At 32.7% G+C, this 71,579-nt stretch overlaps 5 protein-coding genes, 3 long non-coding RNA genes, 1 other non-coding gene and 1 pseudogene across 12 annotated transcripts; 6 read left to right on the top strand and 4 right to left on the bottom strand.

The window, feature by feature from the left end:
* Positions 1–3,720: 3,720 nt before the first annotated feature.
* On the top strand, positions 3,721–9,473 carry LOC112795940 (uncharacterized). Of its 2 annotated transcripts, XM_025838159.3 has the most exons (9): positions 3,721–4,070; positions 4,160–4,399; positions 4,505–5,676; positions 7,398–7,464; positions 7,646–7,692; positions 8,250–8,337; positions 8,723–8,853; positions 8,953–9,051; positions 9,151–9,473. In XM_025838159.3, the coding sequence occupies exons 3-9, from the start codon at positions 5,449–5,451 to the stop codon at positions 9,226–9,228; spliced, it is 738 nt and encodes a 245-aa protein (XP_025693944.1). In that variant the 5' UTR covers positions 3,721–4,070; positions 4,160–4,399; positions 4,505–5,448; the 3' UTR covers positions 9,229–9,473. The 2 variants fall into 2 exon arrangements, with proteins under 2 accessions (XP_025693944.1, XP_072089987.1); XM_072233886.1 differs by lacking the exons at positions 7,398–7,464; positions 7,646–7,692; positions 8,250–8,337; ... (1 more) ...; positions 8,953–9,051; positions 9,151–9,473 and having other exon boundaries at positions 3,733–4,070; positions 4,505–4,973.
* A 765-nt stretch (positions 9,474–10,238) lies between these two features.
* Positions 10,239–12,617, top strand: LOC112795939 (pentatricopeptide repeat-containing protein At4g04370-like). Its single transcript, XM_025838158.2, has one exon. The coding sequence runs from the start codon at positions 10,239–10,241 to the stop codon at positions 12,615–12,617; it is 2,379 nt and encodes a 792-aa protein (XP_025693943.1).
* Positions 12,618–13,439: 822 nt separating this feature from the next.
* Positions 13,440–14,903, top strand: LOC112795942 (uncharacterized). The gene is made up of 3 exons (XM_025838164.3): positions 13,440–13,789; positions 13,869–13,889; positions 14,407–14,903. The coding sequence occupies exons 1-3, from the start codon at positions 13,609–13,611 to the stop codon at positions 14,733–14,735; spliced, it is 531 nt and encodes a 176-aa protein (XP_025693949.1). The 5' UTR covers positions 13,440–13,608; the 3' UTR covers positions 14,736–14,903.
* Positions 14,904–15,014: 111 nt separating this feature from the next.
* LOC112795941 (glycosyltransferase BC10) lies at positions 15,015–20,028 on the bottom strand. 3 transcript variants are annotated; one of them, XM_025838161.3, is made up of 11 exons: positions 19,887–20,028; positions 19,465–19,805; positions 19,231–19,347; positions 18,162–18,262; positions 17,910–17,981; positions 17,704–17,785; positions 17,005–17,085; positions 16,744–16,809; positions 16,018–16,077; positions 15,722–15,868; positions 15,015–15,494 (listed from the first exon to the last, which is right to left on the bottom strand). In XM_025838161.3, the coding sequence occupies exons 2-11, from the start codon at positions 19,777–19,779 to the stop codon at positions 15,315–15,317; spliced, it is 1,221 nt and encodes a 406-aa protein (XP_025693946.1). In that variant the 5' UTR covers positions 19,780–19,805; positions 19,887–20,028; the 3' UTR covers positions 15,015–15,314. The 3 variants fall into 3 exon arrangements, with proteins under 3 accessions (XP_025693946.1, XP_025693948.1, XP_025693945.1); XM_025838163.3 differs by having other exon boundaries at positions 16,744–16,785; positions 19,465–20,024; XM_025838160.3 differs by having other exon boundaries at positions 19,465–20,024.
* A 2,227-nt stretch (positions 20,029–22,255) lies between these two features.
* Positions 22,256–22,796, top strand: LOC112794533 (uncharacterized; annotated as a pseudogene).
* Positions 22,797–31,852: 9,056 nt separating this feature from the next.
* On the top strand, positions 31,853–31,972 carry LOC112798343 (5S ribosomal RNA). Its single transcript, XR_003199959.1, has one exon. It is a non-coding gene; the product is annotated as a 5S ribosomal RNA (ribosomal RNA).
* A 1,454-nt stretch (positions 31,973–33,426) lies between these two features.
* LOC112795943 (chitin elicitor receptor kinase 1) lies at positions 33,427–40,193 on the bottom strand. The gene is made up of 12 exons (XM_025838165.3): positions 39,481–40,193; positions 36,884–36,917; positions 36,753–36,757; positions 36,496–36,651; positions 36,029–36,222; positions 35,861–35,950; positions 35,688–35,781; positions 35,447–35,598; positions 35,236–35,327; positions 34,658–34,796; positions 34,450–34,548; positions 33,427–33,783 (listed from the first exon to the last, which is right to left on the bottom strand). The coding sequence occupies exons 1-12, from the start codon at positions 40,133–40,135 to the stop codon at positions 33,619–33,621; spliced, it is 1,875 nt and encodes a 624-aa protein (XP_025693950.1). The 5' UTR covers positions 40,136–40,193; the 3' UTR covers positions 33,427–33,618.
* Positions 40,194–40,549: 356 nt separating this feature from the next.
* Positions 40,550–41,227, top strand: LOC112795945 (uncharacterized). The gene is made up of 3 exons (XR_003198996.2): positions 40,550–40,623; positions 40,705–40,865; positions 40,978–41,227. It is a non-coding gene; the product is annotated as an uncharacterized lncRNA (long non-coding RNA).
* Positions 41,228–43,471: 2,244 nt separating this feature from the next.
* Positions 43,472–44,190, bottom strand: LOC112794169 (uncharacterized). Its single transcript, XR_003198744.3, has 2 exons — positions 44,058–44,190; positions 43,472–43,961 (listed from the first exon to the last, which is right to left on the bottom strand). It is a non-coding gene; the product is annotated as an uncharacterized lncRNA (long non-coding RNA).
* Positions 44,191–68,696: 24,506 nt separating this feature from the next.
* On the bottom strand, positions 68,697–69,507 carry LOC140184278 (uncharacterized). Its single transcript, XR_011880702.1, has 2 exons — positions 69,384–69,507; positions 68,697–69,290 (listed from the first exon to the last, which is right to left on the bottom strand). It is a non-coding gene; the product is annotated as an uncharacterized lncRNA (long non-coding RNA).
* Positions 69,508–71,579: the final 2,072 nt, after the last annotated feature.

Raw genomic sequence — 71,579 nt, forward strand, 5'->3', positions numbered from 1 at the left:
GCGGGACACGTGGCATCACGTGGGGCGTCATGGGGACGTGGCCAAGTTTGATTGGTACACGAGGGCATCAAGTAGGGGCGTGCTAAGTCAGCATGCAGGGGCGTCCTGACATGTGGCAGTACGTGATTGGAGTTCGCGGTGAATGCTACTCTATATATAAGGCTGTGGTTGGGTTCATTTTCATGTTGAGGAAGTGTGTGAGTGTTTTTTGAGTGTGTTTCTGGTATAATGGAGGATACCGCAAAGTTAGTAGTGTATCGCGACGATGAGATAATACGTAATATTCATGAGGGAGTGAGGTTTGTGTGTCAGAATCCGTTTTCGTTTGTGGTTCCATGGACCATTACGTTTATGGAACTTCAGAACGGTCTATGTCAAAGCATGAAGAACGGTACATTAATGAGAGTGAGCAGAATTCTGTACCGGAATCCGATTATAGTTTTTGGTGGTCTAATACAGTTTGATACCATGTCAATCACTGACGAAATGACTATGCATAATATGTTTCAAATTCACCGGCAGACTCAGATACGACAGCCACAGATTGAGCTGTATGTTGAGTTTGAAACCGTAGAGGCAAAAGGGATTCAAAATGACTTAGAGGTGGAGGATGATAGAGCTGCAGTGTACGAGGGAATGAGTAGTGACAGCGAAGAGGATTTCGAAGCCACTTATGAAGCCGGCGACGAAGAGCAGGATGGTGATGCGGGAGTTGAGGCAGCAGCTGATGTAGTGGTTCACTCATTGATTAGTCAACCGATGAACGTGCCACATTTTATGCGTGAGTTGGATCTCGACGCCATGCATGCACCGGAGTTTCCGGAATATTCAAACATAGGTACGTGATGACCGAATAATATATTTTCTTTAATATATACTTTGGATTGATTAGTAGACGATGATGGGCACTTTCTGTAGGCGTTGCTGATTCCGAGGACGGAAAGTTCCGGATTGGAATGGAATACAGTTCTAGAAAGTCGGTCGTGGCAGCAATTAGAAGTTACACTATCGCTAGAGGAGTTGACTACGACGTGTATGAGTTTGAGGCACAGACGTTCTATGCAAAATGCAAGATGTATGGGCGCGGGTGCGACTGGCTTATCTGAGCCAGCTTGATACGGAAAAAAGGTTGTTGGGAGATACGCAGATACAACGGTAGATACTTCGCATGGGCGTATGCGGTCGACTTATCTGTGAATAGGGTCGACCCTAACAGACAGAAAATCTGACATCTCACGTATCTCCTTATGGACTCTTCAGTATCCAACGGCTCCTCATCTCTGATACTTCGAACCCAACCAAGCTTTATATAAGATTTCGAATTACGACTGAGCACCGGTTGACGTCCCAATATTGCCATGCTCTGACTCTGAACGAAATCACTACTACTATCAGTCCATCCACTCACAGACTCTCCATCAATTGGTAAGCCAAATATATGTGCGACATCTTCCAATGTCATTGTAACCTCACCCACCGGCAACACAAAAGTGTGAGTCTCCGGCCTCCACCTTTCAACCAGAACAGCTAACGACGGGTGAAATCCTCTTATCATCCCAATCCTAAATACGTGGTAGAATCCCGTGGCGCGTAAGTAGTTTTCGACCCTCGGATTCCAACTCTGTGGCGGATCCAATTTACGCACCAACAAATTTCTATTAGGCTACATCAACAAAAATATATTTGTTATATTAGTTATAAATATTCATTTATTAATAAACAAATATTGCCATATCTATTTCTAAAATGTATGTGATCACTTCAATTAATAATATTATTTACATATTTATTTATTTTAATATTTTATTTGTTAAAATCATTAACATGCAGTGCGTTATCATAGTTAAAATATTTTTTCTAATATTTTAATATTATTAATAACAAAGTATATATATTTTTTAATATTTATTTATTATTTTAACATTTATATATTAAACTTTTGAATATGTTAAACATACATATTTATTTACAGTATATATATTTTTTATTTTATTAGAGTATTATTTTTATATTTTTATCATAGAGAAATATATTTTTTAAAAAAATTTTAGTATATCGTATAGTATAGTATAATATATATTTTATTTTAGTATTTTTATATTAGAAAATTAATTTAAAATTAATAAAAATTATTTTTTAACATATTAAATAACAAAAAATAACAGATAAAATACACAATAAAAATATAATTTACCAACTTACATATATAGGATGATCCAAATAATTTATAATATGTTCCTTCAAAGCATTATAATTACGAACCATTCTTTAAAATAAATATAAAATAATATTTTTCTTTTTTTACTGCCTATTATTTTTTCACCCTTTCCACTAGCAGCAACACCCTTCTTCTTTGATGAGTTCGCAACCCCCTTCTTCCCTCTCACTAACACCCTTTCTTAAAAATGTTACCCTCAAACCTTCTCACTGACTCTTTCTGTGTTGCAGTTGGAGGAGAAGACTCCTTATATAGAGCATGAAGAGGCCACGTTTGCTGTTTATCGGGGACCTGTCCCCTGCATGGTAGCAGCTGTAGCACGCCCCCGAGGTACAGGAACATTGGAACTCCGCTCCGACATCCATAGCATGAGTAGTTAAAGCAAGTGAATGATTTGAAATTCGAGTTATTTCACGGAATAACACTCGTATATATTGAGCTCGTAATGGTACCTCGCAATTCAAAAGTCTCTCTACGGCTGAAGAATGAGCGTGTTCTTGGGCCATCGTAGAAACATAGATAGGGTCGACGACGGAACGAAGAACTCACCCTAGATACAGCTTTTTCGTACACGTTCACTTGCATCACATACACAAGTGCTCTCTGAACCGTGCAATAAGGTCACCCATAACACGGCTCTCCCACTTGAGTTACCTTAGCCCCAGGCAGGCCATGCTATTCAATGATATTGGAAAAACGCCAGCTCCACCTCGCCCCTGCGTGGTGTCAGAAGCGTGCATGCTCGCCGCGTCACTTCGCCAGTGTGTGGTGCGGACACGTTGCTCCGTAACAGGGTTACCACGCCCCTGCGTGTTGACTGAGTTCTCCACTGCCTGATAAATCACCTCACCTTCTAATATTCTCCCAAAACACCAATGGTTTTTCCATAATAAAAATAATTTCCCGTGGTTGTTATACGTTCTAAATAAATGACATATATGCTTATATATCAACAAATAAACTTCCAATTACATACTTACACTTCGTGTATCCTACAATAGAACCACTTATATCATTCCAGTAGTTATTAACTGATGCTGCGTGTGTTTGTATTATCTTAAAAAACAATGAATATTAGTTTTGCGATGATTTAATTTATGCAGTTCATATGTAGAATGCTGTAACTTACTTTGACAAGGAAAGCACAAATTCTAAATGAATAAATTAATAAAGCCAAATACTATTTTAGTATTTTACAGCGAATTTGTAGGCCAGGCCAGGGCCTCTTTTTGGCAGGAACATTTATATTTGTAATAAATTCAGAATGAAAAAGTTTTGGGATCAATAATTTTTTAAAAAGTTGGCTAACATTTAATTATTAAAAGAAAATTGAATGATTTTACACTATTAGATTTAATTTTACACTATTAAAAATACTATTAATAGCCAATTGATGATTACAGAACACAAAAATTACTGACCTGTCTGACGCTCTTCGTTAAGAATTTAATATTCCTTTTCTCTTTAAAGTAAAGAAGCAAAGAACTTAGAACTATACTGTCCTAGCGAAATTTGACCCATGAAGGCAATCATGAACAGTACGAAGAATAATGAGTCTGGTTCATGTTTATGAGAGTAGCATAGAGCGACACAGTACACAGACACCATCATGATATCCTATTTCCTAATTCTGCTTCTCATGTTATGTGCTCATGACTTTCTTCCTCCTACCCGTGCCCAATTAGTTCCCACAATTGAGAAATTAGCACTAGCTCAAAATGGAAGAACAATTCTCTATGAATTGGAATCCAAAATCAGTCACATGACACCAGGAAATAATGGTAAAAGAACTACTGTAGTATCGTATAGAGATCAGACTCTCTCCCGCCATACTCAGCTTCATCTACAAAAGGCAAGGCTCATTACTAATTCTTTAATTTATGGTGTATTAGTTATCATTAATGTATATATATCTAGATGATTGGTTTGAGGCTATGGCAGGTGCATGGGATTCTAATCGTTGTAGGATGGGGAACTTTGCTTCCAATAGGAGCAATCATTGCAAGGTTTTTCAAGTGGAAACAATGGTTCTGGTGTCACGTACTGTGCCAAACACTAGGATACATTGTGGGCACAATCGGCTGGTGCATTGGGATATGGCTTAGAACCCTTTCAAAACATTATTTGTCTAAACTCCAACTTGCACTTACCATCATTACCTTCACAATCATAAACTTACAAGTCAGTAGTCCTACTTACCTCTCAATTATGAGACAATTTGATACATATGTTTTACACGTTTCATTTAATAGTAAAATTCACTCTAATTGGTCAACTGTTACACAGATACTTTCCGTGTTGACGATGAGGTCAAATAAAGAAGGTGGTTATCGCAAGTGGTGGAACATATGGCACCATGCTACAGGGTATGCTGCAATTGGAATGGTTGTAGTTAGCATATTTGCTGGGATAAGCACTGAAAAAGAAGCTGAAATTTTGATAAAGGCTTATACGGTGATAATTGGAGTACTGATTGTTGTAGCCGTACCATTACAAATGTTCAGATTCAAGTCTACCATAAAGAAACAGTTTATGCGAATGACTACCAGCTTAAGACGATCACAGAGCATTTAGCTTAATTAAGTAATTAACTTTACGACCATTTGTACAAAGATTAATAACCATTAGTCGCAAGAAATTGCTAGTGCAGCAAAGTTATAATCTTATTATGTACAAGTAACTGCCACATCATTTTGGCAGCATAATTATGGTAAAGGTTCTTAAATATTTTTTCAAACACAAAAAATTTTGGAAATGGATCTTCTCAATTGTTAAAAAAAATTGAGAGTGTAAAGTGTGATTGAACTCTTGACTTTTCGAATCTAGCGTTCTAATACCATGTACTCATCCCAAAAGTTGAAAAAGATAACACTAATGATTATATCTCTAGTACTTCATAAACCTCCAGTGTACACATTGTACAAATATTCTATTGACTCCTCATACTTTTTTTTTTTTACAAAATTAATGGTGAAAGATCATAATTTACTCCTTCAATTGTTAAAAAATATTGAGAGGATCCATTTTCGAAAAGTTTAGATTTATTTTCTTTTTTTTTTTGGTCAAGTTCTCTATTTGTTTTAGCTGCCCAAAACTGTAAATCCTATTTAGCAGCCCAAAAGTATATCGGGTTATAACATTTTTGTCCAAAAAGAAAAGAGTTGGTAGGTATTTCGCGGTCCTCGGTCTCGAAGATTGGTGTAACCGTGTAGGTATATCTCTGTGATTGAATGGCCACGTCAGCAGCTGCAATGGACGGAGCCGCTGCGGCATCCTTGAGGTCGGTGGTGCAGCGCGTCCACCAGGCCGCCGAGCGATCAGCCCGGACGCCACAACAGGTTCGTGTAGTTGCCGTCAGCAAGACCAAGCCCGTCTCCGTCATCCGCGAGGTCTACGATTCCGGCCACCGCTGCTTCGGCGAGAACTACGTTCAAGAACTCGTCGAGAAAGCTCCTCAGGTCTGTTTATTTCTTCGGTTCGATTCTTCACTGTTAGGATTTGGTTGAATTAGTCCCACATTGCTTAGGATAGCAAATGGAGTGGGTGGCCTAGGCTATAAATATGAGGCTAAGTTCTCCATTTGTTTTTGCACCAGTCAGAAACACTTTAAGCTTGTATCTGATTTTTCTTTTCCTCTGTACTCTTTGATTAGAGAGTGTTGTGAGGTGTAGTTAGATATTTGCTTTGAAAGAGTGTGGGTGTACTGGGGTGCCGGTGAGAGAAAGAAGTCTATGTGTTGTAACAATTTTCACATAGTGATATTCTCTGGTTGTCATTTGACAACGGCCGTGGTTTTTTCTCCGGTAATTGGAGTTTCCACGTTAAATTCTTGTGTTGTGATTGTGTCTATTTTATTTCTCTGTCAAAGGTGTTTTCTCAAGGGGGAATTGTGTCTTATTCCCAACAAGTGGTATCAGAGCTTCGGTTCGGTGGGATTTATTCTTAGTATGCTCTGTGGTTGCAGCCTAGTCTAATCTCTTTGGTTGCTGTTGTTGTTGCTGGAAGGCAGTGTGACTCTGTGAGAGTGCAGTTTGGAAAAGGTTCTGGCTAAGGAAAGACTTGGTATTTAAGTGTGTCCATTGTGACCCACCTCTCTTTCCTGGGGACCCTTCCTAGTGCACGGTCTACAGTTGAGTTATAATATTCCAGTATACGGTTGCAACAATGTCAGGATATTCAAGTGCTGTGAAGCTTGAAATAGAGAAATTTGATGGAAGAATCAATTTTGGCTTGTGGCAAGTACAAGTCAAGGATGTGTTGATACAATCAGGTTTGCACAAGGCGTTGAAGGAGAAGATCTCTGGTTGCTCTCTCTATGAGAGAAGATGATGTTCTCTAGAAGACAAGAAGTATCCTCATGGTATTACCGCACTGCCATGGATAAGGATAAGTTGTGGCAATCGGGTCCACAATTGCACACGGGCATTGGTTGGCGTTGAGATGCAAGGTGTGTGGCGGAGTTAGGTCGATGGCTGAAGAACTTCCAGGAAAAGCCAATTTGGAAGTTGCACCATGAATTTTCAGCAAGGTTTCGATCTGTACCAAGGCGAAATTCTTGGAGTGGTCTAATTCCAAGTGAGTATACTTTCATGGTGGAGTATGATAGTTCTCTGAACTATGATTGTCGGTATAGACAATGGCAGCAAAGAATTGTCGGTGTTGACAATGGAAGCTGAAGATGTGTGACTATTTCAATCAAGGTGGAGATTGTTAGGATTTGGTTGAATTAGTCCCACATTGCTTAGGATAGCAAATGGAGTGGGTGGCCTAGGCTATAAATATGAGGCTAAGTTCTCCATTTGTTTTTGCACCAGTCAGAAACACTTTAAGCTTGTATCTGATTTTTCTTTTCCTCTGTACTCTTTGATTAGAGAGTGTTGTGAGGTGTAGTTAGATATTTGCTTTGAAAGAGTGTGGGTGTACTGGGGTGCCGGTGAGAGAAAGAAGTCTATGTGTTGTAACAATTTTCACATAGTGATATTCTCTGGTTGTCATTTGACAACGGCCGTGGTTTTTTCTCCGGTAATTGGAGTTTCCACGTTAAATTCTTGTGTTGTGATTGTGTCTATTTTATTTCTCTGTCAAAGGTGTTTTCTCAAGGGGGAATTGTGTCTTATTCCCAACATTCACTATATACATTTGGAATCGTGGATGCTTAGGTTTCGTGAAATTGGTGCAGCTTCCAGAAGATATTGAGTGGCATTTCATCGGAAATTTGCAGAGCAATAAGGCGAAGCTTCTTGTCAGTATGTTATGCATCCTAATCCTTCACTTCGATTTCGATATTCATTATCTATAAAATATCATTTTCGAGCTTTATTCAGTTACAATTTCTCTTTCATTTAAGTTTACTGTAGCTCATGCTGGCATACTTCAATCGTGATAGATTTCCATGATTTGATTGTTCCTCATTTGATTCTTTTGCAGATTCTGTTCCCAACCTTGAATATGTAGAAACTGTAGATGATGAGAAGGTAATTTGTTTTTCTACCTCTCCTTGATAGTTTGTTTGGTGGTAGACCAAGGTATAATATATGCATATGAGTGCATACAAGAAAGTAACTGATTGTATATTGTTCGTTTGAATTTGGTGGTCGCAAAATACTAAGCCTTGGAAGTAATTGTAATATGTCGTTGAAAGTTCTCTATGAATAGGAATATAGGATGCAAGTTAATTTTTGAGTTTGCAAGCTGTCCTTAAATCAGTTACTAGCCTTTGCTAACCAGAGTAGTTATTATAGCCATTTGTTCAATTGAGTTTAGGGATTGATTTTGCGCATGTAGAATTATCTTACATTAATTTTAAGTTCATTTCTGTCCCGCTGATCATTAGTGTTTTATGTCACTTGTTTAAGAATTTTGTTCTGTATACAAGAAAGCGTCATAGAGAATAGTTCTATCAAACAAAATATTTGATATATTGAATGCATAATATTGGTGTCTTTTTATATTCCATTGCAGATGATTAACTCATCAATTGGTTCTTCTTCTTTTTAATTCTCCCTGTCCTCCCTCTTTTTGCTGCTGGCAGATAGCAAATTGTCTTGATAATGCTGTAGCAAACTTGGGCAGGAAACCATTGAAGGTTTTCGTCCAAGTGAATACAAGCGGAGAAACATGTAAGTCACTTGATAGATTTGGTCCTTTCAGTATCCACAGTTTGTTTATGAAATTCACTTGCTAGTGTTGCATGTTCCCTAACCCAAATCGTTTTACATGTCCTATAAATATGAAAATATCATCAAATTCACATGAGAACAAAGTTTCCAATTCTTTTATTGGAATTATGGTTAGCCAATAACTGATTCTAACATCACAGATGTATATGTGACTGTGTAACCATTACATTTATCAGAATGAAATGCGTTACAGCATAACTGCTTGGTTAGAGCATGCTGACATAAAATCTGCACCCTATATCTTTTTCTTTTCTGTCCCATGATAAAATGCTGTTGTTGACGCGGTTTTGTCCAAGAATCACATTCAACTGTTCTTTATTTGCAGCTAAATTTGGTGTTAACCCTTCTGAGTGTGTGGACCTTGTGAAATATGTTAAGGACCGCCAATGCCTCGAGTTTTGTGGCCTAATGACAATTGGTATGCCGGATTATACTTCTACCCCGGAAAATTTTAAGGTGGTGACTGCAATTTTAGGCATGGTTATTTGTTTTGGAGATTCCTTGCTAGTCTTCCTATTTAATCCTTGAGATTAAATTTTCTTTTGTACTATGCAGACGTTATGGAATTGTAGAAGTGAAGTTTGCAAAGCAATTGGAATACCAGAAGATCAATGTGAACTATCAATGGGCATGTCTGCAGACTTTGAGCAAGCTGTAAGGAAGTTTTGAAAATACAAGAATTTCATTGAATTGAACAAGTTTTGTGAAATTCTTCATAAGATCTCTTAGCCCACTAACTTCAAAATTGTGCAGATTGAGATGGGAAGTACAAATGTGAGGATTGGATCTACTATATTTGGCGCCAGAGAGTACCCAAAGAAACAAAAGTAGTAGTAGCTCTCATTGTTCGGAGAAATTTTGGGGATCTCGCAGTTTTACTGTTAGTTAAGATGCCTCAGAGCAGCATGGACAAATAATTTAAACTGAAAATAGATATATTGATGACCATGATCTTAGTAGTGAAGAGTCGAAGACGATCGGTAAAAACTGTATTCGGAGTAATCTTCAAGATTTGCGATACATACACTCTGGCTTTATAGTCAAATAACAAATGCAAAACCACCTATTCAACTGAAGCTGAATATCCTGGACATTTTTACCTTATATTAACATCATCACCACCTGATTTATTATATAACTGTGTCATGCATGCAGGATAGTGCGCGTTAGCATGCGTAGTCCCAGCTCTCAAAGAAATAAATAATTTTCAATGAATCCTTATATATAAGAGAGTATCTTGGTTTGAATGATGCTTGGAGCATCACTAGTATTTCTGCACATTCCCTCAAACCCGAGTTGGGTGACTGAACTAGCTTATATGTGTCGAACTAATTTCATTTATAAAGTTTTTGCTTACTGAGGTTATTAAAAAGTTATTTTGCTAAAAAGAATGTTATAAAGCTGAGTAAATAAATAAAATACACATAAAAAGAATTTTAAATGGATAAAAAAACACACCAAAGTTTGTAAATATTAAAATACATGGGGAAGATTTTTCGATGGACAAAAATATACTTCAAGTCTAACAAATTCATTTCCAACATGATTCTTTTGTCTATCAAAATAATTTTTCGTGTGCATTTTAATATTTACAATTGTATTTTTGTTTACTCCAAATTTTTTTATGTGTAATATCTATTTATTTTTGAAAAGTAGCATTTTTTTTAAAAAAAACAAATGTGATCGTCGATTTGGATGTGGACATTACAAGAAGCTTCATGTAATTTTTTATTTTTCAAATATCTTTTCTGAAACTCATTTTGCCTTCTTCAAGTAAGTCTTTGCGAGACAATTTATACGGTGAGGGCACAGCAAGCAATGATCAGTAATGGGTTATACTGATGCACGCATTCAAACCAAAGGCTCCCTACTTGTTGCTGCTGAAGTTCCCTACCTACAAAACAGTCAAAACCCGGTGGCTGGTACTGTTACCACCACCACCTTCTTCAGCCACCGCCACTCACTCATTCAATGGCCACATCAACTACCTTTCCTCCCAAGGTTCCCACCGCCAAGTCCTCCTCACCTATGCCTCCATGCTCCATTCCCAAATCCCTTCTGATCCCTTCACCTTCCCCACCCTCCTCAAAGCATGTTCCTCCCTCAACCTCTTCCCCCTTGGCCTCCTCCTCCACCAACGCATCGTTCTTCTTGGCTTCTCCCTTGATCCTTACATAGCTTCTTCTTTGATCACTTTCTATGTCAAATTCGGGTTCCCTGATGTTGCTCGCAAAGTGTTCGATTTTATGCCTCATAGAAACGTTATTCCTTGGACTACCATTATTGGCTGCTATTCCCACGGTGGTCGTGTTCTTGAGGCTTTTTCCTTGTTTGGTGAGATGTGTTGGCAGGAAATTCAGCCCACTAGTGTTACATTGCTAAGCTTGCTCTCTGGAGTTTCAGAGATTGCTCAAGTGCGGTGTTTGCATGGCTGTGCGGTTTTGCATGGGTTTATGTTTGATATAAGCTTGTCAAATTCTCTATTGAATGTGTATGGGAAATGTGGGAGCATTGATGATTCCAGGAAGTTGTTTGATTACATGGAGCGAAGAGATTTAGTTTCTTGGAATTCGCTGATATCGACCTATGCCCAGATTGGGGATCTGATTGAGGTTCTGCAGCTTTTTAAGACAATGAGGGTGGAAGGGTTAGAGCCCGATCGGCAGACTTTTGGGTCAGTGCTATCTGTGGTCGCATCAAGGGGGGAGTTGAAATTAGGAATGCTAGTTCATGGCCAGATTTTGAGAGGTGGTTTTCACTTGGATGCACATATTGAAACATCACTGATTGTAGCTTACTTGAAAGGTGGGAACGTGGACACTGCTTTCAAAATATTTGAGAGGAGTTTGGATAGGGATGTAGTTTTGTGGACCGCGATGATATCAGGCCTTGTAAAGAATGATTCTGCTGATAAGGCACTGTGTGTGTTCCGCCAAATGTTGAATCTCGGAGTGAAGGTATCTAGTGCTACTATGGCCAGTGTAATTACAGCATGTAGTCAACTTGGGTCTATTCATTTGGGGGCATCCATTCATGGTTACATAATGAGGCAAGAATTGTCATTGGATGGTGCCGCTCAAAACTCTCTTGTTTCCATGTATGCAAAGTGTGGTCACTTGGACCAGAGTTCCATTGTATTTGATAGGATGAGCAAAAGGGATTTGGTTTCTTGGAACACAATAATCAGTGGGTATGCCCAAAATGGCTATGTATGCAAGGCATTGTTGCTTTTCAATGAAATGAGGAGTGATCATCAAAACGCTGATTCAATAACCATTGTCTCCCTCCTCCAAGGCTGCGCGTCAACCGGACAACTTCACTTGGGAAGATGGATACACAGCTATGTTGTAAGAAACGTCCTTCAGCCGTGCATCTTAGTGGACACTTCTTTGGTAGACATGTACTGCAAATGTGGCGATTTGGATGCCGCTCAACGGTGTTTCAACCAGATGCCATATCATGACTTGGTGTCATGGAGTGCGATAATTGCAGGGTACGGCTATCATGGCAAAGGAGAAAGTGCATTTAGGTTATACTCAGAGTTCCTGAAATCTGGAATTAAACCAAACCATGTGATTTTCTTGTCGGTTCTATCTTCTTGTAGTCATAATGGACTTGTAGACCAAGGATTGACCATATACAAATCAATGACTAGAGATTTTGGAATTGCACCAAATCTTGAGCACCATGCTTGTGTGGTTGATCTCCTCAGTCGAGCAGGGAGGGTCGAGGAGGGGTATAACCTATACCGAAAAGTATTCTTAAGGCCTCATCTAGATGTTTTAGGCATAATCCTTGATGCATGTCGAGCACATGGTAATAAGGAACTTGGTGATGCAATTGCCAATGACATTCTCATGCTGAGGCCTATGAGTGCAGGGCATTATGTACAACTTGCACATTGCTATGCTTCAATAAACAAGTGGGAAGAAGTGGGTGAGGCATGGAATCATATGAGATCTCTTGGACTGAGAAAAATTCCTGGCTGGAGTTTCATTGACATACATGGGACCATAACTACATTTTTCACAGATCACAATTCACACCCCCTGTTTCAAGAAATAGTGTTTGCACTAAAAGTTTTGAGAAAGCAAATGATCAAAATGGAGGAAGTTAGCATTAACCTTGAAAGCAATCACATATATAACAATTGTGTATGTCTGAAAAGTGAAAACAGCGGCATTTCCATGAACGGCTGTGATGTTTTGGATTTCCAATGAAGACTTTAATCCATGGCACCCCTTTTTTTGTTCTTTACCTTTTTCTCTCTTATTATTATTTCCAATGAAGGTGATTCGTTATTTACATCCCTCTGCTTCTTGCCATGAAGAGCTGCAGGCATTCAGCAATCTTCTTCTATACATAAAACGAAAGGAACATGTTGTATTCTCTTTTCTAGTATGATGTTACTAGTATTGTTCATAACTTCATATTCACTAATTTTATTCATTTTATTAAATAGGAGTATAATTAAATAACTTGATGTAAAATATAAAAATGACAATAGTTATTTGAGAATAAGAGAATAAACATCGAGTGTTGACAAAAACCTTCTAGTAATCTTTCTAATTCAAAATTACATTATCATTCACTATGACATTGACATGGAATGTAATTTTAAACAATACTAAAAAATTTCATATTACGTATACACAATTTTAAAATTATTTATATTTTATTATTTATTTTGTAGTCTATGTAAACGAATACATAATAAAATATAAAAATATAAATAATTTATTAAAGGTGAAAATTCAGGTGAAGTCGACTTTCAGGTGAAGTTGATATCTGAGAACCATCAGATAAAAATTTAATCAAGTGAACTGCACCTGAGTTTCCACCTTTATTAAATAAAAGTGTAAGTATGAAAATTATTTTATTTTATATTTAAAGAAAATCCTGAAGAACTAGTATTAGTAAATTTAATTGAGATTATAACTCAGAAGCATAGGAATTAAAAAATGTGTATCATTTGAGAAACATTAATAATGGAGAAAAGTATAAATAGAATGTGAGTTGAGAGACGCGTGGGGGTAGTAGCTGAGAGTGAGGCAGATACATACGCGAATCTTGAAACCAAATAAAAGCAAAGCACCTGAGAGCTCAGTCAAGCGAAGATCCTGTTCCCCAGTCAGTCAGTTAGTTAGTTAGTTAGGTGTGAAAATCTACTCAGAAGGAAAGAAAGAAAGAAAGAAAGAGAATAAAGAAAGGATGAACAGGAGGCAGCGGAGAGCGTTCATGGTGTTGATGTGGACAGTTGGATTCTGTCTCATCGGTTACATCGGCGGCAGACCTCTCTATTGGCATCTCAACGAGTCCCTCTCCACCGTCTCTTCTTGCGCTCCTTGCCACTGCGATTGCTCTCTTGAACCTCTTCTTTCTCTCCCTGACGGTACCTACCTCTTCTTTTCATGCCTTTCAAATGTTTCTTATGCTCACATATTCATCAAAGTGTTTGTTTTCTTATGCAGGATTGAATAACTCCATTTTAGGTCAGTTTTTCTCTCTCTATTACTACTACTCAGAGTTAAACACACATGCAAATACATAGCTGTTATTAACTGCACTAGTTTATATTTTTTGGAGATGTTTATCCTTAATCTTTGCAGCACATACACATAACACATTCAAGTCAGTATAAGTGAATTATATGTTGTGCTTTATATAATAAAAGCATACCTTTTTTTTTTTTTCAAATTTCAATCTAATTTATAAGTGTTCTGAAAAGGTGAGTTACTGTTCATTATAAATGGTCGGTTACTAAAGTAAAGATAAATGACCATAACGAAGATGATGATTCTGTTGATAATCGAGTTATTATAACATTGAAAATGCGTTTATGTCTGAGATATTTGTCGGTTACAACTGATTTATAACGGTCAGATTATAAGTTTTAATTTAATTTAGTTCAAGTGAACTTTCACATTAATTTTAGAGGAAGGGCTTTGCCACAATTGTAAGGTTATTGTCAAAACAGCCTCATTTCACAGTTCATGTGTTAATGTGTAGATTGTATGAAGCAAGACCCAGAGGAGGGTGAAGGGTCTGAGAGGAGATTCACTGAGCTTTTGTCACAGGAAGTAAGGCAGAAGGAAGCCATAGCTGAGGAGAAACAAAGGATAGCCGACACGACACTCTTGGAGGCAAAGAAACTAGCATCACAGTATCAGAAGGAGGCTGATAAGTGCAACTCAGGGATGGAGACATGTGAGGAGGCTAGGGAGAGAGCTGAGGCAGCTCTTGTGAATCAGATGAAGGAGACTGCATTGTGGGAACTGAGGGCTCGGCAAAGAGGATGGAAAGAGAGCGCTTTTAAGATATCAAGGGCTCACTTTTGAATACAGATATCATCTTCTGCCCTGTGTTTTTTCAGTAGATTGTTCATTCTTCTTCTATTCATCGACTTATTTTTGTGGTTACTTGATATATTGTTTAATGAACAAATTAGATAAGTAATTATTGTTCACCTATTCAACTTTCTCTTGAATCAATGACTTTTTCTTCAATTGATTTCTTTGAAGCTAGATTTATGAACTACTAATACACTATCATCCCCATCACTCACTGTGGAAGTGGCGTGAGCTTTTTGGAATAACGCTTCTCCAATACCGAAAATATAAAAAGGAAAATGCTGCTCTTTATACTGTAATTATCACTTTATGCAACTGATAACTGTACTACACGTGATAGATACGTAAAACATATTAGCTAAACCCAGATAAAATATGGTCCTATTATAGATCGTTACATCCAAATTAACTGATTCAGCCACAGCTACCTAGGAATATGTTGTTACTAGGGTCTTCAAAATCTGTGTGGACTGTGGTGTATGCTATTTTGTGTATACTGTATACCAATCCCATTTGAGGTCCCAAGTATATGTGAAAGTAGGTCAGTATGTAATTTGAATGGACATGTCATGGGGGAGTGTCCAACATCGCAGAAACTTGGAAGTGGCCAACAACTTCGTCGCTCAATAAGCGCATGGCAGCTCCCTTAGAGAATTTCCTAGCAAATAAAAAGCACGGAACCGATGTTGAATTCGCACGACACCATTCTGTCCTAAACTCCGTCTCATAATATACATGATTGATACCCTGTTAGAGAGAAGGAAAAAAAAAGAAAGAACAAGACACAAGGTTAAGGAAACGGTAGCCAGAAACAAAAATGCAATCATGGTAATTGAGCATAATTTTGCAGACCTATGATAACTGATAGAACTATTGACAAAAAGGAATAGAAATCTCTGCACAAGTAGTTCTCAATTATCCACCAATTATGCAGCTAAATCTATGCACAGGTATATAAGGTATCAAAAGATAACCTTCATTTCCTTTATCCTTTGAGGGCTAGCATTTGCATAGCTGAAAGTAATAGGATGCCAGCCTTTATTCTCCATCTTTGTTGTAGACTGGTTCCACAGGGTATAGGTCAAAGTTCTACGTTCAAGTTGACCTTCAAGATCATGCATCTACAAAGAAAACAGGGAAGAAGAAAGAATATCATTGCAAATTAATACTTGAAGTGGTATTGCACTTTAATGGGGAAAAAATAGAAAACCTTAACCACAAATAGCAAAGGTAAATACTAAATAGTGATGGAGGAATCTTAGTATCTTACTGCAAGCAATGTCTGAACATAGTGTTCATCTGGAATACAGTTGTGCTGCTTCTGAAGTTTCTGCACTTATGCCAAAACCATAGTTAAAAATCGTTTATATTGATAGGGAAAAGAAAGTGGGAAAAAAAAAGAATAAAAACAAAAACAAAAACAACACCTTATAATATAAGACGAGTACTCAAATCACAACAACGTAATCAGTATGAAAAAAACTAGAATCACAGCATGCTCCATAGTTTGATAAAGTCCACAGAGGTCTCTGATTTTTACAAGGATCTTTTAACACATATGACAAATAAGTGAAAACATAAAATCCCACAAAAAATATCAATCATGTACTAATTCTCACACATGAATCAAATGGTTTGTATATGGGGCTTTTGCAAATATTAGGTTATTTGAGTGTCTGAGAAAAAAGTATACAGGAACCATATCATAGATATTCTACAGCTGTTCCAGGGTTGTGAAAGCAACTCATCTGACTATATTCTGTGATCAAATACCAAATAAAAGGGGGAAAGAGAGACAATAGGATGAAATTAAAATAACAACTTCGGCCTGCAATTATTTGATATAATCAGAATAGAAGTATGCCTTTATAATATAGAGTATTGAACTAAATTTCCAGTTTAAAAGAAGCAAAGGATATTGTGTTTACACATAGCAGTAAGATAACATGATACATTCCAATAATGATACAAAGAAAACTAAAATTAAACCACTTACAAGATTCAGCTTTCCCTTTCTGTTATCAATTGGCGGACGTCTCTGAGATGGGAAGATAATCAGACACTGACAGGTTATTCCTTAGTATTAACACATTAAAGACTTACAGTAATCCCAGTCTTGCAACAGTATTGTGCTGGGTTCTATAAGACAACTTTGAAATAATATCATATCAACTTTAAAGCAAACTTAATAAATCAACACAAAAAAGTTTGACTCAACATAAAATATGGTTGAAAATAGTTGTGATTGATTACCTACCTTACAATGCTTATTGAAGACGGGGAAGATAACATCATCATCAACAATTACTTCTGCATGACTACGTACTACAGTGAACCACTGAAAATTCAAAATGAATTCAACTTTAAACATATTTTAAAGGAATAAACAGTTTATGATGTCACCTACTAATATAATGTGATATTTAGCATTCAATTTGATATCTACCAAAAGCAATCAATGAATCAATAAAGTATGCTTGAATTTCCAAATTAATAACTACACCAATAGCATGGTATGTGTTACCAAAGTCAGCTGATGTAGCAAACAATGATTTATGACAATCAATATTTTCTCCAACTAGCTCTAAAGGAAAGCAAGATTTCCTTGCCTCTTTTTAACCCATTAATCTACAGAATTGATTGAACCAAATATTGTCACATACAGCACAGACAACATAAAAACCACATAAATGAAGAGTAAATTGAAATGGATTAATATATCTCATCAATCCTTCAGCTATCCAGATTGATGCTCCTCCATCACCTACAAGAGATAGCTGATAGCTACACCTAGGTGGTAGGTTCTGACAGATTGCAGAACAAAACATTTTAATAAAAACATTTCAGCAACAAACAAGAAACATAATTACAGATGAAAATACCACCAGATTTGATCCTTCATGACTGAAAAGAACAACATCAAGATTAAACAAAAATCAAAGATTAGAGAAATGACCTGTGACCCTTTACGCCATCTTTCCCTTGGTATTTTAGGTGACATTTTCGGGTTGTAGCGGCCATCCTTCACATCAAGAAAGCTACAATATGAAAAAACTAATTCATTGCACCTTTTGGACATCTTTTCACATTAAATTATTATAATTGAGCAGCCAAAAAAGATATAGTGCTAAGCACCTCAAGAACCAAAGCCTTCTTCTCTACCTGTCCACAAAGCTCCTTTGAGAAACCATGACATAATTGTACACATACGAGAAGTTGTAGAGAGGAACACAGCTGCACGTGGAAAACAGAAACTTAGACTCTTACTATGGCAAGTAAATTACCACGTCCCAACCTGCCTTTTCACTTCAAAAAAGATACAAAGAAAACAGGGCAAACAGGAAAAAGAAGAAACATATAAAGATAAAAGTCCCAATGGAAACTTATGTTATTACAAGACTTGTAAATGCCAACCTATCCGAGAGAAGAACAAATCTTTGATTTGCAGGGTCATCTAGTGCTGCCGCCAGTAACAACCTTTCAGCCTGAATCATACTTGATTCTCCCCATGAAACCTAAAAAAATGAATTAAGCGAACACTTAAAAGATTTGGACTAGACAACACATTGGTATACCGGACAGCAGCTGACAGAATTTATATCTTTATCGGTTTTACAAAGAGCATTTGTGAAGAACACAAAAATGGAAGGACTTTTATAGGAAAGATAAAATCTGAGTTTCCAATGGCATTAAATACATAGATGTTCACTTTCTCTATAAAATCATTTCCCTTTTGTATTAGCAAAACTCTATCTTTATACTAAATCATATCCGCAAAACGCATTAAGATAAAAAGTAAAAACATATATCCAGGCCCCAAAAAAAAAAAAACAAAAGACAAAGAGTATGAATAGAGGATACTCATTTGATTCAGGTCAAATGCTTAGCTTCCTACCACCAGATTATTGCTTAAGCTAGGAAATAATAAAAAATATATATGATTTTTTGACTATATCTTGCGTAATTTGCTTTTGATTAAACCATGCCATGCATTATGTAATATGATTTTTAAAAAAAATAAGAAAATAATGTTATAAGATGTAACTTACCACACATATTGGTTGACGAGTTAAAATAACCCATTTGAAATATTTTCTTAATAGGGGTTGACAAGTTAAAAAAACCGTTGGAAAGAATTTTTCCTTTATCAAGAGTCAATTTGGTGTCCCTTCAATTACGGGGTGACAAATTTAGCAGGTCCACCACCGAGTCTAGCAGAAGGTATATTTTCAAGGGACATGGAGACAAAACTTCACAGGTCGTATAACAAATTCATAACTCAATTTATGAGTAGTCAAACAAAACAGACCTTAGAAGTTCCCCGGGAATTAACACTTTACTTTTTATTTTCTTTCCATTTTGTGCATCATAGGAAAGGGCATCCACATCAAGCATCAACATCCCGAAAAAAAAGCAACTTTTATTTTTGCAAACCTCCAATTGGAAAAGTCAAAAGAGGGAAAAGAGGAGAAAGATGGGTAACCTGAATGGGATTGGAGATTTGTGTACGGTAGAAGAAGCTCGACCTCGTAGTTGACTCGTCCAACACGAACCCTGGCGCCGAATGAACGTAAATCGAGAACTTGGCAGCGTTACCGTTCTGCACCAACCAAATCCATAAAAAAAAGCTGCTCAATCATATTATTCTCATAATTTTCGACAAGGATCAGTTTTAAAAAATATTTACAAAGGAAAGAAAAAGAAGAGGGAAACGAACCTTGAAGAAGACATGCCAGAGGAAATCAAGGGGGATGTTTTGGCGAACGAGGAACAAGAAGGCGATCTTAGGGGGGCCGTGGAAGGTTCTAGAAACCGTTGATCGCGTTACCTTGAAGTGGTTGGAGCTATCAGCGTCGGAGAGGTAAGAGGAGTGAAGAGAAAAGAGAGCGGCCAAAACGAGGACGCAGGAGAGTGAAACGCAGAGCAGGATGAGGAGCTTCCAGCCGAAGAATCTACTGCCGCTGGTGCTGGTGATGACGTGGCGCCTCTTGGGAGGCACGCCTCTCGCACTTGCAGTTGCCACCACCAACATCACCACCTAAAGCTGAGATCATATGACTGAATAACCATGAATTTGTAGGCACATCAATTGCGAGGGAAGTGCCATAACCAAAATAACAGAGCATTTGATTTGATTACCATGAAAATTGGAGAAAGAAAACAAGCATTCACTTTTGGAGTGATGAATGATGATGATACCATATCCCATAGGCCATAGGGGCTGCCGAATAGCGGTAGCTGCATGCTTTGAAACGGCGTCGTAGAAACGTCGTTTTTGTTCTTTACTTCTTTTTTGGCTCCTTTTAGTTTTTAGTTTTCAGTTTTGACTTTTGACTTTTGACCTTAGGAGGTGGATCCCATGGAATAGTGACACGTCGGCAACGTGGCCCGTGAAGCCTTTTAGCTGAGGTGCGGCACCGCCTCGCCAAAATACGCGTGGATCCACATCCTTGGTTCACTTAACCTAACTCCAAATCGAATGTTTTTATTACTTATGATGGATCCATTAATCAAGTTCAAATAAAATTTTTCTGAAAAAAAAAATAGATCTCTAATTTTTTTATTTATAGACTTTTTTGCTTTTTATTATTTAAAAATATTTTTAAGTTTTTCACCTTTTTAAAAGTTGGATGAATTAATTTTTTTATACAAATGCCTCGATCAGACCCAATAAACAAAGTCTAACGGTGCACACGTAACATATAAGTAAAAAATAATTTTAAAAATTAGACAAATAAATTCTTCCCCTCAAAATTAGGTTATTTTGTGTGGTAGCCCTTTAAATACACTTTCATCCTTTCTTACTTACTAGATGATATATAAAACGTTATTGCTCTCTTTCCTTCCCTTTCCGCCAATATCTTCCATCCTTTGCACTGCGTTTGTTTCTGATAACAAGACAAGATAAGACATTAAAAATAAGACATAAAGAACAGAGACATAAAAATCTGTATTCTTATATCCTGTTTGGTGATAAACTATAACAAATTATGAAAATCTAATTTATTCTCATTTTTTTTTCATTCAAAAAATTTGAGATGAAAAATATAATAAAAAATATAATTATAAAAAATTAACAAGAATAATGAAAGAAAAAATGAAAAATAAGTTGTATCTCTTGTTAGTGTCTCCGTGTCCTTCCTGTCAAGATGGACACAAAATACACTAACTCAGTATCCCTAGACACATTGTCTCTATCAATGTCTCTTCTGTCAAACACAATTTTGTATCTCTATGTCTCTGTTTCAGTATCATGTCTCTATAAACAAACATAGCCTTAGTATGAATCACCAGTTAAGTGGTGATTGATTTTTGATACTGCTATGGCTACTAGTTATGTTCGATAGTTAAGTCCATTCAGATGCGAATGCTTGTCAAACATATTTATTCACATTTTTAGTTGTTAATTGGATTGAGCAGTTGAGCTATTTTTAGTTTTCTTCCATCAACTTGATGTTCTTTATTTAAACAAGCTTCATAATCATATTCTAGTTTTGAATAGTTAATAATATGTGCGTAATTAGACATTTTTGCTGTCTGAAATTTTTTTACCTTTTTTGATATTTTTCTGATACAATTTGATTAAATTTCTCTATTCCCTTGGTTGTTATGTATGTAAGATTAAGAAACGATTTTAAGCAGACTTAATTAAATTCTGATTATGCTAAAAGCTCTCATTTAATTATGTGGAGTTATTTAAGCACAGTACTACAAGTATTGAATTTGTAGGCCATCATCTTGTTTGATTGTTATTTTTGTGTTTAAATATAAAAATAATTGAATCATTCTATCTTGTATTTAGGGAAAAATAAATGCGGATTATAGTATTTAGCTTTTTTTTTAATGATGATGTTTAGAGAAGTTACTAATCAAACGAATGAGTGAGCCTATGATGAACTGTATGTTGACCTATCACTTCCAAATGAAAAATTAGGAGAATGTTGGTGTTTTAGCAACTGATAGAGTGACACATATAGATGATACCTATTGTAGTGTACTAAATAAATACATGTACTAAGATATTTTACTATGGAAGAACCTGACCTCTTGCTTGAAAAAATGAATTAGAAAATTTTTTTTTTACTTGTTTATTTTGTTATTTATAGTAAAATCGAAGAGAGGAAGACATGTATTATGAACATCTTTTATAACTAATAGAATGTGTATCAGATGCATGAATTAGATTAATATTATAGGTGTATTGCATATGATCATTGTTTAGCAAGATGCGTATATAATATTTATTTCTAATATATTTCTAATATATGTTTGATTTTTTATTCCTCCAACATGATTTAATTTTAAGGAAAGATGTTATTGTGGTTAATATTTTTTCTTTGTTTTTTTTTTCTTCCTAAAAATAACTTTTCTAAGTTTTACCGACGACACTTATGTGATTCTATCTTATTTGGCTTTTTTTAGATTGGATGCTTAAAGTGACCACTAATGATCCCATTGAAATCTAAATAATTAGTTATGCTTGGTTATTTTATCTATTGTGATTGAGAATGTGAAACTTTGCTTCAAATTATATTGCTGAAGGTGTGCGGCAGAAAAATGATTCCACAAAACTAACTTATTCTGCATCGGAATGTTCTGATGATGAGAATTTGGTTGTTGGGAGAGAAGAAGGGCTAGAATCCCTAATATACTGAGAATCTTTTAACATTGTTGAAAATGTGCTCTATGTATTGTGGTGTGGCCACATCCTTTACAAAAATTGTATCATAGAATTGCAATGGGCCGTTGTGAAGTTCCCAACACTGCCAATTCGACTTTTGCTCTTTATTTCCTGTCCGTGGTGTAACCTTCTATCTTTTCGTCTAGTTTATCAAGAGAATATTAAATTCTCTCATAAGAACTATTTTTTTCTTTTAATGGTTGAGAGCATGAAGTGATAAAGAAAAATCGCACTCACATTGTGGTGGTGATAATCAATAACATTGGCCAATTAAAGACAATTTAACCATGAAAAACTATGTAAGTCATGGAAACGTTCGGAGGAGCCAATGCAAGTTCACCACCCAGGAAATGGATCATCTCCAGTGAAAAAAAATACTTGAGAGAATAAAGTGTGATCTTTTACCTTTAATTCTCTAAGTGGGATCAAAATTAAATAAGAGAGAGAGCAATAAAGGGTTAGATTATACACTGGACAGCATCCAGTTTTTTTCACTGAAGAAAATCCACTCCCCACCGCCCATGTATGTAAAGGGATGCCACACGAAACGACGCAGTTTTGAGGGGATGAACTTATTTATCCAATTTTTAAAACTACCATTCCACTTATATGCCACATGTGCACCCGTAACGCCAGGTTATTAGAAATGAGAGACACATCACACTTTTTTGTTGGGTCTAACAAAGGCATTTGCACGGATGGACGAATCCGTCCAACTTTTAAAGAGGGATTTAAAAGTATTTTCAAATGGTTAAAGATGAAAATATCCACGATACAAAAAATCAAAAATCTATTTGTCCTTTTCTCAATTTCTTATTATAATAAGCAGATGGAAAAATTTTGATGTTATTTTTAAAAAAATATCTATTATTATATATAATTTATAAAATTTATATTTGTAATGTCTAAAATTTTGATGTTATCTATAATATTTACTATTATTAAAAAAGTACATTAATAAACATTTATACACTAATTCATATATATGTGTTTAGAATTTAATCATTATATATTTATATAATATTTAAATATATTCTAGCTGATTTTTAACCTACGGATTATTATGATTGATTTTAATCTTAAAAATATTACTAAAGTTTAGTTTGGTAAAATTGTTCGAAGAAATACTTGTATTTTTTAAAAGTTCAAACTTCTTATTTGTATTTGGTAAATCAAAAAGATCATGTACTTGTGCCGGTAGCTTTTAAACGATCAGGTACTTTTAAAAGCATTTAAGATAAAAAAAAAGTATAGGTGAACAATAAAAATATTAAATAATGTAAACAATAGATATATCGGATGTTCATTTTACTAGTGTACGGATGGTTATTTTAATATTAAAATTTAGAAAGTTAATTTGGAAGTGTAGTGTGTTTTTATTTGATTGGTGGTTGTTCATATTGTTCAATAAAATCAATGTCCCCCTAGCATTCCCTTTTTCAAAATTTAAAAGTCTAATATAACATATGTTAACTGATTTTTAAATTTAATGCTTATATCTATATCTATTACAGTATTTTTTAATTTTAAAAAATATTTTAACAAACGTAATTGTTATTATTTATATTTATTAAAAATTATTTTTAATTTAATTTATCAAATATAAATACTGTAACTTTTAAAAAGTTATCTTTTAAAAATTAATTTTTATAAATTATTTTTAAAAAATAAAAGTTTTATCAAATTAAATTTAAGTCTTTAATTTTTTATCATGATTGTTTGAAAAATAAAAGTTAAGCCGTTTTAAATTATTTTTTTACTCTCATCATATTTTCCTGTTAAATGCTCGTCTGTGAACCCAAAATGATAGATCAACTTGCGGTTTAATAATGTTTTCATTGCGTTAAGAGTACAGAAGTATAAATTGAGCCAGTTAAGAACATGTTATAATATTCCGTGGTCCATACAATGGGTTATTAGTTATTGCCTTCCACTCTTAATCAAACACTACCCTTGGCCACTAAACAATTAAACATCCTCCTCTCTCAAGTATGAATAATTTTTGTTTTGCTGGAAACAAAGGATTAAAATTTAGTATTATGTTTATTAGTTTAAAATTAAAATTAAAATTTTAATTTTAAAATATAAAATTTTAGTTTTTTTAATATTTTTAAAAAGTGAAAATATAAAATATTAAAATTTTTAAAAATAAAAATTTAAATTTAAATAATAATTTATATCTAAAATATTTTCATTCTAATTAATTAATTTTAAATTTATTTTTTGTTTAAATTAAATTTAGTTCAGCTTTTCTCATATAAATATATAATCATTTTTTCTGTCTATTTTCTAATTTTAATTTTTTAGTCTTAATTTTTTTATCAAACGCTACCTAATTAATCAATAAAATAGGTGAATGAACATGGTTTTTTGCTACAGAACTTCAAATCCAGCTAATTAAGGACCTAATTAAGCTAACATCATATAGATCATACCACATGAAAATGTAACGTGAAGGAAACTTTTTTTAATCAAAGAATATTTTAATAAATAATATGTATGAGTACTGAATAGTATCATTTTCCAAACTTGAAAACACCCATAGGGGCTTTAGTATATAGGACTTAGTTCCCAATCAATGACATTCTTTTAATTTACAGACTAAATTAATTTCTAGCCTATATTTTATTGTTCAACACTTCTAGTTACTTGAAGGTAACTTTTTCCTCCTGTTATCGGTAAAGATGATAAAAGATTTAATGGTCCTAAAACGTTTGGACTATTAGATGGTTCTATAATAAAATATATTTTTTAAATTTTTAATAACTATTAAATAATCCGTTTTTAATTTTAATTACAAATTAATCTCATATATTTTATTTAATTATAAAAATTATTTTTTATTTTATAAATTATTATTTTATCATTTATTTATTATGTTTATTAATAATAAAAAATAAAAATAATAACAAATTAGATCTTCCATTGATCGTAATAACTTTTTGACCATCTCAATTGATTAAAATTTTATCTTTGATCCATTACATCCGTCGAAAATTTTAAAATCGTGTTACTTAATAAATCAATCGATTAGATTAATAAAATAATCGATTGAATTTTAAATTTTCATCGTTCAATCGATTGGATTTCAAGCAGGAAGCAAATGTACTATGGCTGAGAAGTCTGTTATCACACTTCAATCCAATTCAGGAACTCTCAATTTCGTGTGATTCCTCTGGTAATGTGCAGAGCAGCCATTTCTCTCACCACGGTAGAGTCTTTTTCTTGAAAGCGAATGGTATAGCTTTTGAATTCCTCAAGTATTGGAAATTGTTCAAGTTTCATGCAATTCATACTTTTAATAAACACTAACACTTGACCTTAATGAAATTAAATTTTTCTCAATAAAAAAGTTCATTTAGACAACCCCCAATTTTATGTATCACAACACATGGTTAAAAATTGCAAGGTAATATGATTTTCGCAAAAATTAATTGATTGGTCATATTACCCAATCGATTGAACTATGACTAGAATGTAGGTATTTTATAATTCATCGATTGTTTATATTATTCAATCGATTGAAGACCGCTATTAAAATAATATATGAAAATTTAATCGATTAGTACAATAATACAATCAATTGAATTTTGTACGTGATTAATGGTATATTTCAATTCAATCGATGGTATGATCATTCAATCGATTGAAATGTGACGTAAATAAATTTTTTTCTGCATTCAATCAATTGGATTGAATTTTGAATCGCACCGTTCTCAATTTTCATATCGTTTTTATAAATTTTGAATTGATTGAGTTATGGGAAACCTGAAATTTAATCAATTAATTTTCTAAGAAACACAATTTCAAAATCCTCGACGGATGTAATGGATCAAAGATAAATTTTTAATCGATTGGAATTGCCAAAAAGTTATTACGATCAATGGAAAATCTAATTCGTTATTGTTTTTGTTTTTTATTATTAATAAACATAATAGATGAATGATAAAATAATAATTTATGAAATAAAAAATAATTTTTATAATTAAATAAAATATATGAGATTAATTTGTAATTAAAATTAGAAACAGACTATTTAGCAGTTATTGAAAAACTTAAAAAACATGTTTTATTATAAGACCATTTAATAATCCAAACGTTTTGGAACATCAAATCCAATGCCGTTAAAGATTAAATACATCAAAACGATTTGTTACTCAATTTACTATTTCTTTATAGTTCAATTTATGATTTGATCTACTTTAACATTAAACCAAACAATCAAACATATATTTTTGAGTAAAATTTCATTCCAATCTCTAATCATTTTGTTAACTTTTATTCCGCCTTTTTACTGACTAGAAAATAACATTGTGCGTGGCCTCTAATGATAACTATGTCCGATCTTTTATCCTTTTCATTAATGTCTCTGTCTATAAAACAAATTTTGTCTATGTATTACGTTACCTGATGACGTGTTAAAGAACCATTTCAAGGGACAAAATATTCTTTGCCGTCTCATTAATACAGTAAGATAGGAAAATTAAACCCTTAAAAAAATTTTAAAAATCATTTAAATTCCTAACTAATTTAAACATAGACACATAAACTCATAATAAACTATGAAGTATCACAATTATCCCTAAATTTTAATAAGTCATTATATTTGCTCTACTGGTTATTAGCCTTGGTTGATGGCAGCATCACATTTTTTGTCCTCCTTCTCTTTCTTTTTCTCTACAAACTACAAAGTCTTGATATAAGCACAGTACAAGTACCAACCCGGTCCTTGTCCATTTCTCCGAATAATAAGGCGACCCTTAACTAAAAACACATTTCATTACGGTATCCTGTATTCCGTCTATCAACCCAATATCTTTCTTTTTAATTCTGAATTTTGGATTTTATATTTTTTTAATAAAATTAAAAATTCTCTTTGCTTTTTTTAAAAAAATCTTTTAGCCAAACTTAAATGGTATAGTTTTTCAACATCCTATTAGATAACTTAAATTTTTAAAATTTGTTTCTTTTACAAATAGTTTAAAATTTAATTTTAAACATAGTTAATCCTTTAAAAATAGTTTAAGCTAAAATTCCTATATAAGTGACTAAATTGTATAAAGAAAATGCTACTTGTATAACAAAATTCAGTCTTTAGTCGGTCTTTAATATTATTTAATTATTTTTTAATTAAAATATATTCCTATTTTATAGGATACACGTTTATAATTAAAATTAATTTAAATTTAAAAAACTAAAAACTTTCTAACTTCCTACCCACTTTATAATTAGTTATTATTTTCTTTTTCTACGTTTCTTCTATCTGTAACTCGGTTTTCTTCTTTCTTCTATTCTGCTACAATATTCCAATTTGTATCTGCAAAAAAAAAAATTCAAAGTCAAAGAATTCAAAGTCAGTGCATTTTTAGAAAAAAATTAATCCCTTACTTATTGTACCTTTGATAAACTGCAGGATCTGTTTTACGACTTTCTAGTCAGTAGTGAAGTTTGAAACAAAATTTTGGAAGGGCCAGATAAAAGATAATTGTTAAGATGCTTTTCATATGAACTCCATTTAAGATAAACTCGTCTAATCTCATCTCTCTGATTTGGATGAAATTCCCAAATTTGAAGTCGTTTTCCAGGACCTCGTTCCAAAGAATTAAGGTCAAACTCATCAGATACAATTATTTGAACTTTTGAATGTTGTATCTCATTTTTTTTTGTGATTCATTAAAGTAGAAGAACTATCTATAGGTGTTGATATTGTAAAAGTTATATGTTCTCCTTCTTGAATATTAGCCTTCCTCTTAAAAAATGCATCAATTCTTTGATTTTTCATTATTATTTTATATAAAAATTTAAATATATATCCTATAAAATATGTAAAAAAGAAGTTAGAAGGACAAATATTAAAATTTATAATATTTATTAAATTTTTTTATCAATTTATACAAATACAATAATATCAATACTTATTGAATATTCTAATATTTTTTATCATATAAAAAATTAAATTAAATAAACAGTAAAATACAAAATAATATTAAATTACATAAATAAAAAATACATAATTTTTTATATTTGAACTCAAAGGTAGAGGGAGTGTTGCTTATTGAATAGAGAGTTACGAAATGCGAATACACTAAATTCAGTCCAAATCCAACATGTTTTGAATGTTTAACTAAGCTCCGCCCCAGTTTCTAGTGATAAATGGTCGAATATAATTATATACACAAATTAAAATATTTTCAATTGTAGTTTTATTTTAATTGTAACACATCTAAAATTTTAAGTTATACAGAAAATATTTTTAGAACACATCCAAAATCATAAATCTAAAATTTAAATTTAAACATTAAAAAATAATTGTAACACATCTAAATTTATGAACAACAACAACAACAACAACAACAACAAAGCCTTATCCCACTAAGTGGGGTCGGCTACATGAATCAAACGACGCCATTGTGCTCTGTCATGTATCATGTCTACAGAGAGACCGTTTACATGTAGATCTCGTTTGACCACCTCATGGATGGTCTTCTTAGGTCTTCCTCTGCCTTTCGCCCTTTGTCCATCTTCCATCTCATCCACCCTCCTGACTGGATGTTCTATCGGTCTTCTTCTCACATGTCCAAACCACCTGAGACGCGATTCAACCATCTTTTCCACAATGGGTGCTACTCCAACTCTCTCCCTTATATCTTCATTCCTTATTTTATCCAATCGCGTGTGACCACTCATCCATCTCAACATCTTCATCTCTGCCACACTCAGCTTATGTTCGTGCTCTCCTTTAGCCGCCCAACACTCCGTACCATACAGCATAGCCGGTCTTATAGCGGTGCGATAGAATTTACCTTTAAGTTTTAAAGGCACTTTTTTGTCGCATATAAAACCAGATGCACTCCGCCATTTTGACCAACCTGCTTGGATCCTATGATTTACATCATGTTCAATCTCTCCATTATCCTGTATGATGCACCCAAGATACTTAAAACTTTTAACTTTTCGTAAGGTGTTCTCTCCAATTTTCACCTCTATATTGGAGTTTTCCCTTCTCAAACTGAACTTACATTCCATATATTCCGTCTTGCTACGGCTTATGCACAGACCATACACTTCTAGAGCTTCTCTCCATAACTCCAACTTCTTATTTAGGTCTTCCCTTGACTCTCCCATAAGGACGATATCATCGGCAAAAAGCATGCACCATGACACAGGCTCTTGGATGTGCTCTGTGAGTACTTCCAAGACTAATGTGAAAAGGTATGGACTTAAGGATGATCCCTGGTGTAATCCTATACCAATAGGGAATTCCTCTGTCACACCACCTTGAGTCTTCACACTAGTTGTGGCCCCATCATACATGTCTTTAATTGCCCGAATATATGCGATCCTTACTCTCCTCTTTTCTAAAACCTTCCATAAGACCTCCCTTGGTACCCTATCATACGCTTTTTCCAAATCAATAAACACCATGTGTAGATCCCTTTTATTACTACGATACCTCTCCATCATCCTTCTTAATAGGTATATCGCTTCAGTGGTAGATCTGCCTGGCATAAATCCAAATTGGTTCTCTGTTACTTGTGTCTCTTTTCTCAACCTCCGTTCTATCACCCTTTCCCATAACTTCATAGTATGACTCATAAGCTTAATCCCTCTATAATTTCCGCAACTTTGTATATCCCCCTTATTCTTGTAGATAGGTACCAAGGTGCTCTTTCTCCACTCATCAGGCATCTTCTTTGACCTTAAAATCTCATTAAAAAGCTTGGTTAACCAGTTGATGCCTTTTCCTCCAAGACCCTTCCAAACCTCAATCGGGATATTATCAGGTCCTACTGCCCTGCCATTTTTCATCTGCTTTAGAGCCTCTTTTACCTCGAAGTCTCGAATCCTTCGATAGTAGTCAAAGTTTTGATCTTCTTCCCTTGTGCATAATCGACCAAGGCTCGGAAGAGTCTTCTGTCCCTCATTAAATAACTCGTAGAAGTAGCTCTTCCACCTTTCATTAATCTTCTCCTCTTGAGCCAACACCTCTCCATCCTTATCCTTTATGCACTTAACCTGATCCAAATCTCTCGTTCTTCTTTCCCGGCTCTTTGCAATTCTATATATACCTTTTTCTCCTTCTTTCGTGTCCAAAGACTGGTAGAGACCCTCATATGCTCTTGTTCTTGCTTCACTTACAGCCACTTTTGTCTCTTTCTTAGCCGCCTTATATTTTTCCCAGTTATCTGCATTGCGGCATAAAGACCACTCTTTAAAGCATTCTTTTTTTATCTTTATCTTTTCTTGTATACTCGCATTCCACCACCAGGACTCCTTGTCTCTTGGTCCTATTCCTTTAGATTCACCAAAACTTTCTTTTGCTGTTCTTCTAATAACTTCTGCCATCTCCCTCCACATCTCTTCCGCGCTTCCATTCCCATCCCACCTTGCCTCTTCTCCTACCCGTCTTAGGAAGCTTCTTTGTTCCTCACCTTTCATCCGCCACCACCTCGTCCTTGGGTTCTTCGTATGATGTCTTTTCCTCAACTTTTGCTCAACGCGAAAATCCATGACGAGCACCCTATGTTGTGTTGTCAAACTCTCTCCCGGGATAATTTTACAGTTAATGCAAAATTTCCGGTCGACTCTCCTCAACAAGAAGAAGTCGATTTGAGAGCTTGTCATGCCACTCTTATAGGTTATAAGATGTTCGTCTCTCTTTTTAAAACATGTATTTGCGATGAGAAGATCAAAAGTTGAGGAAAAGTCCAAAATAGTTTTACCCTCGGCATTGATCACCCCGAAACCATGACCTCCGTGAATACTCCCATATCCAGTCACTTCTCTCCCAACATGGCCATTTAAATCTCCTCCTAAGAAAATCTTATCTCCTAAAGATATGCCTTGAACTAAACTCTCTAGATCCTCCCAAAACCTTATCTTGTGTTGTTCGTCCGAACCCACTTGCGGTGCATAGGCGCTAATCACATGAAAAGCACCTCCCTCCACCACACGTTTGATAGAGATGATCCGATCTCCCACCCTCTTGACATCAACTACGTCCTTCTTCCACTGCTTATCCACAATTATTCCAACTCCATTCCTATTCTTCACCTTTCCTGTATACCAAAGTTTGAAACCAGAAGAATCCAACTCCCTAGCCTTTGCACCAACCCATTTCGTTTCTTGTAGGCACATAATGTTAATCTTCCTCCTTGTCATGGTATCCACCACCTCCATGGACTTTCCTGTTAGAGTGCCTATGTTCCATGTCCCAAATCTCAACCTTTTGTCGCTTCGACCTTTACCTTTTCCTTTGTGAACTAGCTTATTTACCCTCGTCCGTTCACGAAAACGCGAGAACCCTTGCTCATTTAACACTACATCCGGGCACCGATGCAGCGGCTCTTGCTTTGACACCGTACTCGAGCCATACGGCGCGTTACTTCCGGGTAACGACCTAGCTTTAGCGCAATAATGTCTTTGATTCATGTCATACCAGCACTAATGCACCGGATCCCATCAGAACTCCGCAGTTAAGCGTGCTTGGGCGAGAGTAGTACTAGGATGGGTGACCTCTTGGGAAGTCCTCGTGTTGCACCTCTTTAACTCCGCCTATGTTACACTTGCGGTACATAGCCGGTCCCAAGCCCGGATAAAGGAGGAGGGTTGTGTTAGGTCTTCGGCAACCAACGTAAAAATATAGCCGAACCCTCCATGACATCTAAATTTATGAAGTTATACCAAAAATATTTTTGAAACACATCTAAAATCATAAATCTAAAATTTAAATTTAAACATTAAAAAACAATTGTAACACATCTAAAATTATAAAGTTATACAGAAAATATTTTTAAAACACTTCCAAAATACAGAAATTGCACATGAAAAAATAATTTAACATTGCAATATATATGAAAATCTCTTCAGGCCATCTTATTCAATTTTTTATTTCAAAAAAATAAAAAATTTATACAGAATAATACAAAAATAATGGTATCAGAAACCCATCCAAACCTTAGGTAAGTTTTCGGCGTGGCGACGTTGATGCGGATGAACGGCGATGACGAGGAGAAAGGCGGCGACGAAGATGAGTGTTAGCGAAGGGAAATGTGGCGTTGTGAATGAGCACTGAGAAGGAGGAAGGCAGCGTCGAGGATGAGCGTGGAAGAAGAAGGTGGCGCGGATGAACGACGGCGGAGGATGACTTCTCGATGTGCGCCTCTGAGGTTTTCCATGTGCACCGAAGATGACTTCTTTGAGTGTTTTGTACGGGTTTAGTTAATAATTAGATGGTTTAAAATTTATTTTATAATTTTAAATTTAAAATTTAAAATTTTGAATAATTTTAATTTTAGATATATATTTAAATTATAATATATTAATAATTAAATATATTAAATCTGAAACAGAAATTTAAAATTTCAGTTTTATTTAGTTTGTATTTTGAATGTGTATTTAATTTTAAAAGATAATAAATCTATTCATAATTTTTAAATGTGTTTATTTTAATTTTTTGTAAATTATTGTAATAAAATGCTAAATATTATACCATTTTTAAGATACCTAGTTGAATTGATTATATAATGATAGTTGAGATTCAAGACTGTGCATTCCTGAAGTTTTAATTGTACTATTGTTGTTTTTGAGATTAAACTTAGCACAATTAAATATGTGTGCAAACTATGTTACATGTTCATAATTATAAAAAGACGTTGTTTCTACTTTAATTAACACAAAAAAAACAAACATATTTAAAAATTTGTTAAGCTTAATAAATAATCTATTTTAATACTCCTAAGGAGATTATTTTGTATTCAATGACAATTCAAAGGATTTTTTTTAGTACCTGGTAACTTAATTTTCTTTTATGTCTGAGTTCTAATTTTTTTAAAATAATTGTTAAACATAATAGATCTTGTGTCCTAGGCAATCTAAAAGTATAATAAAGTGAATATATACAAGTATACAACACCTAAAACATTAAATATAGAATAATAGGAATTGAACATTATAAGATCCTCATTGCTGGGCATCTTTGAAGACAAATAAAAGATATATAAAATCTAAAGATATATTTATATATATAATCTTGTTTTTATTTACAGATTCAAAGTAGAGATTAGAATCATGTCATGAATAATACTAGATTGTTCGTGTTGAGAAAATTGGGAGTTCTATATTGCTTGAGAGCAAAGAAAAACATGTATATGTAAATATATGACTATGAGTAACTCCACTAAGCTAAGGCTACCTTCCAGCCATTAGATACACCAAAGCTTGGTTTTCATAGAAAGAGCCAACATCCCAATCCTCAGTTGCTGACGAAAGTGTCATTAATGCTACCACAATTGATCTCATGCTTGGCCTTAGTTGAGGATTTTCATGTGTGCATGCTCTAGCAAGTTGACACATCTACAAAAGTCAAAGTCAAAGTCAACAAAAAAAAGCAGAATGAATTTTCAGTTTGTTGTTTGTTCTTATCCTATCTCAACTTACCATTTGATGTCCACTAGTGTTCTAATAAAAATATTTAGTAACAAAAAAATATTAGTTAAAAATGGTCAAAATTTATTATTTTTAATTTTATTTAATGTATCTTATAATAAATAAATATTAAATAAGATAAATTTAGATTATTTAGACTGATTATTTTTTATTTTTTTAATATTATCGATATTTTAATTAAAATTCTGTATTTTATTGCACTGACTTTTATTAAAATTATTTTTTTGGTACGGAATCAATTATATATAATAGAAAGTAACCACTCATACAAAATTACATTAATTAAGTTGTTTTTATGTGAAGATCATAAGTAAAAGTGTAAAACTGTTAAATTATTATATTTGAGTTATCTTCGTATTCGTATAGAGATCATAAGTAAAAATAATTTTACATAAATAGTCACTAGATTAGGATCATGTTTTATAAAAATATAAAAATATTATATGTCAGGTAATCATTTAAACCTCAATAAAAATTAATATGTCTTTAATTTAATATCGAATATAATATCCTCCAATATTAAAACGTTGAGTGTAATTTCTTAACAAGTTCAACTGTTCAAGTAATAATCACCTTAAATACAGAGTCAACAGGGTAGTTGTCACCAAGTCTAGGGTCAACATATTTTGAAAGATCTTCTTTTGGATCTGTTTGACTAAGAACCTCTTCAAACTGCAATTTTTTCCCACAAAGAAAGTGAAAATATATTGATTGGAATGTGTGATGAGTTATAAATAGTGATTAGACCAACAAAAAAAAAAAAGAAAAGGAAAAAACAAACCAAGGCAACTAGCCCTTTTGATTCGGTCACAATCTCATTTGTCTTGATAATAGCTTCCTTTCCGGATATGAGTTCATAGAGAACAACACCAAAAGCATATACATCTATTTTGGGGGAAACTTCACCATACTGTGCATATCTACATAAAAAGTATGCACTTGGTCAATATATATATATATATATAGTTATAAGAAAAGTTTTGTACTATTAACACACATTTTGAAACTCCAAAGAATCAAACACCATAATCAAGCAGCTGCTAATATTATAATGTATAGTATATATTGAGAAATATATGGATAACATCAATAAACTTTTGTCTTAATGGTCTATTTGCTAAGAATTTAATTTTGATGTACTAATAGAGTAAATATTTTTGCTAACTATTTACACAGTTAATATAAAAAATAGTTATTTTTTGCTAAGGTAACCTTATATAATTAAATGCATATGTAAAACTGTGTTATAGTGACAGTATATCAAAATTAAATTTACTTATCAAAAGATAAAAACATATTGAAAGAAACATTGCAGGAACATCTATAGGTAAGGAGTTAAATGGTAAGTAAGAATCATACTCTGGAGGCATATAGCCAAATGTACCAACAAGACGTGTCTGTAATGAAGAGCTACCATATTCAGTCAATCTTGTTAAACCAAAATCTGCAACCTGTGATAAAGGTAGTAAACTCAGCATTCAACTTTCTGGAAATGCATATCCAAATTCAACAGATTCTGGATCAAATCTATTGCAAAATAACAGTGATAAGCGCTCGATGCAACACAAACCTTTCCGCGAAAGTTTTTGTCTATCAAAATGTTTGCTGACTTAATATCTCTATGGATATAGACAGGAACTGTATGCTCATGAATGTATTCCAGTCCTCTTGCTGAATCCAGTGCAATTTGAACTCTAATAGGCCATGATAATGAATCCCTCCCTATATAGCAACTATATTAATTAACAATCTCCAAACTGAAACCAAAACTATGAGATCATGAATGAATTGTTCTTGTTTATTAATTTTACCCGAGCCACGCAAATGTTGACTTAGATTGCCATTCTCAATGTATTCATAAACCAAAAATAAGGAGCCTTCAACACAGTATCCTATTAAACGCACCTGCATAAGTAACATACATTAAAATTATGAATCCTTCACAATGCAATTTGAATAAGATGAAGCAAAAATTCACTCATACCAAGTTCAAGTGATGGACGTGTGTTAGAACCTTGAGTTCAGCAAGGAATTCTTTTGATGCTTGCATATCCATTTTCTTAATTGCAGCTTTCTGCAAAATAGAATTGCATCTCAATCTAGAAAACATTCTTATGATTTAATAGAGATTTTTAAACAGCATGTGACAGACCTCATCCCTAAGCTCTGCATAGTATACAGAACCAAAACCACCTTGACCAATTTTGTTAGCTATGCTAAAGCCATTAGTAGCTTTGGCCAACTGTTCATATGAGAACTCCACTGATTTGTCAACTGTAATACCGGTCAACCTTGGTGAAATCACAGGGGAAGATTCTGATCCCTTACTCAACCTGCTTCCACAACCTAAATAAGATTTATTTTTATATTCACATTTCAATTTCATCTCCAAAAGCAGAAACCTTACATTACATTATTACAAACAAGGGCAAAAAGTTGAGGCTAAAACACACTTATCTGTCATACATTCTGATAAGTATACTATTCAATCATAATGTTACTTGATTAACTAACTCATTAGTCATTAACCATAGTATCATCAGAATCATTAAGTAAAATAAAGCATGAATGCTTGAGAAACATTATAGCATTGAAAGAAAACAAGCTAAGAAAGGGTACCATGTTGGAGTTGAGTGAATTGATCATGAGGGAGAAGGGACACCTCAGCCACCACTTTCTTTCTTCTAAATAGAGCAAAATAGAGAACAAGTGCCAATAGTAATAATCCAGCAACAGCACCTCCAATAATGCTAGCAATGGCTCCACCAGAGATTCCTGTTTAAACAAATTGGTACAACAACAACAATGTTACCACCTCATAGCAAAATCACTCACCATGATTACTTATGACCACACTTAAAGAGTGTTAGCATCACCTGATCTGCAAAAGAGAGAGAGAAAAAAAAGGTATAAATGTTGCAGTTATTAGAAAAACTTAGAACAGAATTGACTCATTGCAAAGAATGGAATAATGTTAAAACCTAAATTGGCCAAACTATAAGCCTACCCCAATGGCAGTGGCGGAAACTTTCCATTTTCATCTGCATTTAAAAGCACAAAAGATCAGCAATTAATGCATACAATTTTTTTCTGTAGAAAATCAATCACAGAATACTTGACAATTCTTTTAAGACAAAGTTGATCTCAATTAAAAGATTTGCATGTCATATCTATATATAAGAAAAAATGAATACACCAAGTATATGCGTTTATTATTTGAATGATTTATAATTTTATTAACATAAACTGAAATTATATAATGATTAAACTACACATGTTTTAATTGATATTAATTCTCACTCATTAGGTGTTCTAAAAGGAAATACTGCCAACTGAAATTATCTTCTAACTTTATTAAACTAAAATATACCTGCTTAGCCGCCTGTCCAGGTAATATTATTGTTAGTGACATCATGTTTCTTCTATACTAAATAAATATGATATTTATTAGACTGGAGTATTGGAATTTAAGATTAATAACAGAATTTATTATTTTTATTAATATTTTTAATTATCAATACAATTTATTTTGTCAAGCAGTTTAATAATATTTTTAACCTATATTTTTAAACATTATTAGTTAACAGCCAAATAAATAACTTTAGCAACAAAGGTGAAAAATTTTGGTTTTCAAGAGAGCTGATAGATTTTTTTTTATTTTGACCAAAAATAATAGAAAGACTCAAATATGCAATTTGTAAATAAGTATGAAGAGATTATACCATTTTGAACTGATGAATATCAACAATAGTATAATAAAATTACATATAATATCAAACAATAAATCTTCTTGACGAAGTGACAAATTTTATTGCAATTCTGATCTATGTCAATTTGTTTTGTTTCATAAGAAATTATCGTCAGGCTAAATAAGAAGCGGACAAATATGAACGAAGCGTGATCTCTATTATTATTATTATTATTATTATTATTATTATTATTATTATTATTATTATTATTATTATTATTATTATTATTATTATTATTTTAACAACTCTCGGTCTCCAAACCTATTATCAGAAGGGATCATAAAAATAATACACCAGCAAGATTTTTTTCATTCCATTATTTCGTTTCATTGCTAGACTAATGATTGCCGTTAATAAAATAAAATTAAAATGTATTTTTTATTTCTGTAAGTTGATAGTTGTGGAGATCATAATTGTCAACAACAAATCCGTAATCGAATCGATTAAACTATTAATTTACTAATTTAATTAGTGAGTCATTAATTGAATTGTTTAATTATAATTAATAAATATAAAATTTAAAAATATAATTTAATTTAAATATGTTATGTACTTAGAAAAAACAAATATAATGAAAACCAATTTGATCCCGTGGCACAAAAAGAATTATGGAGGAGGCTTTTTTGTTAATGTTGACTGATTTTAATCTCTTTTCTTCCTTAAATAGTTAGAATGTTAGACCGGACTAATTTAAAATTGGATTCACCCATTTTCAGTCGAATTTTTTCAGTTGAACTGATCCATCTCGTCCAATTTTAACAATTATGGTCGAAATTATTGTTTTCCAAAACGGCCGAATATACTGAATCAAAAGGAGAATATATGCCTCTTATTCGTTGAAATAATTAAATATACGTTTTTAATTAAAAAAAAAATGCACGTAGACATTCTGTTTGGACCTCACGAAAGAAGAGGAAGTCGTAACCCTCACCAAAGGCGAGAAACCACCGTCTCGGCGAGGAAGTCTCAACCTTCACTAAAGATGTTTGAAACTCATGTACAAACTTAAAACACCATTCAATTTCAAGCAAACGGTTTCTCAAATATATAAACCAAAAAATAATTTCCACACCATACATGATCTGCCTTGAAATTAAAAGAGAATTTTGTGAAGAGGAAGTATGGTATCATGATATATCCAAAAGGTAAGAATTTGATTTTTAGTGTAAAATTAATTTAAATTTTTAGGATAAGTGATTTTATAACATCAAATGTTTATTATCCTAATATTCGAATTATTATTTTAGATAATATAAAATATAGATGATGTTCATCTTTTAATTCAATAGCTCATTATACATATTTTATAAATATTTTATTCGCTCCCAAAACTTTTTTGTGAATCTGGCCAAAGCCAAACTAGAGCTATACCTAATAATAATTAAGCGCACAAAAAATACAACTTCACATACAGTTGAAAGGCCAAAATTGGAACCAATTTTCTATTTATTTATTTATTTATTTATTAAAGTGCAACTATTTGTCTGAAGATATTTTTATATAAAATAATTATTAAAAGCAGTTAAATAATTTAACATATTTAACTATATTAGTTAACATAACATGATAACATGTCTTTTCATCTTAATTTGTTATTTTTATGTGTTATCACTAAAAGTTCAAATGTTTTTAAATTTAAAATTATAAAAGTTAAAAATTTAATTCAATTTTTAAAATTTTTTATATTATTATTTTAAGTGAGTTAATCGATTTTATAAAATGTATATTAGATCTGATGATTTTATTATAATTTAAATATTACTATGATTTTATGTTTTACTACTTAATTTATTTTTCTCTATTTTATATATGACCAGTTGCATAAGAAAAATGCATAAAATACAGTTACACGTACCTTTGGCCGGCACAAAAACAATCCCATTCCCGGCACCAAAATCAGAGCCCTGATTGTACCTCTGCAGCAACTCGGCCGGCACGGCGGATTCGGCCGCCACCGTCTTCAAATCCTGGCCGATCCTAAGGGGATACGTGGCAAACAATCCATAATCTTTAGACACATGTATATCTCCGCAGGAACAATTTACAGTGACATTGATCTGAACACCATCAGGAATGTTTAAAGCTGGATAGCTATTAACCCTACTCAGCCACTCCTCAGTTGTGAGGTTTGAGAAAGCAACATGAGCAATGTTATTGTACGTGTCACCGCGATGTGTTTCGTATGAAAAAGTGTGACCTAAGAAATCACCGTTCAAGCAGTCACATGAGAAGGGAACGTTGATCCTTTCTTGCTTATCAATGGAATCTGGGTTTTTTATTTCAGGGTTGTATTTCAGAATCTCTGACTGTGGTTTTCCGAAGATGGTGGTGATGTAAGTGAGGTTTGTTCCTGGCCATAGGTAGTAGGAAGCTAGTGCAAGGTTGCACCCAGAACTGCATTTAGCTTCGGATTTTGTGGTTGTGGCAGGGAACAAGAGAAGATAACAGAGAATATGGAGATCAATCAATGGAACATGCTGCTGTTTTCTTGCGTTTGGCTTTCTGCTCATTTTTGTGCTTATGGGAATGGAAAAATCGTTGAGAAGTTGGACCTTGGACGAATATAAATATAACTAATTTATATGTGTTATGTAAAAATTACTAGAATATATAAAATTTAATATATTGTTAATATTAGCAAAAAATTGCTAATATTTTAGTATTTGTGTTTATTTAAATTGTTTTGAAGCATTGTCATGTTTAATTTAAAATTGGATGTTTGCGTGGAGAATATGACTACTTAAGCTTCATCTGGAAAGGGAAGCAAGCGTAACTCCAAATGGGCGATTTTCAAATGTTTAATAGTTACAAAAGGTTAGTACAATGTGAATAAATAAAAGGAGAAAAATGTCGCTTTCTAAAACGCTATCAAACTAGGTATTATAAAGAAAATGGAGATGGTAGCGAATTTCACACTTAAATCAGTTAGAACCTTATACAGTATACTTCAAGTGGATAAAAATTTCTCAAGTTTTATCTGTGTGTAAATTTTGTAATGGTATATATCATACTCAACAGATTTTATTACATGCTCTCATGTGTTCAATTTTGTAATAATGTTGATGATTTCCTTGAGCAGACACTCGTTGAAAGATGGGGACAAATTCTCTGTGCCAGTATGATGAGAGAATCATCAAGACATAAGAACTTAGTTAACCACGTCTACCGAGCTACTTGAATTATTATAGGTACTGCAAAAATGATTTTGAATGGAACAACTTGAAGCGCCTAGCTTTTAAGGTTTGTAATTCAATAACGTTTTCATTGTATTCAGAATGTTGATGATAATGCTAAAATTTATTCAAATTACCATATATATAAATGCAACTGATTGTTCCTGCCTTTATTGCAGAAACCACTCCTGTTGAAACTGAGAAGTGAATAGTCCCAACAACGATGTGCAAGCTTCATTGTTTCTTGTCACTCTGTTGCTGCATATAAGAGCAAAAGGGTTAAGATATATAATTGCAGTAAATGCATTTGTTTCTGCTTTCTTTACCAGAAAAGCACAAGATAGTTGTGTGAAAAATGTGTATCTCACATCAAACTTGAATGGAGGACTAAATCTTTAAAGTAGTCCTTTAAATTAACAATTTTTATTATTTTAGTCCATCAAATTTAAAATTATCTATACTGATTCTCGAGATTTAGTTGTGGCCACTATATTGGTCCTTGGACCCTTTTTAGTATTGAATCAGCAAATTAAATAATGAATTGGCTCCGACTTGTCATGCTAGACACATGGCTAAAGAGCATCATTTTGTTTTGCCACTTAAACAAGGTAAAAACAAAAAGAGGAAGAAGAGTTTATATGATATACAAATTATTATATCTCGCTTTATTCTTCAAAAATAACTTCGTTTTTATCTTATTTAAGAGCTAAAATCAAAAGATACTATTTGATAGCTCAGTATTTCGTTCATTGACTTAACGCTAAAAAGAATCCAAGAATCAATATAGTGCCTAAAATTAGATCTCAAAGACCAATATAATAAATTTTGAATCTAATAAATTAAAATAATAAAAATCGTAAATTTTAGAGAACAGTGTGAAAATTTAGTCTTGAATGGAGATTAAGCAGATCAGCAGAAGGCATTACCTCAACATAGTGATGGAGATCACTTGAGGCATGAATTCCCCCATTGCTGATATACGAATGAGCGTCATAGGCCCAAAGATACCAAAAATACAAACAAAACAAAAACCCAACACAAAGTCACAAACAAACAAAACAAAGAATTCTTTTATCTGTATGCATAGTTGCAAACTAGCTATTTTTATTTTTATTTTTGACTTTGGTCTTACTGCAATGTCTATTGGGCTTCTACGCTCAGTATCGATTGAGGTTTTTCGTTTCAAATTAAATAAATTGACGTAAATTCAAGTGTCCAGACCCAGGATCCCCCCAAAAACGCGTTTATACAAAAAGAAGTGCAGTAGACATCACTTGTTTTCTTTGGACGTGAGACATCACTTGTTAAACAATGTCTTTCCCAGTCCAAAAAATATCATTCTTCTTTGGGTCTTAGGCCCCTTATGTTATCCCCCCAAAAAATAAAGAGGGAATGCATTGTTAAACCTTGAACAAATTCATTCCGATGATACCATTTTGGTTAGGTTAACTCAAAAAACAAAAAAAACCATTTTCTTAGGTTAGGCGAGTTAATCCACGAGGGTCACGTGTGTGCCGCCACGATCTCAAAGATTATACATTTAACATTTTTAAGAGGGAATGCATTGTTTCTTCCATGCACTTCTTGGGGTCCAAAGGTGAATGATGTAGTAATTAACAGAAGGCATAATAATGATTGTAGCAAATCAAATCAAATGATCTTTGGCATGGCACGCAATCTATTTTGAACACATGACAAGGATGAATATGAATGGATGATAAGCAATGTTATTTAGTAGTATATTGGGAGTAAATTTACATGGAGCAACAACAACAATAATTCAAAGATAATTATTGAGGAAATTGAAAACAAGCTGGAACAAGAGAAGGAGAAAGGAGAAACAGCGGATAAGAGGAATATTCTGAATTTGGAAGATGATCTTACGAATGCATATGAAAAGGAAGAGCATTATTCGAAAGAAAAGTCGGCTCATAAACTTTTGTTGATGAGCCGAGTTTGAACTTGTGAAATAATAGACTCATTGTTAACAAGTCAAGCTGTGAGTTAAATTAAATTTTAGTGAACCGAACTTGAGTTTGGTGTAATTTAACTTACTTCCAGCCTTAATTATATAGAATAGAGATGCCGCTAACTATTTTTTAAATGACTCAACTAACCGTGTATTGCAAAAGGGTGGTTAACAATAGTATGATACAAATATATGCAAGGTGACAATTTGTTAGCTGGGGCGAAACGGATCATCTTTCACCTACGATGCTACATTTTATATTGTTAGAATGCTCTTCTAAACGTTCTTTTCTGTTTAAAATTTCATGGACTTGTATACATTTTGCCCCAACGAAATACATGCATTTCAGTATTTCACCAGCTCCAACAAAATGATATATTATCATATACCTATAACTCACATAATTTAATCTATTTGAGTTGGTTAAATAGTTAGCTCACTTATCTGCTTAAACAAGTGTTAGGAGTTCGAATCTTGTATTGTACATGCAGCAATTTATTAGTCAACGGCAAACCCTTAAATAAAGTTTAAATCCACGATCCATTAGTCATTTGCCTACCGTGCATTATTACAATTATTATTGAAGCGAAAATCAAATAAAATAATTTCTCAAATTAATTTTCCATTTTTAAATAGGATAATCGTCGGTATCATTCATAATTTAATAGATATATAACTCATCATTTACTTTTCTACCAGGGATAAATTTCAATTTGAATTATTTTATTATTCTAGTACATTTTTCATATTAACTTAGAAAATCAAAGTGCCTTATACAAATACTTAAACTCTAAGGCACTTTTATTTATTTGCCAAAATATTTCTCATCCAGTAAAATACTAAAATAATAGAAACCTTTTTCATCTTCGTTGCGACGAGCTACGCTTTGGTCAGACATATTAATACAAAAACAATAACAAAAGGAACTAACTAAAGGCATTATTATGAAGGTAACTTAGGTAGGGAAATATCAAGGGTTTTTGGGGGCATTACAATTTGGGTCGTAATCATAGTAAAAACAATCACAAATATGAGTATTATAACAAAAGCCACTGGTAAAACCCAATTCAGCATGTGCATACTTCCGAATACACAAATGATAGCACTCCGGTTGGCTGCAATGATCAACGGTTTCTCTTGCTTCACAATAATGAACATCAGCTCTTGCCGTTGCTAATAATAATCCGCAATAATCTGCACCAACAAACATATATATGCATGAAATCTTCGTGTATTATTTTTTATTTATTTATTGCAATTGTACAATAGTGTATATGCACTATTACATACCAGAGTCAAAGAAGAGAACAAGAAGCAAAACAATGATAAATCTTGGCAGAGTTTGCTTCTTCATTGTTCCCGGCTTCACAGTTATTAAGATATAGATTGATTATACATGGAGTGATGAAGAGATATATATAGCTGTATCAAAGATGTGAATTTAACTTGATAAACCAAACTTGTCTCTTATAGGTAAGTGCCAAAGGTTGGATCTTTTTTATTACCATAAAAATTATAAGAGATATATTTTTTAACTTGCTGAGTTGGCGTGTTAATGTGTTGAACACATTTTAAACATAATATTATTAATATTTGTTTGACACATGTATTTGTTATGTTTAACCAAGTCTTAATTAAAAATAAAAAATTTTATTTTTAACATGTTTGAATATATTTAAATACCATTACATATCAATATATTTAACTTTATTTATAATATGAATTTATAAAATAATTTAAAAATAGTATATTATTATTTATAAAACAAAAAACTATTTTATATAATTAAAATAATATACAAAAAATAATTAAAAAAATTAATTTATATTTTAATATCAATAAAATAATAAAATATTATTATAATTTATCTAAAAAATATTTTATATCTTATATATATATATATATATATGTTTTTATATTTTATAAAATTTTAAAGAACGATGAAATCATAAATAAAAAAAACAAAGTTATATTGAATTAAATTTATATTCTCTCTCTTCATTCAAATCATTATTGCTCTATTGCCTTCTGCATTAAAGTCTGCCTTTGACAATCTTTTGATTTAACGATAAGAGATACTATTTTACTAATATAAAGCAATAGCAAAAGTAGGACTTTTGGTAAAAATTTTAAGAGCGTTTGCGTTTTTAAAAAAAGCACAAATTTTTCCTTTCTTTTGTTTGATAATATTATGTTTTTAAGTTTGTATTTTTTAATAAAAATAAAACATTAAATTAATTTTTATGTTTAGACTTAATTTTATTTTGGTCTCTAAGATCTAAAGTGTTAAATTTAAATTTAAAAAAATTTTATTTAATTTTAATGTAGTCTTATCGTGAAATTAATGTTAAATAATTAACGAAACTCAGTTTTTAAATATAAAAAACTTATATAACCAAACTCTTTTGTTGAGAAAAATTTCCTAAAATAGAGGTGATAATGACATGTATCAATAATGCATCCGTTGCTGATCCTCTCAAGTTTGTACATCTTTCTTAATGAAGGATATTAAGATGTGGTAGAACAGTCATATTAATTATTTAACATTAACTACACATTGAAGCTAAATGGCAGGACTACATTAAAGTTAAATAAAATTTTTGTGTTATTCAAATAAGACACTTTAAATCTTAAAAATCAAAACAAAATTAGATTCAAACGTAAGGAACTAATTTAGTATTTTATGATTTTAAAAAATAAGAGTATTTTAAAAGTATTTAAGATGAAATTTTTAAAATTGTATTGTATTTATTAAAATTAAAAAGTCTAACAATTAACCAACTTAAATATATAATTAATATATTTATTTATTTATTTATTTATTTATAAATATTTTTTTAATTAATAACTTTAACATGTTCTGGAAGGGCTGGTATTTGTTAAACCGACAAATATTTTTGTTTGATAGATCAAATAAACTTTAGAAGTTATATCTCGGTTTCTGTTGTCAATTTTTTTTGTTAAATAATGATTTAAAATGTTAAATATTGATGTGGCAAGTAACATCTTAACCTGATAATATTTGTTACTTTGGTGTTTAACTAACAATAAAGAGTAAATGGATCGTACACATTTTAAATTTAACTACTGGAACAAAAAAAAATTATAATGACGTAAGAAAAGTAAATTTCAGAGACTAAAGTTATTAAATTCTAGCAAAAAAAAAGGCTTGTTTTTCCATCGTTATGATTTTTGATTTATGGAAAAGTTTCTAAAGTCTCTCTAGAAAAAATAATAACAATTGATGAAGCTCACGTCTAAAGCTTCATCGTCTTTTTTTTTTCCTTTATTATTACAAAGGGTTGTATAACTTATTTAGTTCTATGTTTCCATTTTTTTTCTGTTGCACTTACTACTAGTATTTTTGTTTATAGAAGGAGAAATATTAATTATATGTACGGTTTTAATTTTATGTTTAATTTTGATATTAAAAACATTGAAACGACAAAAAAATGTAAAAATATGGTTATTTATTCTAAAAAAATATAAAATATATTAAATTAGTTTTTTATATTTAGATTCAATTTTGTTTTGTTCTTTAAGATTTAAAATATTTTATTTAAATTAAAAAAATTATTTAATTTTAATATAATCCTACCATAAAATTAATATTAAATAATTAATAAAACTCAATTTTTAAATATAAAAAATTTATATAATCAAATTCTTTAGTTGTTGAGAGAAATTTTTTATGCAGTAGAGATGATGATGGTTTTGTCTTCGTTGCCATCGATAAATTTTTTTGCAAAAAGCGAATTCTCAAAAATGTTTTTCATGTGCTTAAGATAAGTAGTTTACAGTGATGCATTCTTGAATTTGTACTTTTTCTTTTAAAAAGGGATATTAAGATTTAGCAGGATATTAATTATTTAATATTAATTTTATAATAAGGTTATACTAAAATTAAATAAAAATTTTTTAGATTTAAATAAAATATTTTAAATTTTAAAGAATAAAATAAAATTAAATTCAAATATAAAAGATTAATTTAATATTTTACCTAAAAAAATTATCCTAAAAAAGAATGTACACCTAATATTGTACTAAAGAACGATGTAAAATATTGATATTCAGAGGTGGTATGGTGATTACTTGGTGACAGTCATAATAATTTTAGATATGTACTGAAAATGAAGTGATTATTGATTCATTCCGTACTGAGACATAGAGATTAAAAGATAGAAATTAAAATAAAGTTTAATATTCTGTTTGATATAAAATGGGAGACAGAAATTGAAACAAAAATAAAATTCTAATTTAATTTGAATAAAGGATAAAATTAGAATTAATTAATTGAAATGAAATTATTTTAGGTATAAAATATTATTAAAGTTTTAGTCTCTATCTTTAAAAATTTTAGTCTCCTGTTTTTTCACTTTTTAGAAGTACTAAAATACTAAAATTTTAGAGATAGAAATAAAAATTTTAATATTAGTCTTTAAACTAACAAACATGATACTAAATTTTAATTTTTCAGTCTCTGTCTCAATACCTCAAAATAAACGTCTACCTTATATAATAGATTTTAAGTGTATAAAGATTTTGCTTTTTATTTGATCATCAATAAACTAATGAGGGAAAAAAAAACCACAATCACGCATAACAGTACACGTGACAAAATAAAGTGGTAGGATTTTAGTTGGAATGATACTAAAAGAAATCTAAAATTAAATCTCATCAATTATATATTATTATTTTATTTTATAAAATGTTATTCCTAAATTTTAAAATTCAATTATATTATTCTATTCTATTATTACAAGGTATTATGAATAAAATTATAAGCCCAAATTAGAGTGCATTTTTTAAAGGTAGACTCATTTCAGATAATATCCTAATTGCCTATGAATGTATGCACTATTTGAAAAATAAGAGAAGTGGGACAGAGCATGAGATGACTATTAAACTAGACATGAACAAAGCTTATAATAGGGTCGAATGACATTTTTTATGGTATATTATGGATAAGCTGGGCTTTAATGCTAAATGGATTAACTGGACTAAAAAATTGGTAACGACTGTTTCATACTCTGTCGTTGTGGAAGGTCAACCTTTTGGCTATTTTAGGCTAAATAGGAGCATCTGACAGGGTGACTCCCTATCTCCATATCTCTTTTTTTTTTGTGCAAAAGGGCTTTCCTTCTTGCTACACAAGGCAGAGCAAAACAGATTAATTCAAGGAGTTCAAGTTAATCGGAGATGCCAAACAGTTAATCACCTTTTGTTTGCTGATGATTCAATCTTTTTTTACAAGAGCGCACCTAATACAAGCCAAAGTATTCTAGAATTGCTAGAGATCTATGAGGGTTTCAGTGGGCAAAAAGTCAATCTGAATAAGTCAGCTATCTTTTTCAGTCACAACACACCTCAGAACACGAGACTAGCAATTGCTCAGACACTAAATATTGAACATATCGGAGTACAAGACAAATACTTGGGATTGTCCTCTATAGTTCAAAAATCAAAGAAAGCAACTTTTGGAGCTATCAAGGATAAAGTTCAGAAGAGGATTATGGGTTGGAAAAGAAGTCTATTGTCATTAGGTGGTAGGCACACGCTATTGAGAGCGGTGGGGGAGGCGATTCCTATTTATACACTCTCTTGTTTCAAGCTCCCAAACACGCTGTTGACTGAGATTCATAGCATGCTCTCGCAATTTTTGTGGGGTCAAAAAGGCGCAAAACGAAGAATGGTTTGGATTAAATGGGACACAATGACGAGACCGAAGAAAGATGGCGGGCTGGGGATCAAGGACCTAAGGACGCAAAATTTGGCTTTATTGGGAAAACAATGTTGGCGTCTAATGAAATACCCTAATTCTACTCTATCAAAAATGCTCAAAGCTAAATATTTCAGATATACAGATTTTCTACATGCAGAGATAGGAAGCGTACCGTCGTGGGGCTGGAGAAGTGTTCTTGAAGGGCGCAAGGTGATCGAGAAAGGCTTGTTATGAAAAATAGGCTCTGGCACTAATGTTCGCATCTTCCATGACCCCTGGCTCCCACCACCAGTGCCCTTTAATGTCCCTCAAAATTCACTCACAATCCCGCCAGATCTGCAATTGTATTACGTTAGTGCGTTACTAAATCCTGATAGAAACTGGAATAGAAATCTGATTGAGTCGATTTTTTCAGTTGATATATGCAATAAAAATTTTTCAATCAAACCAACAGAGGAGGAGGATGAAGTTAATTGGTGCTGGACAAAATCTGGTATATATGAAGTTGGGTTAGGATACAAAATTGTTTATAGATTCTTTCATTCTCCTACTTCACTGAGGCCCCAGAACATACACAACAGAGTCTGGAATAGCATTTGGGAGTTGAAATTACCACATAAAATTAAGATTTTTCTATGGAAAAGTCTTCATGAAAAGCTTCCAGTGTTGCAACAAATCCACAGCCGGTTCGCATCCACTCCTGCCACTTGTCCACGATGCATGTTAAAGGCTGAATCAATTTCTCATGCTTTGTTTAATGCCCCCTATCTTCAATAATATGGAGACTAAACTTAATAACCCCTGACCTATGGATGAGAGAAGAAGAGACATTTTTCAATTGGTGACAACGAGTCTTATCCTGGATAGCGGCTCAATTAGACGGTAGACAAAAGACCCTCCTCATAGCGGCGCTGTGTTGGAGCACTTGGAAAGGGAGGAATCAGTGTGTTTTTGAGAAGGTAATAAGCCCGGCACCAGAGATAGTAAAAGAAGCCAGCAATTTAGTGCGTGAACTCGTGAGCCATACCTGATAGATGCTGCTAATTTTCTTTACTCTTACTTTACTCTTCTTTAAGCTCTTAATCTTTCAGTCACAGTTGATGATAAATGGAAATACCCAATTCTTTTGTACTTTCTTTTGGAAACACTTTTATTTTATATTAATAAAATAACATTTATTTTAAAAAAAAAATTATATTATTCTATTAACATACATTATTTTAATTTTGATGTACTATAATTTAAATTAAGATATACACGTACGTTTATCTCACTCCACCTCGACCACACACACGTACATGCAGGCTACCACGCACCAACGAAATTATTTAAAGATAATAAAAATCAATCACACACACAAAAATATTTAACACATACACACATGAAAATATTTAAAGATAATAAAAATCAATCACACACACATAAAAATATTTAAAGATAATAAAAATTAATCACACATACAAAAATATTTAAAGATAATAAAAATCAATCTAAATCAGTCACACATACAACAATATTTAAAAATAATAAAAATCAATCACACACACAAATATTTAATTAAAGATAATAAAAATCAATTTAAATCAATTTAATTAAAGCCACACACACATAAAAACATTTAAAGATAATAAAAATCAGCCATACATACAAAAATATTTAAAGATAAAAAAAAATCTCACACACACACAAATATTTATAAATAATAAAAATTAATTTAAATTAATCTAAAATTATCTTATTATATATATATAAAAATTAGTCTAAATCAATATAAAATTATTTTATTTTATATTTATTAATTATATTTAAAATAAATACATAATATTAAATATAATAATATATAATTTTAAACAATATATATAAAATTATAAATATTAAATTAAATTAAATAATTGTATATTATTATCTTCGTAATATTAATAAACACACACAAGAAAAAGTTATTAAATTCTAAGAAAAAGAAAAAACTTGTTTTTCCTTTTTTATGATTTTTCAATTATAGAAAAGCTTCTAGAAACTCTCTAAAAAAATAGAAATAAAAAAATTGATGAAGTCAGCTCTGAACTACTGGATCCGTCGTCTTTTTCTTTATTATTAGAAAGGGCTTGTAATTTAATTAGTTCAATGTTTCCAACTTTTTTTCGTTGAACTTATTAGTATTTTTTTTAAAGAATGAGAAATATTAATTATATATATTTACCGTTTAAACTTGTGTGTGTGTGTCTATATATATATATATATATATATATATATAATTTTGATATATATTTAAAATGATTGAAACGATCGTAATAAAATGTAAAAAAAAAATGTTATTTAATATTTATACTAGAAAAGAAACGTAGACTTAATTAGTATCGTACCAAATAACTAAATATAATTTCTTTTAACAAATTATTATATTTTTCTTTCATTTTTATAAATTGAATGAAAAATGAAAAGTATAAAATAAAAAAAGAGAAAGAAGATATATTGAGAGATTGAAGAATGAAGGAGAAAGAGAATCATGTATCCCTCATAATTTTGTTTTTTATTACAGCTTGCTCCACATTACAGAGGGAATGAAACAATACATCTACTACTAATTATATTATTAGCTTCATGAATCTAGTTCACAGTTTATTATTGGTCTTATGATGATAATATATCAAATAATAAGGTATCAAATAATAAATCAAGATATAATTATCTAAAAAAATAGATATAATTATATAATTATATAAAATATTCTATACAATTAATATATTAAATTAAATTTTTTCTATGTATATTTATCTTTTTACTTTTTTTTCCATTAATTTCTAAAAGGAAAAAGTAATGGTGGGACGAATGGAGAACGATGAGGGGATAGAAGTTTACGAGTATGTCTAAAATTGTTTTGAATAAAAAAGGAAAAAGAAAAAGAAGATAAGGAATGCACATATCTTTTATAATAAAATAAAATAAAATAAAATAAACTATTTAAAAGTCGCGTTTAATTTGTTCCCGCGTGGTGTCTTATGGTTTATTTATTTTTCAATGTACTTTTTTTATAACAGATATACGTATTTTTTTAATCAAAATATTTTTTAAAAAATAAAAAAATAAAAGTGTCAATATTTTCGTGTTATATTTAATATTTTAATAAAAATTTGTATTGTATAATAATATTTTTAACAAATGAATTAATCAATAAAATTTTAATATAATAATTTAATTATTTATCAAATAATATAAAATAAATTTTAATTATTTTATAATTTTATGTTGCAGTTTAGAATATTATTTTAATATAATTTTTGAATATTATAAGAATGTTACTACATAATAATTGATTTTAATAAATAAAAAATTATATTTTTTTGTATAATACGCTTTTTATAGTAATTTTTTATTTATATTTAATAAAATCTAATAATTTATAAAAATATAACACATCTAATAGGATTTTTTGTTTAAATAACTTAAATAAAATCAATAATTTCGAAAATAGATAATTTAAAAAAAATTACAAAAATCCGTTGTCCTTGCTTATCGATCTCGTTCACACTATAAACGAGATATGTGCAAAATTATATCGTTTACAGTGTAAATAAGGTACAGTGAGACAGACCTTCAACAACTATAAAAGGATGTATAATTCTGGGCTTTCTCCACTTACATTTCACTTCTTCTTTTGTCCCATTTTTTCCACAAAAAGAGGGCAACAATGGCAGTGATAGCGTATACATAGTTGTATGTGTTTACCCTATTGTCGTATAAGAAACGGCAAGAACGGGGTGATATTTGAGTGTGAAAATTCGATACTGTTGCACAGTCAGCGTGTAAGTACGTTGACGGAGTTGTAGAGGTTGATATCTCGCAACCTCGGTGGCACCGAACTGAGGGAGGTTTGTAGGGTGGGATATAGGTTGCTGACACCCATGGGTAATGGAGTTTTCCAATTTCGACTATTTCGGCATCTAGGGGACGAGCATGTGCGACTCATGTTCGACATCCATGGGAGAATCATGGCGGAACAAGTGATTGAGCTTTCCGACGAGGTTGGAAACAGTGGTCGTGGTGGTTCTGTGCAGTCAAGGTATGTACAGGACGACCGACCTCTCATACCACCACCCATTCATGTCGCCATTCCAGTGGAAAAGGTGGAGGTGGGTGAGGAAGAAATCGACGAAGAGTATGTGGACGATAGTGATTCATCTGAAGGGGTACCTACTAGTCCATGACTGTAGCATGTTCGATAAAGCCTTTTGGGCTTTTCCATAATGTGTTGAGACTTTCAAGTTTTGCAAGCCATTTGTTTCTGTCGATGGCATGCATCTGTATGGCAGATACGGTGGGGTGTTGTTTATTGCTGTGGCACAAGACGACAACAGTAATATCCTGCCTATTGCTTTTGCCATTGTGGAGTCGGAGAGTACCGATTCATGGTCGTTCTTTCTTACTATTCTGAGATGTCATGTCACCCTACAAGAAGGCCAGCTGGTCATCTCCGACAAATTGCAAGCCATCAAGGCTGCACTCAGTGCCGATCATAGCGGTACTGTATCAGACACATGGCGACGAACTTCATGACTCGTTTTGAGTAGACCGAGGGCAAAAGATACCTTATAAATGCAGCTTACAGTCCAAGCAAGTCCGGGTATGAGTGGTACATGGATGCCTTGATAGGAGTTTCTTCAACGATGGTGGACTGGGCTACTCGTTTCAACAAAGAGATTTGACTGCAACACTGCGATAGTGGTCGGCGATTTGGTCACATGACAATGAACCTGTCGAAGTGCATCAATGTAGTTTTCAAGGAAACACGATACTTGCCGAATGCTGCCATTGTGCGCATCACATACGAACGGTTGCAGAAGTTGTTCATCACCAAGGGCAGAGAGGCACAGTCATAGCTGGCTGCTGGAAATCGGTTCTCCCAGAGGCTGTAGCAGCCATTGAGAAGAACAGAAAAGCCATTCCAAAGATGTGTGTGACTCATTGTGAGAGGTGGGCTTTTGTGTTTGTCATGGAGGAGCCGTTCGAGGGCTGGCCTCATGGTTCCTTCTGCATCTCGCTATCGGCGGGTACGTGTGACTGTGGTCTTTTTCAGTCTCTCCATTACCTTTGTCACCATGCACTTGCCGGGTGTGCTGCCGCTAGCATCGAGTGGGCCCCATACGTCCATCCAGTTTACAGACAGGAGGCAGTTTACAAGGTGTACGAAATGGAGTTTCCACCTATTTCGGACGAGTCTCTGTAGCCAGAGTGGTATGGGACTATACTTCGTCCTAACCCAGTTATGCGCCGAAAGGCTTCTGGGAGACTCATGTCTACTAGATTCTGGAATGACATGGACGAGATCGAGCGACATGAGAAGCGGTGTGGCTTATGCAGGCAAGTCGGTCATACTAGAAGGGGTTGTCTTAACCAACCTCGGACGATGCTTAGCGTTGATAGTACTTTTATCATGGGTTCATCCTTTTATTTTAGTATTTCATTCATGTTGTAGTTATCCGATGTTAAGTTAGATGTTTTGTTTTATTCTAACTGTTTCGTATAAACTGGTGTATACAGCTCCTTGTACTATGGTAATGAACTTTCATGATACTTGTACTAAATTCTGTTTGTGTATTTTGTTCATGTGATATTTTTTGATATAAAGTGATTCAAACCTTTAATTAAAATGACAACGAGATAAACAAAGTGTAGGTTGTAGAAGGCTTAGAGAGGGGGGTTGTATCTATGACCTTCTTTTACATTAATGAAATAAGCCTTTACTTATAAGCTTTCACTTAGATTATGTATGAACTGTATAGTGAAAACTTTATTAGACAATTTTGTTTTGTCTCATAAATATCAGAAAATAGAACATAAAGAAAGGGAAGATGAATGACACCAAAATGTATCTTGGTAGTTACCTTGTGCAATGCAACTTACATCCAGTTTCCACCACAACAATGGTGGAATTTTCACTATAGCTAAAGTATTACATACACCAATTTTACAGGATTAACACAATCCTTTCCCTCTCAAGTTCTATCCTAACTTGACTTGGTTATGCTAATACCTAACTCTCTACTCTAATTGCTAACCCAACTTAGAAAGGGATACCTCACAAGTACAAGACACAAGACATTTGAAACAACCAAAAGAAATATGAAATTACTCTAGGCTTTTCAATCAAGTGTATCACTCAATCTTTTGTCACTCTTTGGCTTTTTCTTGAGCTCTCTCTCTTTTATCATTTTACCACTCAAGACATTACAGAAAGATATACATTAAAAATAAAATTACAATCTGTAAAACATGAAGGAGATTGATGCTTCAATAGCCTCTGTTGCTATAAGACGAACCGGATTGTGCTAACACTGATTAAATTCTTCACATTGGCGGAATGCTTCTTTCTCTAGAAAAACTGTCCAACATGTTGAACTCTTCACAGATTAGCTCTTCAGAACAAAAACTCAAAACTCTGGTTCTTTCTCCTTGTCTTTAGAAAGATGAAGATTTTTCTTTTGTATCTCCTTCCATGTTGCTGAGTTGCTCTCTTCCAAGTCAAATCCTCGAGCTGTGTGCTTCACCAACTTACCATTTCACTATTTTCAATTAATCCCTAAATTAGGAATTTTGAATCTGGGCCTTTTTGCTTGACCAAAAGCCTCAGGTAAGCAGCAAAAAGGTTGTTCAATGGTAAATTCAGATTTGAACCCTTGAGCTACAACTTTGTCCCCAAGAAATAATTTTGGCATTTGATTCACAGCAGTGATTATTAGAAATCACTTTCTCTATTTATCCCAAATTGGAGTAGCAGAGAGTTGGAGAAGGAGTGAAGAAAGTAAATTGCATGCAAATGGAAATAAATCACCTTTAGCTTCTGACTTAGCTTGAAAAAATTTGATTTGGGTGATTAAACCTCTGCTTTTTAGCTTAATCTTTTTCTATCTTTCTTCTTTAATGAAATGAGCAAGGAATGAAGCTATCTCTCTACTTTCTCTGAGTGTGACCGAAGGAAAAAGTGAACATTGGCTTTGGAGTGTACTGACTTGGAGGGATCAGCTTGGTGAGCAACTCGGGCTTGGGTTGGTTTCTTTCTATTCAGCCCAAGTGATTTCTTTGCTCAATTACTTTGGGCTTTATGTTTTAGAGCCCACCTAGTTACTGGTTTGATTTTTCATCCTATTAGGATGCTGCATCATTATTTCTTTGTCCTGCAATACTAATTAAACACAATAAAAACTAATTGGGTGTTTAACCCAATAAAATAATATTTGTCATCATTAATTAAGTTAGTTAATTTCTTAACACAACAATCTTCCCCTTGATAACAAACATAATTGTAACATTGATCAAAGGAATTGAATTCGAATAAAGTTAAAGAACTTCCCTTGAGTGATGTTACATGATTTTGTGTTGCTTCCCCTTTTCTTTTCAAGAGTTGCTCCCTCTTGATTGGTGCTCTTCTCTTCTTTTCTTTTTGCATATTCTTATAGAGAGCAAAATGATGTATATACTACACACAATTCAACTTAACTAAGGGATTTACATCACCTTCAACTAAAATCCAGTCCAATACCAAACAAAACATGGCAGAAACTGAACAACACATATTAACAAGAAAATGATAAAATTAATTAAATCCAAAATAGAGCAGCTATCATGCAATAAAAAATAGAGCAGCAACACCAAATTAGAGAGCAACTATCATGCATCAATTACATGCTTTCTACTTTCTTTCTACTACTCCCCTTTTTGTCATCAAGGGAGAAAAAATTGTTGAGTTTGGAAAACTTAAAAATTATGATGATGATCAAATATTATTAAAATATTAATTAAGAAATTATTAAGTGCTTAAATTATTTTCAATTGGTTGTTTAATGTTTTTATCAAGTGTGCAGGATCCTTTTCCTTGACCCATTCAAAACAAGTCATATTGGGTCATTAAACAATTTCAGCCTTGTGCAAAACCAATTAAATCAAGTGGCTGAGTGCTAAGAAGCCCAAATCCATCTAGGCCCATCATAATTAAAGAAAGAAAGCATTTGGCCCAAGTCTTCATGCACTCTTTGGTTACCTACTCCATTGGTTAATGGAATTCAAATTTCAATTCAATTGAGTGCATGCATAGGTAACCGAAACTCAAAATTAAATTGGGTTTAATATTGCATTAAAATCTTTGTCTCTTCTCTCCCCTCTCTCTTGTCTTTCGGTCATATCAATCAAATAGAGAAGAAGATAAAAGTCATCAGAAGAAAAAGGAGAGTTACAAGAAAAGCTTATAGAAGAAAGGCTATGATGAAGGAGGATCTAAAGTAAGGCATGGCAAGATCATTGCCATTGAAGGCAAGATTTTGAAGAAGAGCTTCAAGATCCTCCATACCAAGAAAAAAAAGGATCCGCCTCTATCAGAGAAGAAGATCTTAGTTGCAAAAGTTCGTTTCTATTTTTGTTCATCAAAGAAAGAAGGTAGCCGCCGAGCTACACGTAGGAAGAAGCAAAAATAGAAATCAAGAAGCTGTCCTGGGTTAGAAGATCATCAAGGGTCCGAATCCTTTCTTGGAGTCAAAGACAAGATCAAGGGTTCAGATTAAAGAAGCTTGATGAAAAGGGTTGAGAGAGGTACATGCATGTTGATTTTTGTTTTTTCCTCTCTCTTCTCTTTGTCTGAACCGAAGCTATTTTTGGTTGGAGAAGAAGTTGCTTGGTTGAACTGGTTTCAACCTTGGAAACTTGTCATTCTATATTAAGGGTGAACGGCCAAGGGTTGAGATCAAAGAGAGAAAGTAAAAGCACAAAGTTTTCATAGCTACCCAAGCTTCCTGAGTTCTTCTTCTTCAATGGTGTTCATTTTGTTTTCTTTTTCTTAGTATTGTCTGTCTGAGTCTCTGGTGAAAAAGGCAAACATGGTGAGGTTTGTAAGAAAAAGACAGTGAGAGAAAAAAGGCAGTGATCAATATTAGAGAAAAATCCATAGATGTCTCAGAGTTTCTTTGTACATCTGTATGTTGTGTTTCATGATCCTGTGGAGATTCCCTTGTAAGTTGGGTTAGCACTTTGCGGTTGAAAGCTAGGTTTTGAGTCTTAATCAAATTCAAATTGGGTGTAGAATCTGGATTTGTCCCATATAGGAATGGGTAGTTCCTAGGAAGAAATTGGTGTTTGTAATGTTGTGAAAACATAGTGAAATTCCATCATTGTTGTAATGGAGACTAGATGTAGGCCACATTGCACCTAGTGGCTGAACCAAGATATATCTGGTGTTAATTCTTCTTCCCTACTCCTTTCTCTGTTTCTGTTAATCAGGAGACGAAAAATAAAAGTATCTCTCAACTCGGCACGAGACAAAACAAAAGTGTCTCTCAACTCGACACGAGACAAAAGCAGAAATATCTCCTGAAGTTTCCTTAAAAAAGCAGAAATTTTTATTCAACAAAAGGGGCTAAGATTCAACCTCCCTCTTCTCTTAGCCACTAATTACCATCAATTGGTATCAGTACTTAGTCTCAAAGAGATCAAACTTTGCAGGTTGGAGAAAAGATCTTAATGGCAGTCAACAATGGTTCAAATTTGGTATCCTATACTCTGACAGAAAGGCAATCAAGCAACAGATCCCCATTCTTTAATAGGAAGAACTACAGCTACTGAAAAGAAAGAATGAAGATTTTTGTTCAGTCTGTAGATTTCAGGCTTTGGAATATAATCCTGGAAGGTCCACAATTTACAACCACCACAGGAGCTGATGGAGTGGTTGCTCCCAAGGCTGAGGTCGATTGGAATGAAGATGACAATAAGAAAATAGAGCTCAACGTTAAAAATGTCAACTTGCTCAACTGTACTGTCAACTTCGAGGAATAACGACGGGTATCAAGGTGCACAACAACACAGAAAATCTGGGACAAGCTTCAAGTCACTCATGAAGGCACAACCCAAGTCAAAAGATCCAGAATAGATATGCTGAATAGAGACTACGAAATGTTCTCGATAAAAGGAAGGAGAAACAATTGATGAAATGTTTGAAAGATTCAACATTATCATCACTAGCTTGGATGCTATGGGAATCAGATATCCAAAATCTGTGCTTGTGAGGAGAATATTGAGATGTCACACTAAAGAGTGGAAAACCAAGGCTATAATAATAGCTGAGAGTAGTGGTATTGATGAAATGACAAATGATTATCTGAGAGGAAACTTACTTGCTTTTGAAAACGCTTATTTAAAGAGAGATACAAAAAAGAAAGGAGTTGCTCTCAAATCTATCACTAAATCTCTAGATGACGAATCCAGTGATAATTTATCTGAGGATGACTTTATTTATTTTTATTTTTTTGCTAAGAAATTCAGGAAAATGATGAAGCTGAAAGAATAGAACAAAGGAGACAGTTCAAGGAAACCAAAGAGGGACCTAAGCAAGGCGATTTGCTACAAGTGTAAGAAAATTGGACACTTCAAGTTTGATTGTCCAAAACTGAAGAAGGAGGACAAATCAAAAGAGAAAAAAGGAAAGGACTCATGGCTTCATAGGAAGACTTGGAAAATGACACTGATGAAGACAAAGAGTCAGAAATCAAGTCTTAAACTTGTCTCATGGCCGATCACATAGAGGAGGTAGTATTTCTTGATCCTTCCACTGAAGGCCTTCATCTTATGATTGATCATCTTTCTGAAAAGATTAAATGTTTCTTAAATGAAAACCAAGATCTTGAGTCTCAAATAGAAATACTAAAAGCTAAAAATAGTTTTCTTAAAGAAAAATTGAGAGAGGCTGAAACTGCTGTTGATCTTGTTGAGGAAAACAAACGGTTGAAAGCTGAAATCAAGGGTTGTGAAAAACAACATTTTGTGATTGCATATCTTAACTGTTTTGAGAAAAATGAGAAGCTGCTCAAAGATGTAAAAAGACTTAAAGAAGACTTAGCCAACTTTGCTCAAAGTTCTGAAAATTTAAATCAACTCTTAGCTAATCAAAAACCTCTTTATGATAAAGTTAGTTTGGGTTTTCACAAATTTGAAAAATTTATTGAATAATCTTCTTTTACCAACATGGCATCCTCTTCGGATGACATAAGGTTTCAAAACCTAACAAACTTTAAAAAAAAGCAACATAAAAAATTTTGTAGATTATGCAATTAGAATGGATGTTTTCCTATTCAATGCTTCATAAGTGAAAGAATGATTGGAGATAAAGTTTACAAGATTGTTTGTGATTATAATGGCTCGGGACAGAGGAGATGGTTTGATATTAAAGGATCCAAAAAGATTTAGATACCTAAGGTCACTTAAGTGTTTTTGTAGGTTTACTTAACATCCAAAAGAAAGAACAACATGTGGTATATAGATAGTGGGTGCTCTAGGCATATGACCGGGAAGTCAACATTCTTCATCAAGCTTGATGAGTATGATGGAGGTTTTGTTACTTTCGGTGACAATGGAAAAGAAAAAACAGTGGCCATAGGTAAAGTGGGTAAGAATTTCTCTTCTTTCATTAATGATGTTTTGCTTGTTGATGGATTAACACACAATCTACTAAACATTAGCCAATTGTATGATCTTGGATATTTGGTTATTTTTAGAAAATTGAATTGCTTGGTTATTTGTGAAAAATTTGGTGATATTTTGTTTGAAGAAGAAAGATGCAATAATGTGTATGGATTAACTCTAAGAGGATTTAAAGGATAAAAAAGTAACTTGTTTTACCTCTCTTGAATCTGAAAAATAGCTTTGGCATAAGAAATTGGGACATGCAAGCATGTACCAAATTTCTAAGCTTGTTAAAAAGAATTTAGTTAGAGGAATTCCAAATATTAAATTTAATAAAGATATTGTTTGTGATGCTTGTCAAGTAGGCAAATAAGTAAAATCATCTTTTAAACCCAAAGATGAAATTTCTACTAAAAGACCATTGGAATTGTTACATATTGATCTTTTTGGTCCTACTAGAACTCAAAGTTTGGAAGGAAAACATTATGGTTTGGTATTTATGGATGATTACTCTAGATTTGGTTGGGTTCTCTTCTTAGCTCACAAAAATGATGCGTTCTATATTTTCTCCTCTCTTTGCAAAAAGATCCAAAATGAAAAAAATTTAAAAATTGCCCACTTGAGAAGTGATCATGGAATAGAGTTTGAAAATCAAGATTTTGAAAATTTTTGTGATGAATTTGGAATAGCACAAAACTTTTCATGCCCAAGAACACTTCAACAAAATAGAGTTGTTGAAAGAAGGAATAAAAGCCTTCAAGAAATAACTAGGGCAATGCTTTGTGAAACTAATGTTCCAAAGTTTTTGTGGACTGAAGCTATAAACACAGCTTGTTATATTCTAAATAGAACCATCATTAGAAAAAGTTTAAAGAAAACTTTATATGAGCTTTGGAAAAGAACCCCACATAATCTTAACTATTTCCATATTTTTGGATACAAATGTTTTGTACTTAACAATAAAAAAAATCTTGAAAAATTTGATCCAAAATCTTATGAAGGAATGTTTGTTGGATACTCCACCACTAGCAAAGCTTTTAGGGTTTACCTCAAAGAATATAAAATAATTGAGGAGTCCATACATGTGTCTTTTTGTGATACCAACTCAGTTCTCAGTGCTTCTTTAGATGATGATGTAGGTAGTGTAACTGATGTGAATCCTCAAATCAATCAAGAAAATCACAAATCTGTCTCAGAAGCTGGTAGACCAAAAATTTCTCATCAGAATGAAGGAGACATTTCTGTTTTATCTCATGAACAAGCCAGAGAATCCAGAACAGAGTTGCCTACTAAAACTCGTCAAGGGAGAACCTTTCTTCAAAGGCCACGTGAATGAAAATTTCTGAAGGATTATACCCTCATGAATTCATCATTAGAGATCTGCCACAAGGCATAACCACTAGATCCTCAAGTAAGAAGTAAATGAAACCAAGTAATGTTGCCTTCTTTTTCCAATTGGAACCTCTTAATGTGAAACAAGCTCTTGAAGACCCCTCATGGGTTAAAGCCATGGAAAAAGAGCTATCACAATTTGATAAGAATGAGGTTTGGACCCTTGTACCGAATCCCAATGGTAAAAAGGTAACCGGTACAAAATGAATTTTCAAAAATAAATTGGGTGAGGATGGTAGTGTTGTTCGTAACAAGACTAGACTAGTGGCCCAAGCTTACGATCAAGAGGAAGGTATTGATTTTGATGAGTCATTTACTCCAGTAGCAAGAGTGGAAGCAATTAGGTTGCTTCTAGCCTATGCTACCCACAAAGGTTTCAAAATGTTTCAAATGGATGTCAACTGTGTTTTTCTTAATGACTTTATAGATAAGGAAGTATTTGTGGTACAATCCCCCGGTTTTGAAAGCAAAGATTTTCCAAATCATATTTTTAAACTTTCAAAGGCCTTTTATGGCCTTAGGCAAGTACCAAGAGCTTGGTATGAAAGGCTTAATGCCTTCTTGTTGAAAAATAATTTTCAAAAGGGTACTACCGATACTACTTTTTTTTATAAAAGAATCTAATGATGATATCTTACTTGTTCAAGTTTATGTGGATGACATTGTGTTTGGATCGGCCAATGAATCCTTGTGTGAAGAGTTTGGAAAACTAATGACTAGTGAGTTTGAAATGAGTTTGATAGGAGAATTAACTTTCTTTCTTGGTCTTCAAATCAAACATACTCCTAGTGGTATCTTTATTCACCAAGAAAAATATGCCAAAGAGTTAATCAAGAAATTTTGCCTAGAAAACTCCAAACCAATGGGAACTTCTATGCATTCAAACACTAAACTTGACAAAGATGAAAGTGGCAAAGATGTGGGTGAAACATGGTATAGAGAAATGATAGGTTCATTTATGTATCTTACATCATCTAGACCGGATATTGTTCAAAGTGTGGTGTGTGTTCTAAATTTCAATCTTACCCAAAAGAATCACATCTTTCGGCCGTCAAAAGAATCATTAGATACATTAAGGGTACATATGATCTTGGCTTGTGGTATCCTAAATCTAATGAATTTTGTGTAGTGGGGTTTTGTGATGCAGATTATGCGAGAGACCAAGTGGATAGAAGAAGCACTTCCGGAATGTGTTGCTTCCTTGGAAGTTCCCTCAACATGTGGTCAAGCAAGAAACAACCCACTGTTGCTCTATCCACGGCTGAAGCCGGATATATATTCGCGGCTGCTTGTTGCTCTCAACTTTTATGACTTAAAACTCAATTGGAAGATTTCAAATTAAAAATCAATAGTATACCTTTGTTTTGTGATAATATGAGTTCAATAAATATTTCAAAAAATCTTGTACTGCACTTTAGAACTAAACACATTGAGGTTCGATATCACTTTATTAAGGAATATGTGCAAAAGGGTACTATTGATATCCAATTTGTAAAATCTGAAGAGCAACTTGATGACATTTCACTAAATCTCTGTGTGAATACAGATTTTGTTCATTAAGAAACAGTTTAGGGATGATGGATTTAAGTTCTGTTGAAAAAATTTGAATTTCATGCATCTGTGTGTTTTTGTCTCGTAGGCAGCAGGGAGACAAATCTGGGCAAGTGATAAACAAGTCATTAAATAGGGGGAGACTGAAATCTGGTACCTTGAACTCAAGCTTGTTCAACCACCTTGGGGCCCACTCTATGATACTGGCTCATTATCTTTTGGGTATCATAAATTTTATTATTTTATTTTTAAATAATTTATTTTAAGAAGGTTTTCACATCACATATTCTAAAAGAGGAGTTTTGTCAAATCAAATCTTTTTTCCTATAACTTCTCCCACATTTCAAGGAAAGGTCTTTTCGGTTATTCTTTTTTTATTTATAAATTTCTCATTAAAAACCGTTTTCATTCAATGCTGATTGCTTTAAATAAGATATCTTCCACTAAGCATTTATGATGGTGTAACCTCTCTCCACTTTTCACTCTCTTTGGCACTCTCTTCATCTTCTCTTTCTCCGTTTTTACTTCCTTCAACATGAGAAAGAAACTTCCTACCCGAAGAAGCACCCGAACCCCATTCCTAAAAATCCTCTATCATCCAAAGGACCTCAAATCCACACTCACATGGCTAGAAAAGTCATCCATCCGAGGAGTTCTACACGCAAGGAAGCAGGATCATCACAAAAGAAGGCTTCAAAGGAATAGGGGCCTATGCCTGAAGAGGAAGAAGACTCTCCTTCTCCACCTCATCGTCATTCTCCACCACCACGGTGCTCCATTCCTCATCCCTCGGGTCATTCTCAACGCTCAAAACGGCCTATTCTTCATGACACCCGAGAGCCACCTAATCTTGACTCATTGGATTTCAAGAACAAATATGGTAAAAACTACTCTCATTATGACTCTTACCGCTTCATCTCATGTGCGGCTTATGAGTTTCATTCCCAAATTTTGGTAAACCATCACTTATGTGCATCCTTTGTTGTTAATCTTGAAAATCTTGCTGAGAAAGGGATTGATTTTACAATATATTTTCATGATTTAAAATGGACTCTCATTTTTAAAATCCGAAAACCTGTTTATCCAAACTTGGTGCGTGAATTTTATGCAAACATGATTTTTCATGATGGTGAACTACATTCTTATGTCAAAAGGGTTCATCTTTCTCTGAATCATGAAACTATAAGTACTGCTCTGGGATATGAAGATGAGAGGGCCAGGGCTTATATGTCAGAAAAATGGGATAACAATGTTGGTGTTTCCCTTCAAGATGTCTTGGCTCGGGTATGTGAGAATTTCTCTTCTCTGGATGGTACCATTTTAACTCATAAGGCTCTTAGTTCTGTTCGAGCTCTGTTGCATCGGATTATCACTCATGTTATCATGCCACAAAGTGGCTCCTTTCAAAGGGTGACTGTTTGTGATACTCTTGTGTTATATGCCATTTTGTCTTCTGCCCCTATATCATTTGCATATCTCATTATTAGACATATGTGGAACTGTGTTCGTAGTGATAAAAAATGAAATCTGCTCTATGGCATATTTTTTATATGTATTTTTGAGCATTTCAATGTTGATCTTAGCAATGAGCCAGTTGAGAATAGGATCTCCACAATTAAAGGTGCAGGAGTTTCCGAATCTGCAAAAAGAAAAAAGGCTAAGAGTTCAAAGACATCAGTGCTCTCTGAAAGTGAAGATGAAAGTCTTCTTCCTGAAACATCTGACAAAACTCGATTTTCTGAAACCGTAAACGATGTCCTAACTGAGTTCTCCAACATGTCCAATCTGATGGTTAAATCATATAAAGAGGCTAGAAAGCAAGCCTTTGAAAATGAAAAAGCCTAGACGAAGTGTCGTGAAATGGTGAATTTGCTTATTCAGAGTTTGGAGACTGTTGACAAAGACACGGCCAACTCTGAAGGAGAAGAAGATCTTGATTTTGATGTCAACTTGTCTGATGCCTAAGATTTGATCTCTACTGTTTTTGCCTTTAGACTCACTTTATTCTGCTATATTGGGACTTAGTTTCATTTGAACTGTTTTATTTTGGGATGACTGTAACTAAATACTTTGATATTATTTATGTTTTAAATGTTATGGAATGTATTGCTTCTCTCTATGTTTTTGCAGGGTCCTTCCTTAATGACAAAAGGGGGAGGAAAAGATTGGCTGAATTGAAACTGAAATTAAAACTGCTGCTACTGGTTGTTTTTTGCTCTGCTTAAGCTGCTGGATGCTCTGTTTAATTCTCTATTTTGCTCTGATCTAATTCTCTGTGTCATGTTCATATGCTGTGTTGTGATCTGATTTAGCCTTGAGCATTGAATTGTTTGATAAAATTATTTTCTCAAATCTATCTTGGGCTGCTTGGCTAATAGAGCTTTATTAATCCCTGTTTTAATTGGTTTCATGTGCATTCTCTTGTGAAACTCAGGTTCTGTTTAAAGGTTTTATTACTTGAAAATATTTTAAGCATCTTTTAGGAAGTTTTAAAGATTGTATATAGGCATTGTTTCTATGAATATTTTGTTAGAAATAGGATAATCAAAGCACACATTTAGGGGGAGAATATTGAACAATGGAAAAGGGGAGGATTCGGTCAAAACCATCAAAGGGAAGTTCTTTAAATCCTAATCCTTTCAATTTAGTTTTAATAATGTTTGTCATCAAGGGAGTGATTGTTGAGTTTGAAAAACTTAAATTATAATGATGATCAAACATTATTTAAATATTAATTAAGAAATTATTAAGTGCTTAAATTATTTCCAATTGGTTGTTTAATGTTTTTGTCAAGTGTGTAGGAAAACGAAATTATTTTTCTTGACCCATTCAAAACAAGTCCTATTGGGTCATTAAACAATTTCAGCCTTGTGCAAAACCAATTAAATCAAGTGGCTGAGTGCTAAGAAGCCCAAATCCATCCAGCCCCATAATAAATCAAAGAAAGAAAGCATTTGACCCAAGTCTTCATGCACTCTTCGGTTACCTACTCCATTGGTTAATGGAATTCAAATTTCAATTCAATTGAGTGCATGCATAGGTAATCGAAACTCAAAATTAAATTGGATTTAATATTTCATTAAAAGATTTGTCTTTTTTCTCCCCTCTCTCTTGTCTTTCGATCATATCAATCAAACAGAGAAGAAGATAAAAGTCATCAGAAGAAAAATGAGTTAAAAGAAAAGCTTATGGAAGAAAGGTTATGATGAAGGAAAATCTACAGTAAGGCATGGCAAGATCTTTGCCATTGAAGACAAGATTTTGAAGAAGAGCTTCAAGATCCTCCATACCAAGAAAATAAAGGATCCGCCTCTGTCAAAGAAGAAGATCTCAGTTGCAAAAGTTTGTTTCCATTTTTGTTCATCAAAGAAAGAAGTTAGCTGCCGAGCTACACGTAGGAAGAAGCAAAAATGGAAAGTAAGGAGCTGTCCTAGGTCAAAAGATCATCAAGGGTCCAAATCCTTTCTTGGAGCAAAAGACAGGATCAAGGGTTCAGATTGAAGGAGTTTGATGAAAAGGGTTGAAAGAGGTACATGCATGTTGGTTTTTGTTTTTTCCTCTCTCTTCTCTTTGTCAAAACCGAAGCTATTTTTGGTTGGAGAAGAAGTTGCTTGGTTGAACCGGTTTCAACCTTGGAAGCTTGCCATTCTATATTAAGGGTGAACGGCCAAGGGTTGAGATCAAAGAGAGAAAGTGAAAGTACAGAGTTCTCATAGCTACCCAAGCTTCCTGAGTTCTTCTTCTTCAATGGTGTTCATTTTGTTTTCTTTTTCTTAGTATTGTTTGTCTGAGTCTCGGGTGAAAAAGGCAAACATGGTGAGGTTTGTAAAAAAGACAGTGAGAAAAAAAAGGCAGTGATCAATATTATAGAAAAAGCCATAGATGTCTCAGAGTTTCTTTGTACATCTGTATGTTGTGTTTCATGATTCTTTGGAGATTTCCTTGCAAGTTGGGTTAGCACTTTGCGGTTGAAAGCTAGGTTTTGAGTCTTAATCAAATTCAAATTGGGTGTAGAATCTGGATTTGTCCCATATAGGAATGGGTAGTTCCTAGGGAGAAATTGGTGTTTGAAATGTTGTGAAAACATAGTGAAATTCCATCATTGTTGTGATGGAGACTGGATGTAGGCTACATTGCACCTAGTGGCTGAACCAAGATATATCTGGTGTTAATTCTTCTTCCCTACTCCTTTCTCTGTTTTTGTTAATCAGGAGACGAAAAATAAAAGTATCTCTCAACTCTGCACAAGACAAAACAAAAGTGTCTCTCAACTCGACACAAGACAAAAGCAGAAATATCTCCTGAAGTTTCCTTAAAAAAGCAGAAATTTTTATTTAGCAAAAAGGGGCTACGATTCAACCTCCCTTCTCTTAGCCACTGATTACCATTAAAAACAAAAAACATCTAACTTGGAATATGTTAAGACCTGCAGCAAAGTGTCCATTTAGAGTTCAAACATCTAAATACTGAAATTAAAAGGAGCAGTTGTTTAACAGTTTATAGTCATCCAAAACAAAACATAAAGTATTTCAAAAGTAACTAATAACAGTGTTTATGAGACAAAAGTGAACAGAAGGCTGCAGCAACATGAGATAATTTTAGGCATCTGAACCATCCTCTTCAGAATCAGCATCTTCTTCAGGATCAGTGGCAGCATTGTCATCTTCTTGGAGATTATCAATAAATTTCAAGAAAACTGCCACTCTATCTCTGGATTTTTTGAGAAAGTTATCATGCTTGGTAGCTAGTTTCCTTTGCTCCTTACTCATAGCAATCGGATGGTTTGACTGAGAGACAAACTCTAGCACCACATTCTTAACAATTCCATATAAAGCAAATTTATGTCTAGTGGAGGCTGAAGTACCCGTGGTAGAAGGAGGAGGAGATTCTTTTGGTTCATAGTCATCATAATCATCATCATCAAGAACCACCCTTTTAAAACGAGTTGGTCCTTTTTTTTGTTGTTTCACTGAACCACCTCCTTTTAGATATGAGTGTCCATTTTCATATGACTCATTTGGCAAGTTAACACCAAAATATTCAAAAATACAGGTTAAGAACATGCCATAAGGAAGAGCTTTATCCTTCTTCTCACTTCTAACACAATCAAACATATACCTTACCATTAAGTAAGCAAAAGAATTTTCGATTTTTTATAAGAATAGTATACAAAACTAGAGTATCAGTGTAAGACATTCTTTGATATGAGCCACTCTTCGGAAGGATGACATGGTTTACTATGCGATGTAACTGAGCACGAGTGTAACCCAGGACTTTGTGAGTAAGAGTAATGACATCAATCAAAGAAATGTGTTCACATACATAAGCCAAAGCATCATTGTAAGAGAGACCTACCACATCATCCCACTTACTCGAAGTGTATGCACAAACCCCAACATCAGTGTATATCAAGAAATCACTGATGGTTTCATTGTTTAGAACTATATCACGGCTTATTACATAGGAATGAACACTACACTCATGATAAGTCATATTTGCATAAAATTTCTTAACTAGAACTGGGTAAACTGATTTTTTTATTTTAAAAATATGGTTTTAGTCCAGAAATTCAAAAATTTCAGCAAACTCAAAACCTTTCTTTTTTAGATCTGATAAATCAACAAAAAACATAAGACACAAAGTGCAATGATGAGCAATAAACCCTTCATAAAAATAATTATTCATGGCAGATTTTCTTAAAAGTTTTATTAGAGAAAGACCAGATAGATGCTTGGTCTCATCAAAATTGAGGTGAGACTATCCAAAAACCACGTTATTGCAATTATTATTGAAGCAAAAATCAAATAAATAATTTTTTAAATTAATTTTCTATTTTTAAATGTAATTCACAATTTAATAGATATATAACTTATACATTTACTTTTCTACTAGGAACAAATTTCAATTTGAATTATTTTATTATTCTAATACATTTTTCATATTAACTTAAAAATAAAATGCCTTATACAAATACTTAAACTAAGACACTTTTATTTGGCAAAATATTTCTTATCTAGTAAATACTAAAATAATATAAAATTTTTTCATCTTCGTTACGACGAGCTATACTTCGAACAGACATATTAATACAAGAACAATACGAGCTATACTTCGGACAGACATGTTAATACAAGAACAATAACAAAAGGAACTAACTAAAGGCATTATGATGAAGGTAACTTAGGTAGGAAAAGATCAAGGGTTTTTGAGGGCATTGCAATTTGGGTCATAATCATAGTAAAAGCAATCACAAATATGAGTATTATAGCAAAAGCCACTGGTAAATCCCAATTCAGCATGTGCATACTTCTGAATACACAAATTATAGCATTCTGGTGAGCTGCAATGTTCAACGGTTTCTCTTGCTTCACAATAATGAACATCAGGTCTTGCCGTCGCTAATAATAATCCACAATAATCTGCACCAACAAACATATATATGCATGTAATCTTCATGTAATACTTTTTATTTATTTATTGCAATTGTACAATAGTGTATATATATCACATACCAGAGTCAAAGGAGAGAACAAGAAGCAAAACAATGATAAATCTTGGCAGAGTTTGCTTTTTCATTGTTCCCGGCTTCACAGTTATTAAGATATAGATTGATTATATATATATATATAGCTATTGGTGTTTCAAAGATGTGATTTTGAATTTTTGATAAACCAAACTTGTCTTTTTATAGGTAAGTGCCAAAGATTGTATCTTTCTTATTACCATAAAAATGACAAGAGATAAACCAAACTTGTCTTTTATAGGTAGGTGGATCTTTCTTATTACCATAAAAATTACAAGAGATAAGTACAAACATTTTATTGAGTTGTTTTGTGTGTGTATTACGTTTAGAACACAACACTTATCACCAACATTCATTTGATACATGTGTCTCTTGTGTATAATTATATTTTAATAAAAAATAAAAAATTTTATTCTGAACATGCTTGAACATATTTAAATATCATAAATTATGAGTGTGTTCAGTTTTATTCTTAACATGTATTTTTAAAATAAATTTAAAAATAATATATATTATTATTTATTAAAATAAAAAATTATTTTAAATACTTTATATAATTAAAATAATATATTAAAAATAATTAAAAAATTAATTTATATTTCAATATCAATAAAATAATAAAATATTATTATAATTTATTTAAAAAATATTTTATATTTTATATATATGTGTATCTCAATATTTTATAAGATTTTAAAATTCATATGTTAACGCATTTTATATTGTATCATATTTTGTGTCTGTATTCGCGTCCATTGTAACTAAAAACTTAAGAAACAATAAAGAGTGACACGTTGGAGTGGATAAAAGTGTTCTTTGATGTTTGGCAACTTTTTTTTTCTTTTTTTGCATTCTAAAAGAGAGTTCACTTGATGTAAGAAATTATAGCGTATTTAGATTTGTTGTAGGTCATTATTGGTTTTATTAAAATTTTTCATAATTTTTTATCATTTTTAATACTTTCTATTATATTTTAATTTTTTATTAACTTTTTATTATAATTTTGTTATAATATGAATTATTGATTTTATTAAAAATAACAAAATAAATAAATAAACGATCATATATAACAATAGAGTCAAAAGTAATAAAATTTTATCATCCAAAATAATACTAAAAATATAAAAATAATTATAGAAAATTTTTATTTAATATTGTAAAATTTATCATTGTAATTCTTGTGGACTATTTATTATTTTAATTTTTTTATTATATATATTATCGTTTTTGTTAAAAATGATAAATTAAATAAAAAATTAATTATAAATAATAATAAAAATATAACTAGTAAAAAATTAAAACTTAAAATAATAATAAAAATAAAATTATTGAAAATATTTAAAAAATATTAAAATATATTATTTTATATATTATTTTTAATTTAATAAATAAATATTAATTTTTATTATAAAAAATACTTAAAAAATTGTCTATTTTTATATGTTATTTTTAATTTTATAAACAAATATTAATTTTATTATAATAATAAAGAATTATAACATATTAAAATAGAATATTATAAAAAATACTATATAAAAAATACTAAAAAAAGTATAAAAAAAATTAAATATATTTAAAAATAATATTATAATTTAGTATTATATTTTTTTAACAATTAACTAATTATCTATCTAAAAGTGATTTTAATTAATATTATTCAAATAATATTTATTTTATCAAAATTAATTTTAGTATAAAATTGTCAAACATAAATCATATTGACATAAACTCATTTCTATCCAAAATTAATTTTACAAAATCATTTTTATTCAAATTTTAATTTGACAAATTTCAATCCAAAGTCCAAAGCAGTGTTGTTAGAACCGGACCGAACTACTCGGTCGGACCGAAAACCTGATGAATCGGTGGCATAACTAGTCCAAATGAGCTTCTTAATCGGACAAGAAAGCGAACCAAAAAAATCCAATTTGAACCAACAGATTTCATTTAATCCAGACCGGTTCAAATTTTTTTTATTCGTTTGAAACGACGTCATTTCGATTAAAATTAAAAAAACAAAAAACTCTGTAAAGTAAATTGAGCTGCTGAAAACCCTAGCTCCAGCCTCCTGCATCCATCTCCTTTCCCTGTTTCCCTTTCCAAACCTTTTGGCCATGACTCCATGAGAGACCACCTGAGAGCTAAAAGTCTGAGACAGAGAGTATGAGAGAGACCCATTCAGCCA

The sequence above is a fragment of the Arachis hypogaea genome, chromosome 4 (genome assembly GCF_003086295.3).
Source record: "Arachis hypogaea cultivar Tifrunner chromosome 4, arahy.Tifrunner.gnm2.J5K5, whole genome shotgun sequence".
NCBI classification, from domain to species: Eukaryota; Viridiplantae; Streptophyta; class Magnoliopsida; order Fabales; family Fabaceae; genus Arachis; species Arachis hypogaea.

Coding starts and splice junctions, on each gene's coding strand:
- LOC112795939 (XM_025838158.2), top strand. CDS start 10,239: ATGCACGCATTCAAACCAAAGGCTCCCTACTTGTTGCTGCTGAAGTTC.
- LOC112795943 (XM_025838165.3), bottom strand. CDS start 40,135: ATGAGCAGAAAGCCAAACGCAAGAAAACAGCAGCATGTTCCATTGATT. Junction 35,599..35,687: donor TCAACATTTGCGTGGCTCGG/GTAAAATTAATA, acceptor GTTGCTATATAG/GGAGGGATTCATTATCATGG. Junction 34,549..34,657: donor CAAAAGGGCTAGTTGCCTTG/GTTTGTTTTTTC, acceptor AAAAAATTGCAG/TTTGAAGAGGTTCTTAGTCA.
- LOC112795942 (XM_025838164.3), top strand. CDS start 13,609: ATGAACAGGAGGCAGCGGAGAGCGTTCATGGTGTTGATGTGGACAGTT. Junction 13,790..13,868: donor TCTTCTTTCTCTCCCTGACG/GTACCTACCTCT, acceptor TTTCTTATGCAG/GATTGAATAACTCCATTTTA. Junction 13,890..14,406: donor ATTGAATAACTCCATTTTAG/GTCAGTTTTTCT, acceptor GTTAATGTGTAG/ATTGTATGAAGCAAGACCCA.
- LOC112795940 (XM_072233886.1), top strand. CDS start 3,828: ATGATATCCTATTTCCTAATTCTGCTTCTCATGTTATGTGCTCATGAC. Junction 4,071..4,159: donor CTCAGCTTCATCTACAAAAG/GCAAGGCTCATT, acceptor AGGCTATGGCAG/GTGCATGGGATTCTAATCGT. Junction 4,400..4,504: donor TCACAATCATAAACTTACAA/GTCAGTAGTCCT, acceptor ACTGTTACACAG/ATACTTTCCGTGTTGACGAT.
- LOC112795941 (XM_025838161.3), bottom strand. CDS start 19,779: ATGTTGGTGGTGGCAACTGCAAGTGCGAGAGGCGTGCCTCCCAAGAGG. Junction 18,263..19,230: donor AAATCTCCAATCCCATTCAG/GTTACCCATCTT, acceptor TCATTTTTTTAG/GTTTCATGGGGAGAATCAAG. Junction 16,810..17,004: donor TCTTCAATAAGCATTGTAAG/GTAGGTAATCAA, acceptor ATAACCTGTCAG/TGTCTGATTATCTTCCCATC.